Genomic DNA, 72,089 nt, shown 5'->3' on the forward strand with positions numbered 1-72,089 from the left:
GCCAACACCGCGGTTCCTGGTGTGTCCGCTGTGCCGTGCGTGTGATCATTGCTTGTACAGCCCTCTCGCAGTGTCCGGAGCAAGTATGGTGGGTCTGACACACTGGTGTCAATGTGTTCTTTTTTCCATTTCCAGGAGTGTATATTAAAAACAAAGATTCCATGACTTACCAAACAGGAAAGCGCTGGTAGATAGGCACAATAAAAGACACACAAACACAGACACAAAATTTCAAGCTTTCGCAACCAACGGTTGCTTCATCAGGAAAGAGGGAAGGAGAGGGAAACATCCATAAGTACCAAAAACATTTTTCAGGAAAATATGGGTGGTGTAAGTGTAGGAATCTAACAATCCTTAAAAAGATTCAAAATGCTTGGTATGGAATTGATGATGATAAATTCCACATTGGAATTCATCAAGGATAGTCATGGAACACTTGAGAATCCAGTCAATATATTTAATTTTAACAGTATGAGAGGGATAGATTGCTGCTCACTAGATAGAGGAGGCATTGGGTCGCAGACACAGATAATGAAAAGATTGTCTACCTAGAGCTCAAGCCTTCTCTAATGTGGTGAGTAGCAATCTATCCTTTTTCATATTGTTGTTATTCTGGCTTGACTTCCCATTGATATATTACACTTTTTTAGATAATTTCAGAGAACAGCAACCTACAGAAAGTTATTGAGAATTTTTAGAGTTGAATGTGATCTTTCTAGGGGAAGCATCATCTCATGGAATATTTTTCCATGCTCCAAGGGCCACATCGTGCAAAGTTGGAGGGCAAAAGTGATCAGAAGCAGAGAATGCGGTTTGTGATATTTCTGTTGTCCTTGTCAAGGCTTACACTGAAGTGTGGTTTGGTGCCTCTTCTCAGTCAGAGCACTGTATTTGGATTTCAGCATTCTTTCAAAGCCTTAAAAAATCACGTTGCTGGTCATGATCTCTCGTATGGCTTTACAGAAACTGAAAAAACATTAGTGGTACCTGTCTTCTGAATTTTTCACCTTTGATCTTAATTTGTCTTCTGAATAAAAAATTAAGCAATCAACACACTGACTAACGAGCTGCAACTATCAGATGAATATATTACCAGGGTTCATTTAGAAATATTCATTCTCAGAATTATCAATAACGGAATTTAATAGTTTCTTTCTAATAAAACAAAACTATTTTCATCCGCTTTGGCTTGAGGGTAAAGTTCCTTAAGATGGATTCTTCACAGTGGTACGAAAGACTTTATCAATACTCTACATCTAGTCAAAGTTGTAAATAATCCTGTCGAAAAAGAGGTCAAGCTCATGGAGGACTACAATACACTATTAACAAAAATCAAGAAGCAGAAGTAGAATGCACTTCAAGTCATACGTGAGTACTGCCCTAAGCTTCCATGGCAAAAGAAAGAGGCTTTTTCAGAGAATAATGATTTGTAAAAGAAAATTTGATTCTCTCACAGCATTTACCCCAGAAAGATTGCATGATGCACTGTTCTTAGCTGAATTATTAAAAGTTGATATTACAAATTTAATAATTAAGTACAAAGTAAAAAAGTCCCATAGAGATACACCCCTGTAGTTACCTGGATTTTTCTTGTCTCCTTGTTGCTGGAGTAGGAGGATTATATGTCGGTCCAACGTTTGCAGAATTTTTATGTTATTCAAATTTTTATACAGCCATGTGTAGGAGGCTAGGGAGTGTGTCCAAACTATGTCACTGGCATGTTTCCACATTTCTGTGAAAACTTTTGTCTTCTCTGCATGCCTTCTAAATTTTCAGTTTCTTGAGTGTTGCTTCTTGGACAGGGGAAGGGGATGGTTTACGTCTTGTTGTTTCATCTTTGTTGGGGTGTTTGTAATATCTCAAAGTTTTGCAGGTTTCAAAAGTATACTGAATGCTTCTTCCATGATTTTGGCACTACCTGGTTAGCATACAGCATTTCTCTGTACTCACTTCTCTGCATTATGACAGAAGTTGTCTCCCAAAGGTCTTGTAATATTCTCCTGCTGAGCTGATTAGATTTGCTGATAATTTGGCTGAATTATTTTCTGATTTTTATAAGGTTGGCAGAATTTTTTGTGTTTTTTACATCAATTTCATATGGGACTCAATTTTTCAGCCTGTTGTTTGCCTACTGGTATCAAACTTCTGAATCATCTGTTAATTTTATAATTCTTGTATGTTCTTGGGAATGGTTGTTTCTGATTAATTGGTTAATTCCTCTTCTCTTTGTTTTATTGTTATACAGTACGTCCCTTTACTTCATATAATCAATTTACAAACCTGAAGATATTCATCTCAACATTACACATTTTTTTTATCAAAGAAATATGAAATTTGACAGATACAGAGTCATTAATTCACCTCCTCATTACAATTCTTCTACACAATCTTACATACAAAAAAAAACTACAAGAAACTGAATTCAAAAGTGTACCTCTCTGTCTCAACATCCTTGAGCATTACATTAATAATCTTCTTTAAACAGTAACCATACAAGTAATAGCTTTTAAAACAACAGAAAGCATCATGTACAAATAATTCAGTATGGATTTATCATTTAATTGGAGGGAGATCACCCTCCAACAGTGTGGAACCAACTGCTACACTAATCTGTGTTGCCAGCCAGAGGGTCATAAGTTTTTTAGTTGGTGCTGGCACAGCAATAAAACGAATCTGGTCACCTGGAACAAAAATGATGTTTAAACATGTACTCAAGGCTATTATAGGCTTCACTTGAGAAGTTCTGATTTTTTGCATAGTTTCTGAACAATAAAAAATGTTCTTGCATACAGTCAAATGAAAAAGGTTGTTTATATTTTGAACATGTAATACCACTGTTTCTTACATGTAAAATTAGCATTTGGTTCTTGACAATTCTGACAGCATACATGGGGGTAATTACATACCCCAATAACTCTTTGAACTGGAGACAGTATTATAAAACGCAAACTTGGCAAAAGAAAGAAGAAAGTAAATGGGACAGAATGGTTGTAGGGATAAAGTCTTCAATTCCACAATCATAAAGCTACAAGACGAGATAAAATGTAACAAGAATACTGATTTTGTGATCCATGTTAAACACCATATAACTAAAGTTATGACAACAAAATAACAGTGCAATTGTATGTTCATAACCAAACACAGAAACATGACAAGGGCAGTGTAACCCGTAGTTGAAATAGAATTGAATACAATATTAAAAGTAAAAAGATTCTGCAAATTAAGTTTAAAAATGGTATTAATGTAAATCTTGATCAAGTATAAAATTTTTTCAATGACTTCTTCATAGTTATTGGATAAGCTGTTGTCGACATACCAGCCTATAGGAAAAATGTCAATTTCAATGCTTCAAACAAACATACAATTGAAAACATTTAGTAATATCAGCACATTCCTGACAGTTCTCCTTGATACTAGAGCCTGAACAACACAATTATCAAACAGACAGGAAGATTTACTAACACAGTCCACCTATGAAATGTGCACTCACACACGGACATTAAAATCTACAAAGTTTTATGAATATGAAAGTATCGTGACAATTTAAAATTTGTGCCAGACTGCAAAAGAAAACCCGAATTCTTGCTTTTCTCAAGCAGTTGACTCAAGAATTACACTAATAAAGCATGTCTCCTAACCTGACTTCAACTTTCATTGTCACTCATGTCAAAAAATAAAATGTGCTGTAAGACACATGCATACACCATGGATTAGTGGGTTCTCTTGCCAGATCCTCCCTATGCGGCTACCATAATTAATCAGTCTTTCCCTAGTATCGAGACAGGTATTACGATGGTGCCTTAAAATGCCTTTTATTACTGTGTGGCGCACATTTTTTACAAAGATATCCAGTTGTTCTTTGTTACAGAACATTTACAAATCAACAGCTGCAGAGCTACCTGTCACCAAGTTTGTAACAAAAGTTACTGTAATAATTCAGTTGCCATCAGTTGCTCTCCTTGACATGTACTATGTTTTAACTAAATGGAAATGTCCTGTCTCCCAAATAAAATTACGTAGTAACTTTTAGCCTCGACTGTAAGGTGCCACAACATACTGTAATGAACCTGTGATGGTGTTCAGTCATGAGTGCCACACAGTGCAGAGGCTGTTTAATACTTATGTTTTATACTTATGAGTGGATAAATTGGTTACCGACCCGTAATTTGCCTCATAAGTCTCATTGACACTCAACTACAAAAATCTTAAGTACCTAATTAATAGGTTTGTTCAAAGAAAATAATGATATAGTATCACAACAAAGTCAAATTCACTTGTTTCTTTATTTGCATTTATTGCTTTAAACCAATCACAATTGACTTGTAATTAGTAACTGTTATCTCAAAGGTCAGCACTTTACATATTCCACGAGTGGCTTAACAGAGTATCAGATTGACTGAAGTTTTGTGCACTATGCTAATTTATAGACGTGCATATTACAGAAAATTACAAATTGGCAAAATATTAAGCTACTTCACTTTACATATTAACATAAGACAGAAAAATTAAAAGGGGCCAAGATACAAAATACAGTGAAATAAATTTGCTTAACTCGTAATTTTGTGATTACAAAACAGCCAAATTATTGGTACTATCTTATGGGAGAGCGTGTGCGGTGGTTCCCAAAGTGCGCAATAAAGTTCCTTGAAAGTCAAATTTTGTAATTGGAATAATTAACAGACTAAGCGGTTATTTTAGAGATAGTACACATCTTCAGAAACTGCAAAACCAGGGCAACAAAATTTATGCTGCTGCATTTTGGAAAAAAGTGCATTTTAAGAGTCTAATGCTTTGGAACACAAAAATTTTGAATATGAATAACTTTTGAGATATTACTTTTCAGAAAAAGTAAAATGTTTGTTGTAAAGAGGAGAATAGGAGCTTTCAAATTATAACAACCTAGAAAAAAACGACTTTTGGCATCCTCACTTCACTTGACATGAAGGCATAGTAAATCATGAATATTTATTTAAATAAAATGTTTGCAAAATAACCAAATGTCTATTGTCACTGGCAACTGTTAAATAATATAGTGGGTAAAATGATTTAATGAAATAATGACTGAATAAGGATTTAGCAAAACAAGGATAATGGAATGTAATTGAATTAAATCAGGAGATGCTGGGGGAATTAAATTAGGAAATCCGACACTTATTTAAAGTGCTAAATGAGTTTTGTTATTTGGGAAGTAAAATAACTGATGATTGTCAAAGTAGACTGGCAATGGCAAGAAATGTGTTTCTGAAGAAGAGAAATTTGCTAACATCGACTATAGAGTTAAGTGTCAGGAAGTCCTTTCTGAAAGTATTTATATGGAGTGTAGCCCTGTATGGAAGTGAAACATGAGGACGATAAACATTTTAGACAAGGAGAGAAAAGGAGCTTTTGAAATGTGGTGCTCACAAGAATGCTGAAGATTAGATGGGTAGATCATGTAACTAATGAGGAGTTACTGAATAGAACTGGGGACAAGAGAAATTTGTGGCAAAACTTAACTACAAGAAGGGATCGGTTGGTAGGACACATTCCGAGGCAAGGGATCACCAATTTAGTACTGGAGGGAAACGTGAGAATAAAAATTGTTCTAACTGTCTCTCTGAGTCAAATCTTTGCAATCTGAGCTACAGATTGCCTATCACAGGTGAAAGACTCCAGAAGAATGTTTGACGCTGTCTGCTGCAGGGCCTATACACAGACGAGGAAAAAAAAATCCCAGATTTTTCCCGGTTAAAAATACGCCCTCTCCTGGATAAAAATATACTTTTTCCGTGTTAACTGAGAGTATACTTTTCCTCGGAACTGTAAAACTTATCAATCCTTCAAATGGTTATGGTTTTATACACTGGCATAGAAATTCCCGGCACTTTAGAAAACGAAATTCACGGAAAAAACATGTTTTGGAAAGATTTCTGATGTCTAGCAACATAGACACTGCATATTTTCATATTACGAAAGTATAAATTCCAATTTCACCAAACACCACATGTTACTTTCTGAAGCATTGAAATCGAGATTGTGATGCGTTTTTGTTAGCCAGTGATAGCTCATGTCACGTGATCTCGCCATCTGATGACGGGGGATATTCAGAGCATAGGACATGTGATGTAGTCGGCCAATAGCAACATCACTGTTAAGTAGTGCGAACAAACAAATAGGAAAAGTTAATGGTTTAAATTATTATACATACTGTTGCTACAAGAAAAGCAAAGCTTTCACATATAATACTGGTCACTTAGATTAACAAGCTGCAAGAGAAGCTAAGCTTTCACATATAATGTTGATCTTTTTTGCGTGTGTTGCACGTTAAGATATCACATACATGTGCTAGTAAAATTTTTTAACAATAACATAAATATCTGATCTTCTGGGCTCCAAATTATTCTAGATGGTCGTTCTCAAAGAGATGATTTTTAAATGAGACAAGCACTCTGTGATTTAACACATTCATCACACATTCTCGCCCATAGTTCATCTTGTGTAAAAGGAAATTTATTCTGAAAGTAACGCTTTTCAAACAACCATTCACAATATTTTCCCGCAACCCATTAGAAATAGATTTCTTTCAGCACATTCCAGAGAGCGCCAGATAACAGGCATCACCATGCTTGCACTGCTATGACTACGCAGGAAACTCTTATGTTTGTGTGTGTACAACATTAAAAGAGCTCACATTATGTCATAAAAGAAACAAGACATTAAAGGATACTTCAAGAGCATCGGAATTTTGTGAACAATACCAATACGCATAAAGTACACACTCATATGTCCAGATATAGATGTAAATTTTCTTGGATACCAGTACTGTATCACCGCATGTTTGGTTCTTTATTATGGCATAATGCCACATGCGCTAGAAGATAGAAATGTGCATTTAAAATGCAATGAACACATGAAACTAGCCAATAGTGTGGAATTAAACATTTCGTTTCAAATAAATTGACTACCTCAGCAGAACAGATTAATAAAAGCCGAATTTCTTTAGCAAACCAACAAAAATAACTTCTTTGTTCTGCAAGGCAATTAATGCTCGACTGTCAGAAAGGCGGAAATAAAATAAAATACAATCTGAAAGTAATAACATATTTTAGCCTTCCGTAATTATGTGAATGTATTGTAATTCACATGATAGCTCCCGGTCACAGAAATATGTTTTGTTTTCATTTGACATGAGAGCAATAAACAAAAGAGGAAACAGCAAAATCACTAAATGTAAACAAGGGTCACGTGGACACTACCCACCTCCCCACTACAACTCAGACTGCTCTGTGTATCAGCCCTGGATCTACGATATTCCCGAACCGGGCAACACTAGATGATAGTGCCCCCCACCCTCTCCCTCGAGTGTTGATGTAGGACACCAAGACTTTAAAACAATCGACTTTTCAAAAATATGTTCATTTTGTAGTGTGCATCTTTCTGAAGAGTCTGATAAACTTAAAACATATGTGTTAGAGGAAATGTAAGACATGTTATTTGGTTGTAAGCGTGCCTAAGTGCAGTGCCATGCCTCTTCACACAGCATTCTTCTATTGCACGTCGCTGTATTTCACTCTGTGAAGTTCAAACGTGTAATATTTTGTAATGGATGCCATCAAACTATATTCAGGACAGTGGAAATTAAAATGTCCTGTGGTGCCTCTCCTGCTTCCAGTCAGCCAGTTTGACATACTGCCCCTCTGAAAAAAAATAAACTCACAATTAATACTGGATGGGATTATTTGTAACCGGGAGCACAAGAACTCTTCATAACTTCTTGTTTTGTGTGACATAAAATTAAATATAGGATACATAAACCAGTAAAGACAAGAGACAGGGAAGACAGTACACATTTCTTCACTCCTTAAGACCTAGCATTTTTTTCCTCTCCAATCTTGCTACAGCTTTACATGGTGTGCTTTCCTTCCTGGGAAAGAATCTATTACCTCATAAAAGATCGTCAAACGTTTTGCTACATGAAAACTCAAAATGTCATTATGTAATACTGAAAAAACTAGTACACAACACTGGTGCAGTTTCTTGATCTAATTACATGTATTTTGTCACTATCTGCTAGATAAAACGATATAGGTCTGCCTAATATTGCAGCAATTTCAACACACACCAAATGAACGAGACTGTTTCGGCACAAATGGTCATTTTTATAACACGACAGAATGTAATTCCTGAAGTACCAATATCAAATGCCTATTAGCCTTATTACAAGCAAAAAGCTTTATGTTAGGAAAGAGTTTCACATTTAATTCATACGTTCTAACTTCTGAAGCACTTTTATATAAATTTGGAATCGTCATATTCTTCCACAATTTGTGCGACATCCTCGTTTCTTCTCATTCCTCGTTCTAACAAACAATCTTGTCATCACTAATTCTGTAACTATTCCTGCCAGTGTCAAAACTTTTTCTCTGGTTAACTTCACTAACCCTGTTACGATAACCAGTTTAGTTATCCCATGCTTATTCTCCGGTTAGACGCATTGTACAATGCATTTTCCGCACTGCTCCCAGAATAGAACTTTAGCGGCTGTTAGTCGGGGATTGTACCACTGGCCCTTACTAGTGTGGCGGCTGGCCAAAAATTTTCTGTCAAAACTTCATTTTCTTGGATACACCGAGAACAAAATTTGTAATCTTTCTTACCTGTTATTCCTGTTGGTCATTTATTTCCACTCTGGTATTCTCAATCAATGGATTTCGCTAGTAATTATAACAATGTTGATCATTCACAAACCCAGTCAACCACATAAACAGCAACGGGCATTCACCCGATCAGCTTTATTTCACTCAGTTCATATAGCCTTGTCCCCTTTGGTCTGCAGGAAAGTTTATTTCTAGATGTATCAGGGATTCCCCTGGCAGAGACATCACATACACTATGCACGCATTCAAAAATCAACTTATTCCTTCATAAATCAACTTAGAATCTGCTCAAAAACCAACAGGGATGCATTTCAAAATCATATGAAGAATCGATAGACCAACGTGCTCTGGATGCTAGGCACTTTGTGAAACAAGGTCTTTTTCCTCAAGAATATGAATTTGCACCCCCCCCCCCCCCCCTCCCCTCCCCACCCCTTCCCCGAAATTGACGCCAGGGGCGTAAAATTCAGTTTGCCCCCCACCCCCTAGATCTGGGCCTGATGTACATGCGTGAATCTGGCAGTGCCAGTAAAATTTTTCTGGGTAGCATCTGGCTGCCTGCTGCTATTGCTTATATAGCTAACTGCCAGGCTTCTGCAATGCAATATCAAATGCCTATTAGCCTTATTACAAGCAAAAAGTTTGATGTTAGGAAATAGTTTCACATTTAATTCATACGCTCTAACTTCTGAAGTACTTTTATATAAATTTGGAATCGTCATATTCTTCCACAATTTGTGTGACATTCTCGTAGAGAAGGTACTACTCAAACGCAACTTAACTGCACATGTGCATGAGCCCGCTTGCAACTGCTCACATGAATCTAACATAAGCAGTTGTGACATCATGCTCATCTGAGGCAATTTGTTGTTATGAAGCACTGCATAGTCTTCCTAAAGCCTTCGACACATTTTGCTATTGGCAGACGCTTATATGAGCACTGTGTTTTGTTGTTGTATATGGCGCATTTCCTTTATAACATAAGTTTTATTTTCGTTTTTTTTTCTGTCGTTCATGTTTTATTGCTGCAGTATTATTCTGCAGGAGCGAGGTCCTTTGTCAGAGTATTGGTTCTTTCCAGTCAAAATTACAAAAATTTAACTGAAACAATGAAAAATTCCCGGGTTTTCTGGTTTTCTCCCGGATGAAAAAATTCCTGGATTTTTCCCGGATCTCCCGGTTGTCACAGGTCGTATACACCCTGCGCTGGAAATTACTTTGGTTCAACTGTACATTTCCATTCTGCATTACAGACTTTTATTTTCATGTGAGCAAGTAACTTACAGTTAGAATGTTAGTCTTTGAACACTCTAGTTATTTCACCTTACGTAGTTAAAAAAAACGTTAAAATGCTTGGTTACCTTCAACAGATGAAGCGAACAGCCAAAACACAGATTTTTAAACGGAGAGAGTTGAATTTTGTACATGTTCACTGTATTTGCAGCTCTGTTGTAGTTGATTTAATTCTAAGAGATGTTAAATAAGCATTCTTGTTGTTGCTGCATTATAGCTTACTCATATTTTCAGTTTTTGTGTACTGGCTGTCTATCGGTAAACTTGAGAAAGAAAGTAAAGTTTACACATGTTCTCTTTCTACTGCAGTATTACATAAATCACATAAACAGCGATGTGTTTAACTCACTGACTAAGTATTAAATGTCTCACCTTCTTTGAAGATTTCTTGAAGGTTGTGTGTTGTTAGTTTCAAGCCAAAAAGGAAAGCAACACTACGATGAAAAAGCATACTCTCCCAATGATTATGACGCAGAGATATCAGTGCCAATCCATATTCTTCATTAAGTATTTCAATGATGCGACCATACCCTTTGATAAAAGGTGATTTAGGGTTGAAGGCAGCCTGAAAGAGTTAACACCAACAACAAAATAAAAAAACTAAAATAATATAGCACACTACAATCAAATCATATGCATATGCCAGAAAATACATTGTCGATCAATGGATTGTTGCCGATTTTTAACATATATTCTACATTTTTTGTTTTTATTGTCCTCACTGTAAACTGATCATGGAGGCAAGCAGCATGTGGTACTCACCACAAACCACATTTGGTTGGTTACCACCAAATTCCACAAGATGGTTGGCCGAGGAAACATTACAAGTAGGCACAGCAAATGTTTTCAAGGAAGTATGTCCATAACACAACAGTGGGACATCAAAAGGATCTTTAAATGAATTCTAATGATAATTCTGAAACTTTCTACGTGCAACTAACTGAAGGTACGTATCAGATGTCTAGACGATTTGGAGAACCCATTTCGTTCAAAATATTCCAAAAACTGACTTAGCTATCTTCTTCAGCTGCTCCAAGCACTAGTCTGCTGTGTGCTTGCTGCCTTGGTCTCCAGCCTTAATGTGAATGATGTTACACCTAGCTTTACAACCAGGTTTGATTCACTAAGATTTCCCAGCTCTGAGACGTGAGATAATGAGCAAGATCTTAATACTATGAGAACTGAATTTACACCTTGCCCCAACTGAAAACCCTGTCTCTATTTACACGACTTTAACAATCTATGATAGACACAATTATAATGTATCAGAGACTAGGAGCCTGTACCATAATTCTGGGTTTAGTTTTCTAATTCCTTTTCAGATTTGATTTCTTCTAAAGGCACTCTTTATTTTAGATGCACCACCTGCTTGATTTGTTAACCTAATAACCCACTCCTTTGGAACACTATTTGAACGAATCTCTAATTCAGCAAGGGTCTCTTAATCCAACAGTGCTCTACAGTCCGGAGTCCTCAGCATTGCATTTATTTCTGACAAACGATGATGTTTTGCAGCATGGAGAGAGAGGATGAGGTGAATGGATTTTCTCTACATAGTGGTGAAGGGATCAAACTGTTCCTCCTAACTAATCAATCAAGTTTTAGGGTGTAGATGTTACGGCACTCAAGTTATACACACATCAAAAAAAGTTTCGCAACACCTCAGTTCCGAGAGTTATGGAAGCTGTACAGAAACGGGAATAGAGATCAATATAAACAATATTTCCGACCTTTTTATTGCTCATGAAAATTGCACATTGCATGTTGTACCATCATACAACGAGACCTTCAGAAGTGGTGGTCCAGATTGCTGTTCACACCGATACCTTTAATACTCAGTAACACGTCCTCTTGCACTGATGCATGCCTGAGCTGTGCGTGGCTCATGTTCATGCCATCTCTTATTTAACATCCTGTTTTTGGCGTACTGCCACCTCATTAGGTTAGTTTCAATTACTTGTGTCACCGAGTTGCTGCTTTGCCTGTCCATGAGCGGCGACAGCAGCGCTATCAATATAAGTTCTGCCGTATTATCTTTGCGGCACTGCTATTACTTCCCGGTTGTCATGTGTCTTGCTGTGAGTTGGAACGTGCCAGCAGATGGGTTCGGACCTGGCAGTCGGACAGTTCGGACGTGGCAGAAGTTTGGTCGGGTTGGAACGGGAGTGAGGTTCGGATAGCCATGATTCACCCAACCTTTGCCAGCACACATGGCTCGAGTGGGGACGGTCTTGGTTGATCGTCGGTTGGTCATCTTACCGGATAACGTGTATTTACTCGCCGATCGCTTATGGGTTGGCGGAGTCAGTCGGTTGGCGTTGAACAGCGAGGAATTCTCAGCAGGGCATAGTTTGGCTGGGCCCACTGGCGGTCTCTATGCAGAGTGTGTGGTGCTGTTCCCATTGCTACAAGGTCCGTGGCTCACCAACCCTGGAGTTTTGATTTGGCCTACCAGCAAGTCAAGACTGTTCACACTGTGTCGTTTGGAGTGCATTGTCGGCTGTTGGGATATGCTCGCGAGCAACAGCGTGGTTTTCAAGTTGGAAAATTCTAGCCACCCTCTGGTGGAGTTTCACTGCATTCGGTTATTTGAATTGAAGTGCACCAGCGGAATTTTCTGCCTTGTGGCTGTTAACGTTCCGGTTACCTGGCCTGGCCGTTGACGTAAATTTCAGGCAGTGTAGTTTCCTCATCGTGTTGTTGTTGCCCAGCACAGTGCGTAGTTTGACTGCTTCATGTATGATTGATTGTGGGTGCCAGTATCTTCTACGTTGTTCTGTTGAACTCCCTGTTGTGCCCTGGTTGGGTGAAGTGGAAGTTATCTTGTCGGTGGGTTCGTTGACTGTCGGTTGGTTGGGTTGTCGTCGGATCATGAATGGTTGGCCCAAACTGCCTGTCTCACCTAAGCGAGCGTTAGTGTTTGAAATACAGGCCGACTTTCGAACATCTGAGCACCCTTGGGTTCTTGTTGTTTGTACTTGTACGGCTTCTAGCCGATATTATTATTATTATTATTTTAAGGTCTTCAGCCTCGTTTAAAGTACTGTTTCATGTAAGCCCTTTGGCATTTTAAAACTTTAAATGTTGTTGAATTTTAAGCCTTTGGCCTTCAGCCGATTTTGAGTTTGAGCTCTTTTGCTCATAAGGCCTTCAGCCTAAATTAAAGAACTGTTTCACATAAGGCCTTTGCTATTTAAAAAAGTTTAATGTTATGGAGTTTTAAATGTTAGGCCTTCGGCCAATTTGAATTTAATTTGTTTACTTCAGCCTAACTAAAGGACTGTTTTCAGATAACACTTGCCTGTTAAATTTCTGATTATGCTTGCATTTTAAGTTATTGGCCTTCAGCCATTTTTAAATTAAAGTGGTTTTCAGCCGGTAATTAAGTCCCAAGGATTAAAGCCTTGTGTTAAAAAAAAAAAAAATTGGAATCTTGTAATGTTTGATCAAATAATAAAGTTGTATGTTCGAGTGTAACTGACAGCCCTTATTTTGGCCCCTTTCCACAATTTATACTATCTGTCCTGTCCTGCTGGATTAGCAGGGCGTCTCAATGCCTGTATTCATTGTGGCATACTATCCACAAGTTCATGGTGGCACTGTCGGTCCAGATTGTCCCACTCCTCAACGGCGATTCACCATAGATCCCTCAGAGTGGTTGGTGGGTCACATAATCCATAAAGAGTCCTTTTCAGTCCATCCCAGGAATGTTCAATAGGGTTCATGTCTGGAGAACATGCTGGCCACTCTAGTCGAGCAATGTCTTTATTCTAAAGGAAGTCATTCACAAGATGTGCATGATGGGGCATGAATTGTCAAACATGAAGACGAATGCCTCACCAATATGTTGCTGATATGGTTGCACTATCGGTCGGAGGATGGCATTCATGTATCATACAGCCGTTACGGCGCCTTCCATGACCAACAGCGGCGTATGTTGGTCCCACATAATGCCACCCCAAAACAGCAGGGAACCTCCACTTTGCTTCACTCGCTGGACAGTATGTCTAAGGTGTTCACAGCCTGACTGGGTTGCCTCCAAGCACGTCTCCGACAACTGTCTGGTTGAAGGCATATGCGACACTCATCGGTGAAGAGAACATGATGCTAATCCTGAGCGGTCCATTCAGCATGTTGTTGAGCCCATCTGTACCGCACTGCATGGTGTCGTGGTTGCAAAGATGGACCTCGCCATGGATGTCGTGAGTGAAATTGCGCATCATGCAGCCTATTGCGCATAGTTTGAATCGTAACATGACGTCCTGTGGCTGCACGAAAATCATTATTCAACATGGTGGTGTTGCTGCCATAGTTCCTCTGAGCCATAATCCATAGGTAGCGGTCATCCACAGGAGTAGTAGTCCTTGGGCGACCTGAATGAGGCATGTTATCAACTTTCTGTCTCTCTGTATCTCCTCCATGTCCACACAACATCGCTTTGGTTCACTCCGAGATGCCTGGACACTTCCCCAGTTGAGAGCCCTTCCTGGCACAAAGTAACAATGTGGATGTGATCAAACCATGGTATTGACCTTCTAGGCATGGTTTAACTACACACAACATGAGCCATGTACCTCCTTCCTGGTAGAATGACTGGAACTGATTGGCTGTCGGATCACCTCTATCTAATAGGCACTGCTCATGCATAGTTGTTTACATCTTTGGACAGGTTTAGTAACATCACTGAACAGTCAGAGGGACTGTGTCTGTAGTACAATATCCACAGTCAACGTTTATCTTCAAAAGTTCTGGGAACCGGGGTAATGCAAAACTCTTCTTGATGTGTGCATTATTGCCAATTTGTACGTGGGTGCACCAACGTTACTAACTACTAGTATTAGAGCAATACTTCCTAGTGTCCACCACACAGTAATAGTTTTACACATGTTGTAGTTAGTAACATTAATTCACTCCTCTACCAGCATATGCTCATTCATACACAATATGTATACAACAGCAAACACAACATTTATAACCCTGCTGAATTTTAACACCACATCAGTCAATTGCAGCTCTGAGATTCGTACATTACACTTTGTTTTAATGTCCTCAGTTATGCAAGAAATACCTTTGGTATCCTTGGAGCTAACTGCTAAAAAGTTTGTTGAATCCTACACTAAACTCTTCTAGCAGACTATGACATCACGATATTTATTGTTTGACAAGATACTCTTAGTAAGAATATATTAATGTAACTGACAAAATTCACAACCTCTTAGAACACCTAAACTCTATCGATCACACCAGCGTTTGTGACAATGTACCACCTACATTTTGTTAATATATTGGTTAAAAGAAAAGGTTAGGGTTTAAGGCCCCATTGACAAAGAGGTCAGTTATGTTGAGCACATAATTGGTTTTTAACACCGTTAGGGAAGGAAAGCAGACCTGTCTTGTGAAAAGAAATCATTCAAGTGTTTCCCTTGAGCGATACAGCGGTCAACAGAGAATGTAAACTAGGATGACCACCAGACAGGGATTTGAATCATGCTCTTCATGAAAGTGATTCCAGTATAAGGGGATGGAAGCATGCTCTTCATGAATGCCACTGCAGTGTAAGGAGCAGATGAAGCACTTCACTCAATCACTGCTGAAGGATGCTCTCAGCTTTAGGAAATGACTTAGCTGCAGATCATGAATCTCTGTCCAGCTTTCAAGTTTTTCGCCACTGGTATCTTAATCTGTGTATCCCCAAGATGTACTTTGACAGTTGTAATCACTGATAATTAAGTGTATGTTCTGTTAATTGAAGTTGATGGGTTCTTCAAACATGAAGTTGACACTTGGAGGCTTGTATATAGAAGCTTCGGAATATACACCGAAAGAATCTTGAAGTTATCTCCTTCAGTCAGTGAGGTTGATGAGAATGTGAGGTTTGCTTTCGTGATGATGGCACTGCCATATTAATCATGGAACCCCCCCAGAACCAACTCTGTACCTGTGTGTTTTGCTGATGACTGTTGCAGACTCGGTGAGCCTTTTGAACTACCAGGATGTTTGTCACATTTACATTCCTTACACAAATCAGCCAATAAGGCCTCATTGACACACCAAATCCCTTGATGTTTATCAAGACCATAAAAAGTGGCATTGAAAATGACTCTTTAGGGAGATTACTGCTTCTTTGTTGACTGTTGGTGGAGGAATCGACCACTGCTAATAAACAACACTGTCCATGGTGCACTCAACTGTACTGCTATTTCATGGTGTAATTTATACAGTCACTGGGGATGCTGCTTCTGTGCTCTCCCAAAGGGTCACTAATCTGTCATAAGCAAACTAAATTGCTGAGAAATCAGCAGACTCCTACAAAGTGTGTCATCTAATGCATTTCATTTCCACTAACAGCAACAAAATCTGTGATATTATCCCGATGCATGCTGTTAGATCATAAAATCAACTTAACCTAATATTTTAACAGCTCTCCTTGCTGCGATCTTCATATGAGACACAGCAAGAGCATCTACTCTGAAAATAGTGGCCAGATGATACTACGTTTTTTCAGGATTTGGCAGCAAATGTGAAAAGAATACCCATATATTAGTACAATGGAAAAATCTATGTAGTCACAATTAAATGTATGCTTTCTAATCTCAGAGACACTCTAGGGATCCAAAAGCTGGCATATGCCACATTCTGTGCAAATGTAACATAGCATATGTTGAACGGCCAATCACAACAGGTGCAACAGTCAAGGAGTTGCCAACGTGGACTTTCCAGTGTTCGTATTGAACATCAGTCACACACAAGACTGAAACAGTCAAGCAAATCACAAGCTGCCAAGCAATAGCTGGAATATAATTACAAAAGATATGCAATAAGACCAGTATTGTGATGTTGCCTCCAAATTTCTGGAACAGTGAAAGTAAGGAGTCTATGGCAGCAGACATTACAAGATGGCTCAGGAATTTGTATTTAAGTAAGGCATGGGGTCATGCATTCATTTCAATAAGACATCATGATGTCATCTGTTAAAGATGTGGAAATTCATGTAATCAAATATGCATCAAAGGGTGTAGCAACCACTGAGGGTAAAACTCTGCTATAAGAAGCTACACTAGCCAAACATCAAAGTCTGGCCACTGATTGGAGCATACGGAAAAGACGGGTGAGATATTTGTTGAAATACTGTACAAAAAGTAGAACTGTCACTTGGCTGGAAAGCAAAACCCTTTCTACTAAGTAAGACTGTAATTTTAAGACCAATCCATGATATAGTTCTAATGGAACTGCTGAACTAATTAAAGAGTAGTTAAGTAGAAGTTTACATTGCAGTCAGTTATACTGGCAACAAATAATATCTTAGTATAAATAAATGTGAAACTCATAAACAGAAATTGCAAGAATCAATTAAATGGAATACTTGTTTGAGTCATAAATTCATTAAATGTAAAAGATCAAGTTCTCCTAGCAAAATATTCTTAAATACAAAATATGACAGTATATATGTGATGTGTTACAATAGTGAAAGGAACCTGTGGCCACTGTAGACAGTGTCACAAGTTCCTCCAAAAAAATTGTAACACAGCTCACACAAAAATGTCATACTAACAAATGTAAATCCACCTGATGATGGAGGTTTAAACCTTTGAAACGTATTGTGAAGATAAATAAACAGTGATTGGTAACAGTAAACTTGTTGTTTTATTTAGTTCTACAATTGACTTGAAATGAAACTGAAATTATGTACCCTGGCCTTAATTTAAAAAAAAACACACACACACACACACGCATTTAAATAGTGCAGTTTTTAAATTTGAACTGTGAAATTTCACACAGGGCAACATGTTCTGCCAGGATTTCTATTGTAATTATTTATCTTGGAATCATGACTTCATAGTGTATGCCATTTCCAAGCGACATTTCAACATAAAGTGAGTTGATACAAATCTTTTATGTTAAAGAGGACATTGTCCTCGTGTCCAACCATATTAACCCACTTCACATCATCTGTATACAATCAAACACTTTTTTGTTGCTACCCATATAAAATGGGGGTGTAACATTTTTCTACAAATGAGAGCGAAGCTTACAAAGGGATGTTCATGGACTGCACTTGAGATGTACAAATGAGATGTTGGCAACATGTTTCCATATTATGTTGGAGACAGCCAATGGTAGGATAATATGTGGTAGTCAATTAACAGCTGTCAAACAGTTGCACATACACCTTCATGTTGGTTGTTGTATTTGAACACAAATGACACATGTTCAATGTCGTCTAAACAATGCAAGCGTCAGGGTGAGAACAGCGCTCTTTTTAGTTGCGAGTGCACTAAGTGGGAGCTAAGGGAATTTGAAAGATACAAATTGTTGGTGCTTGCATGGTCAGTGCTTCCATAGCCAAAGTAGCTGAAGTGTTAGATGTTTCAAAATGCACCATGTCAAAGATTTATACTGTTTATAGAGAAAATGGAAAAACATAATCCACTAAGTCACAAGGCATACAAAATTGTTTGTTGAGTGATCATGACAGATGGTCACTGAAGAGTGACTGTGATGAAAATTAGGAGACCGCCAGCTGCTAAGTCTCTGCAGAACTGAATGTTGCACTCATGAACCCTTTCAGCACCAAAACAACATGAAGAGAGTTCCAAACACAAGAAATTGCAGAGCTAGTTGGAATCCCATAACCACTTGTCAGTGATGCAAATACCCTTAACAGGAAAACATGATGCTGAAGCTATAAAACCTGGATTATGGAGCAATGGAAGAAAGTCACTTGGTAGGAAGAGTGATATTGCACACTGTTTCCCTATTCTGGTCGAGTTTATGCCACAAGAGTGAGACATGGCAGGGGTCAGTGATGACTGAGCAGCCGTATCATGGTATTCCATGGGTCCCATGGTTTTTCTGTGATAACTGTAGCGTATCAGGTTCATCCATGGTAAAATGTCTGCTTACAGGAGTTTCTTTTATTGATAAATACAGAAGCTTCTTCACTGTCTGTGTTGAAAGATCTCTAATGTCTCGTCTCAAGGCAGAATCTAGATCTTGGTGAGAGACTGATGAACTGCATAGCCTGAGGTCTAGATAAGGTTGGAAGGTAAAATGCAAATGAGAGTTGATGAAGCTACATACAAAAGATAGCAGTAGATCTATGTTATCTTGTTAGCTTTATATGTATGTATTTGCATCTGTAATGAAGTGTTTTTCTCTGAAAATTCAGTTTTATCACACTAGCACCTAGTACGTTAAGAGTGTTGATACAACATCATAGGCAATACAAATCAGCTAGTGACAGGCTTAACATACACTTTGAGATCAGAACATGGATAATCCCTTACAGAGAGTGAATATGGTGACTGTCCATGTAGCCTCACCAGTTCACCCTATGAGTGGACAAGTAGCTGTTTCTTCAGCAGCATCTGAGCAGGCAAACGGGGGCAGGGTTTCGCTAGTTATTGAGAACTTAAATGTTGGACTTGTTATGGAGTCTCTTGAAAATGGCATCCAGGGATGGAAAAAAGTCCAACGTGCATTCAGTATGTTTGCAGCTACAAAGGGTGCCGGGTACCGTTATCTGCAAGCTGAGTCTCATACCAGCAACAATGTCAGTCGTCAGTTGTCACTTGGGTTCTGAAGCTGTCCTCAGTTTGTACAGGTGCTTGATTGGTGTGGTGAAGATTGCTGACCTACCTTGCAGGACGCAAGCAGAGCTTACTGTTTGCAGTACCCAGAAGTGATCAGGGTCCTTTGGTTGGGACCAAGTGGAGGGGCTCAACCAGAGGTTTCGTCAACTGAAGAACAGTGTAGGTGTGCAAGTGATTTTGCATGGCCCTTCAGTGTTTTGTGGATGTGTACTGAATTTTACACTTACTAACGCAGATGCTAGTGGACATGGTAAGCGTTGCATTACCGTGACTGTAGTACGTGGGGGTTAAGTAGAGACTGCAGCAGGCCTGGAAACTTTTAACAGTCGAGAAATTATTGCTTATCAGACATTTCAGATTTGTGAGGTGTACAACAGAGATAGGAGTACATTTTATTATATGTTCACAATGCCTTTGGTTCTTAGGACGAGGAATCACTGCAAAATAAATGAGTCAATGTCTGTGTCTGTATGGGTTAAAAGAACTCTTAATTGCAGCAAGATTAAAGTCGTTGGTGGCTGCAGATTTCTAGATCTGAGCTTTGGGATGGAGAATTGTAAGATTTGCATTAGTAGGTCCGGGGAGCACTACACACACGAAGCAGCTACTACTAGGGTGGCAGATTATTTGCAGAGATTATACACATTTTTCTGGGCTTACGCAACATTTTGAGATGCTCTGATGAATGCTTGCCATTCAATATGAAGAGGGTGAATCAGATTGTGTACAAATTAAAGACACTTCGAATGACAAGATATTAACAGTAAATTGTCGAAGTATTCATAGAAAATGTTCTGAATTCATTAGGGTCCAGGATAGCTATCACACTCAGATTATAGTTGGAACCAAGCTATGGATGAAACATTAAATATAAAGCTCTGAAATATTTAACGACATGAAACACATACCAGGGAAAGGGAGTGTTTATTTTTCATGTCTACATATTTATTTCTCAACATAGTCGCCCTGGCAATGAACACATTTTTCCCAATGAGAGACCAGTTTGTTGACACAGTCAGTGTACGATGTTTGACTTTGTTGATGGAGCCACATCACCTCTGCTTGCACCGCTTCATCACATCAAAGTGAAGTCCTCGAAGGTGTTCTCTAAACTTTGATAACAGATGAAAATTAGTTGGGATCAAGTCTGGACTATGTGGAAGACAAACGATAACAGCAAACCTCATGCTTGAGCTTGTTGCAGAAGTTCCAGTGCTCATTTGTGGTCTAGCATTGTCATGTTGAAGGAGAGGGGGCTCCATGTGTGGACAAACTCTTCAAATTCAAAGCTCAATTACACTAAGCTGTTTCTCACACACTGAAATAGTTACACACTGGCATTTTACATGCCACAGTTCAGAGCACTCTAGTGGCAGAGGGATGCAAATATGTAGACATGAAGAATAAAGGTGTAGAATGTTGATAACATTTGTTTCATTTTCACACAGCATTTGGAGGCATCACTTTACAGCAGGGCCACACAATTTGTCATCAACACTGAAATTGAGGTTGACTGCGAAGTTATATGGATTCAAGTAACCAGCCTATGTCAGTGGCCAACCAATTTTGTTGTAACAGTTGTAGAACCATCAAAGAAAATCTATGCACAGTAGTGCAGAAGTATACTCATCACGCAGTATTATATATGTGGTTATGTTCTTTCAGACATGTCCATATGAACAAACATCATTTTGATCCTGCAGTTACTATGAAGTAAAACATAATGGAATTAATGACATTAGCTGCTACAGAGGATTCCCATTACGCGAAGTGGTGAAATGCCGTGAGTAATGAGGTTAATAGGCCAAGGGGCACTACATCAGTAGAGTGTGGATAGACAAGAGGCATGCTAGGGTAGTATGTGCTGTTGCAATGACCAGAGTCTAGATGGAGCATTGGTTAGTGCACCCAACCAGTAAGCAGGAGACCTGGGTTTGGATCCCAGTACTGCACAAATTTTCAATTTTTCCCATTGATTTAAATCAATGGCCACTAGCAGCAAATGTTATTGATTCCTTTGTGTCTTCATACAATATTAGTTGGAGGCAACATCAGCTACCGATTACGGACTGGGATGTCTGTGGATTCACTGCAGTAATGGAGACAGACAGTCTTGTGAAGTAATTCTGAAGGCATTCTCTAAAATCTGACTTGAGTAGCTAGTTCGGTAACCAATGCGCAATGGAAATATTTTAGACCTAGTGCATATGAAAAGGTCTGATCTTATTGACAGTGTCAGTACAGAGACAGGGAACAGGGGTTTTGATGTTATCATAGTGATGGTTAATATTGTTAATCAGTTCACTGAGAAGGCTGCAATAGTTTTTATGTGAAAAGACCAGACAAGCAGTAGTTAGTATCCTACTTAAACACTGAATGGATGTAATTTAGTTCTAATATGATGGACATATAGGAATTATAGGCAAAGTTTAAACTGACTGGTAATCACATTCTCGAGAAGTAAGTTCGAGTAAGTGGATTAAAGACATAATAGACCTACCCTGGTTTAGTAATAAAATTCTGGAAGTGCTGAAGAAAAACAGACAGTTGCACTCTTGATCAATACAGAAGTGTCAATAGGCAGAGGTTAGTAGAAATTTGTGCACCTACTAAAAGATTGATGCATAAAGCACACAACAACTTCCACCATCAAACATTGTGCAAGATCTTACTGAGAACCATACATTCTGGTCCTAGGTAAAGTAGATAAATGGGTCAAAAGCTTCTATTCAGGCACTCATCGACCAGCTGGATGTGGCAATAAAAGACAGCAAAAGGAAATCTGAAAATTTAAATCTCGTGTTTACTAAAATCATTCACATAGGAAGATTGTACAGACATATTTTCATTTGACCATATGCTAAAAATACTGTAGTGTACAAGAAGGTGCCGTCATTCAGTGATTGCTGGATACAGAATGACAGACAGAACTTGTCTTTAGCATGATGGATGGCAGATTCTTCTAAATCTAGAACAATGCAAGCTAAAACAGTTGAGTGGCAAAAACAATACAGTAATGTCTGAATACAAAAATAGTGGTGTGGCACTTGACACACTCAAATCAATTAAATATCTAAATGTAATTTTGCAAAGTTATACGAAATGGAGTGAGTACTTAAGGTCGGTTGTAGGGAAGACAAGCGATTCGCTACAGTTTATTGGGAGTGTCCTAGAGAAGTGTAGCTCATATATATAAAGGAGACCACATATAGAACACTTGTGCGACCCATACTTGAGTACTGCTCAAACATGTGGGATCCCCACAAAGTTGGATTAAAGGAAGACATTGAAGCAATTGAGAGATGAGCTGCTAGATTTGTTATGGACAGGTATGACCAACATGCAATTATTACATAAAAGTTACATGAAAAATGGAAATCTCTAGAGTGAAGACCATCTTCAGTTTGCAAAATGTTAATGAGAAAATTTACAGGATCAGTATTTGTGTGTGACCGCATAACGATTCTACCGCCACCAACGTATGGCTCACACAAGTACTGCAAAGATAGGATAAGAGAAATAAGAGTTTATATAGAGGCATACAGACAGTAATTTTCCCTTGCACCACTTGAGAGTGGAACAGAAATGGGAATGACTAGCTGAGGCACAAAGTACATGGCCCTGATTCCACTCAACATATTACATTCACATTACTTACTATAATAATTACTATCAAAACCAGTGGAAATATTGCATATTGTTCACTTTTATAAGTGTACCAGGTATGATATGTGACAACTAAAGCTCTGTGAACACACAGAGTACTACCATCCCAAGATCATATTGTCGTGTATGTCTTCAATTTGGTTTACTGTGCCATCAAATAAAAGTGTGTCATATCATATTGTCGTGTATGTCTTCTCATATCGTCATGAATGTCTTCTCATATCGTCATGAATGTCTTCTCATATCGTCATGAATGTCTTCAATTTGGTTTACTGTGCCATCAAATAAAAGTGTGTCATCTATGTACTTGTGATAATAGATATGTTGATTTTTTGTTTGGAAATTAATTTCAGAAAAAAATAAAAGAAAAAAGAATCACATTTTCTAAACTAACGACAAACATATTTTCCAGTAGAGATCCTGTTACCAACACTGCTACAATCTTGTTATTTTTCTCATTAATTTAATTTTGCATTTTAAGTAATTCAGTGCCTCACACAGGCCTTCACTCTGACTGAATGTGCCATCAACAAACAAAAAACTATCTACCTACCCGCCAGGGCAGATATATTTATGAATAAATTAGAAACATAAAAACTCAAAAAATCAAAGCTAGAATTGCCTATTATTATGGGTGTGTAGATTATATTTTGGTTTTATTTTATGTTAAAATTAATCAAAATGAGGGCTTGCAAAACTAAATCCACAAAACTAATTTACGAGAACAGCCTGCCAAGATCCTAGACATGAGGATAGCATACATTCATTAGAAACAATTCTCTTTCTGAGAAGACACAAAAGGTATATTAATACACTAGCTAATCCAGCAGTGATTTGCAATTGCTACATATGTATTGAAATTACACGTATCTCTTAACCACCTTCCCCCCTCTCTGTCCATCACCTCCTTGCCCCTCTCAACATCCATTTCCTCCCAACTCCCCTTCTCTGTCCATCTACTCCTCCCCCTCTCTCTGGTGTTGGGTCTTGTTTATTGTTATTGCAAATTCAGATTATGTAGTAGTATTCTAATCATAAGCTGACAAACAATGGAAACTTCAGGTTGGAATAACAACAATATAACGAACAGGATAGATTGCTACTCTCACTGTAAAAATGATCCACTGAGTTGCAGACAGGTTCAACAAAAAGACTGTTGCACGTGCAGCTATCGGCCAAGGCCCTCCTCAGAAAAGAAAACACACACACATTCACACAAGCAAGCCCACCTCAAGCACACTTGACCACCACTACTGGTAGCTCCGACAGGAATCCGGTCAGAGCTGCTGGTGGTGTCCAAGTGTATGTGAAGCATGCTTGCTTGTGTGAATGTGTGTATGTTTTCTTTTCTGAGGAGGGCTTTGGCCAATAGCTGCATGTGTAACAGTCTTCTCATTGTGTCAGTGTGCAATTCAATGGGCCATCTTTATGGTGAGTAGGAATTTGGCCATTCCTTATTTTGTTGTTAATCATAAGCTGACAAGCTATTTATACAACTTCGCTGTTTTCTACAAAAAACCTGTTGCGAGAAAGAAAACAAAACGGCACATTCTTGTGTACACAATTTTTGTTTAAAAATATATATACTGAGAAAGATTGTGTGTGGGGAAAACAATTTTTATAATAGTTTAAATGGCCTACTATCATAGTTAAAACTAACTGCAAGCAAGAAAACAAAACAAACATATTCACATCAGGGCAAAGCACAGAATTTCCTTTCTTGTAGCCAGTTTTTACATAAAACCTGTACATAGTTGTTTAAAAAATATATGAATGTTTATTAGAGTGTACTGTAAAAAACATAAAGTAAACTGACCAAGTAATTTTCAAATTTTTGGTAACAACATTTCCCTTTTTACACTATGTACGTATTTATATACAACCAGCTGCTAACCATGGCTGAGAGCCCATAACAGTAAAATGAACTGTAATGTGTGTATGACTTTATTGGCCAGGTTGCATGGTACAAGTCTTTTAATTTGATGTCACTTTGACGACTTGTGTGTTGACAATGATATAATGATGATAAAGACAACACACATACATAGTCTTTAGCAGAGAAAATTCAAGGCAGCCAGAAATCGAACTTGTAACCTTGTGATCAATAGTGAGCAATGCTAAGCACTAGTCCACAAGCTGTTTGAGCATATTGGTAGTTTTGTTATCATGTGTGATGGTGACAGTACTAAAATAAAGTGCAATACTTTCTAAAATTATTAAATAGTATTAAACTTGTGAAGAAAGAAAATAAATAATTTGCAGTTCAGTGCAGCACAAATTTTATAATATTTGTACTTGTAATAACATTGGCTGCCCAACATCTCTGCCTGTTAGTGCTTGCTGTGTTCACTTATCATAATCAAATGCAACCTCCCACATTCTACATAAAAGCATGATGTCTCTCTGTTTGTAGTACAGCATTGAAATGACATCATTGTGGGCTTTTAAACGTCTCAGAAACTGTAAGAGATGCCTGTGACGATCTTGTGAATAATATTAGTATGGAAGAATGGATTAAACATGCTGAGGATTGTATAAGCATTGTATTAATTACATTGAATCATATGATGTAGAATATATCAAATAATAAAAGCATTTTCACATATACGATAAAGTTCAAAAATCAAAGACTAAGTAATTTTTTTCAAAGAGTAATTATTGTTCCATGTTTCACACTGTATTCTTCAAATCAATAAAATCTTGTACTACACACTTTCTTAAAGTAGCTTATGTTCTTCCTCACACTTCTAGCTATCTCCATACCAAATTACATCCAAATTGGTTCAGCAGTTTAGTCTTGAAAGCATAACACACAGAATCACTTTCTAATTTATAATATTAGTATGGAGATGGGTATTATGGTGCAGCAGGCACAGAAAAACATGCATATATTGGAATACAACGCTGTGTCAAAATTTCAAAAGATTGGTGAAGACCTTTCGAAGATTTAAGATTTTGAACAAACGAACATTTACATTTTTATTTATGCAGATAACCAATAATGTCATTCTGAAAGGTAGGGGAAAAAAAGCACAATTTCATGCAATCTTTCATCACATCTTGGATCCTTCACTAAAGAATGAGGAGATAAGTCTTCTATAAAATACAGCTATTAAAAACTGGTCTAAACTTCTACAAAATACAGCTATTAAAAACTGGTTTAAATTGGTAATGGTGATGAAGATGTTCAAACAGAAACACAATTGGAGCATAAGGCATAATGCACATAAATATGCAAAAGACGCTAACTGTATGATTATACAATTTCCGGAACCATCATTGGAGGCATTCATAGCCATTAGATACCTGGGAGTATGCATACCAAGCAATTTAAAGTGAATCAAGCAGGTAAAACCAATCATAAGAAAGGTAGATGCCAAACTGAGATTTACTGGAAGAATCTTCGTGGAGTGTTGTCCAATCCCAAAGGAGTTAACTTACAAAACCCTCATATGACCAATACTTTACTATTGCTCCACGGTCTGGAACCATTATGTAGCAGGATTAATAGTGGAAATAGAGACGTGCACAGCATGTTCCATCACAGGTTTTTTTAATAATTGTGAAATTGTCATGGAAATGCTTCTCCACCTCCAGTAGCAGGTGTTACAAGAGAGGCATTATGTAGCAAGGCGTACTTTACAGTTAAAATTCCGAGAGTGGTACATTCCAACATGCGTCAGTCAATACAGCATCATGATTACGACAGAAGCAGTAAACAACCTACAACTGATATTTGCGATGGTGCCATACCTTGGGATTAAGTCAAATACAATTTTGAACATTTTTAAGGTAACTAAAATAGGGATTAGTTTCCAACCTAATAAAATCTTAAAATAGGAACTTTTAACATAAACCTATTATAACTACACCACCTTTCAATTCCAGCACGTATAGAGAAGACTGCAAAACATGATCCAAGTACAATGCTGATCAGATGGAGGGAATATTTATTACCACGTTTAAAAAACGTAACATATAACATAAGAGTCTGATAGGTATTATTATAGTAAGTTACATGTCTGGTACTATGGTTATGGTGCCACAGTGAATGCTCTGTTCCGGGATTAACTGTAGCGCACAATGTACAGTTGGTGTGCAGGAAGCTTAATGCATACTTTGAAAACATGAAACTTAGAACAATAATAGTAACCTGTCTACTATGACTAAAACACTCGTAGACAGAGCTGCATAGCGCTGTGGAAAGGAAGAGCAACGTTTCAAAATTCTGTCCTTCCAACCCATTCTGCAAATTTCTTGCAGATGTCCACATACATATGTACAAATACTTACTTAAAAATTCATTCTCAGTTACACAGATAATATGTAGAATTTAGATCAACAAATCCACAGAACTTGCACTGCATTAATTACATGCCCACAGGCTGAAATACAGAAGAACAAAATATATGCAAAAAATACATAAATTTAAGTCACTGAATTCAAAGAGTTGTTTACTTACAGTTTCACAGTGGAAATATCAATTCATCGCAAACATACACTTGCAATTTTGGAACAATGTTACTACATGCTCTTAACAAACTTGGAAATTAAACCAAATTAAAAAAATAATTGATAGTAATTATCTCATGGTTGAAACTTACTGACAGACTAAAACTGTGTGCCAGACTGAGGCTTGAACTCGGGGCCTTTGCCTTTCACGGCCACGTGCTCTACCAGCTGAGCTACCCAAGCACAACTCAACATGCCTCCTCACAGCTTTACTTCAGCTGGTACCTCAGCTCCTACCTTCCGAACTTCACAGAAATTCTCCTGCACAACTGGTGGAAGTAAAGCTGTGAAGGCATATTCTATGTACAGTTTTAATCTACAAGCAAGTTCACATCAGTGCACACACTACTGCAGAGAGAAAATTTCATTCTAGAAACACTTCATGCTGTGGCTAAGCCATCTCTCTGCAATATCCTTTTTCCAGGAGTGCTAGCCTGCAAGATTAGCAGGAAAACTTTCATGACATTTGGAAGGTAGGAGATGCAGTACTGGCGGAAATAAATCTGACGACAGGTTATGAGTCATGCTTGGGTAGCTCAGTCAGTTAAGCACTTGCCTGCAAAAGGCAAAGGTTCCGATTTCAAATCTCAGTCCAACACACAGTTTTAATCTGCCAGGAAGTTTCATATCAGCACACACTCCGCTGTAGAGTAAAAATTTTATTCCATCTCTTGGCTGATATACCTGACACCTGAGTCATTCCGTGTCAGTTCAACCAGGGGCTCCAGCTCAGTCTCATATTTAACTGAAATTCAGTACACTAATTCTACCATGCCTGGAACAGTTGTGTACAAAGTATTAGTTTCCCCTGCCAATTAGTTCCAGAATTATGACTTGTGAAAGAAGGTGGCGTGACCCAGAAATTGCAACCCGTATCTGGCAATCTATCTTCAGACCCACCTTCAGGTCTTAATAACTTTGGAACTATTCTGCACAGTCCAGTGAAATTTTTACAACCCAATAACATCCATTTAGAGAACACACTCTATGAATCAAAACACCAACAACATATTTCTGAGGGAAAATAAAAAAATTCCAAAATGTGATTTAAAAAATGTAATACGTTAAAAGGTACATATTGTAGGTGCCCTCTATGCCAAATATAATTCACTCAAAAAGGGTATAATTTTTTTGTCGTAAACTTAATGTGGCCTAAACACACACACAACTCATCATGCCCATATCAGTCACAAAAACTGAGTTACATGCACACGAAAATACAAAAATTTGAAAAATTACCTGAAAAACATGGATTTTCAAAGTGTGGTAGCACAAAAGGGATAAGTGGTATCCAAGCCAAATTTCACACACTGCATAAGTAGACCATAATGATAAATACCTCAAAACTTCAGCATGTTATTGCAAGACATTTGTGTACAATGGAAGTTGACATATGTATTTGGTGATGTGGCCATTGTGCCACAACACAATTTTGTAAAAACATATCGTAAACTGTTCTGCCTCTTCTTATACTCTCGCACAACTGTTTAATCACAAGCAACAACATATAGACAGATTAACACAACCTATCATTAATGTTTACTGCACATTAATTGCTAAAAACAAGTCGATTGTGCTTCGAATGGAAGTTCTCCCACACTTTAGCTACTGTATTCTGTACATTGAGTGGCAAATTGTACTGTCTTCTTGACACTGTGGTAGGAACTGGAACTGTCATAAGATGTGTTCAAAAGGAATCCAACACCTGTCTGCCAAACGTGGCCAATAAAATGTCTTGCTGGTCCTGCTGGTGCCATGAAGTTCACAAATACACCACCGTCTTCTTCGCAGCATTCTGCAACACATCCTAAGTACCATTTGTCATCATAAACAGCAATAACATAGCAACCTGGTTGTAAGTTGCTGCTTTTGCTTCTGAATCCTGAGTCAGACACACTGTGAAGACACATGTTGTGCATGAACCTATAGTTATAACCAGACAGTCTGCTCATCTGCACATTGTCAGAGTCCACTGGAGAGAAGTGATGATGGCTCCTTGTGCCTGCAACTGTTTTAACGTGTTCTAGCAACTCTTCGACTGATTTCACCTCATCTTTCGAAACATAGAATGATTGTATGCCAGAGATATTTTCCTGTACCCAGGTAATAATTGAAGAGGTGTTAGAATGTAACCTTCTGTAGGGTGCTGCAGACTAGCTCATGATGCCATAAGCTTAATGGTACCACCAATACCATCACATACATTTTTACCATGACTTGCTGTGAAAAAATTCCATTCTGCGGGAATCTGAAAATCATGGTAATGCAAGCATAAATTTTTGAGATTTTTACAGTTTTTGTACTGACTCACTGCCCCATCACTGAAGTATTTCGCAAAACGTATGTGAGGCAGCTTGTTTTTCACATATGCCATGACAGTGCAAATGTGGGCAACTGCAATGGCATCATGAATTAAACAGTCACTAAAAACACACAGGTTCATGACAGACACATCACGTGATTCACCTCTATAGTAAATCGCAAATGGCTGGGGAATTGCTTGACTGTTGTCCCAATGATATTCTTGGATGGCATCTTTAACTATAAATGCATAATTTTCAGAAAAGTCTTGTATTACTATAATTTCATCTTGTTTCAAATTATCCTTACAAAACTGGAGATAAGCCGATTGTGCTGTTGCTGTGAAGCTGTGTGTGGTCAGTTTGTCCATTTTTTGACAACACATTTCAACAAAATCTTCCACTGTACTTTGCTTTGTTTCAAGGCTTGTGAGAACCATGTGTGTCCATTGTTTATAAGAAACAAGATCATCGTCATCCATAAGGAGTTCACCATACAGTTTGTTATTCATGTGTTTTGCAAGATTTACCTGACCAGGACACTTTTCACACCTGTGTATCATGCACTGCTAGGAACTGATATCACACACTAGCAGCTTCATTGCACCTTTGTAATCCAGACCAGAATCCTTTATAGCAGCAAACATCAGCTTAGCATTTTGATGGGTCTCACATACACAAACATTGTGTGTGCCCCTTGCACTTACAGGCACAACCCATTTTGGCCGAAGATTGAAAAAAGATGATAAACCTATGTGACTTTTCATGCTTTCCCGACGGATCTGTTGCAAATACGCTTCTCGGGTTTGCCACCGGATCGTATTGTGTAAATCGTACAATATTTCCTCGATGCAACTGCTCGACATCATCAGGTGGTGGTAGATGCTGCTGTCACTGCTGCAAGGCGCGACTGATGATAATCGCGCGGCGGCGTAGGAATTTATCATGACGGGAGCAGGCAATACGCGTGCGCGAGAAGACGCTCATAGTTGGAGAAAGCGGCGCTCCTGGTGCCCCCTACTGGGAGCTGCAGAAAGGCCATCCACGCGTGCGCTTTGGGCAATAACTGTGCTGCCGGACGCTCCTGCGGATAAAGTTTGAACTAAATCTCCGCTACGCGTTGAGTCACTTGGGGAAACGGAAGTTCTTGCTTTCCCTGTTTTTGATTTAATGGCAGTCAGTGCTGGATTCCAGGCGGCGCTCCGTTGAAAACCTGCATCCCTGTTGATTAGATTGTCCGCCGTGCGAATATGTATGGCCTCCTTAATAACACAGTCCCAGAAAGATGACGCTGGGGATAGAATTTCCGTCTGTTCGTAAAGCATACGATGTCCCGTGTCCAGGCAATGTTCCGCTACCGCTGATTTATCAGGTTGCCCCAGGCGTGTATGACGATGATGTTCGACGCAACGTTCTTGCACGGTTCGGCATGTCTGTCCGATATAAGATTTTCCACATTGGCACGGGATTTTGTACACGCCACGTTTTCTGAGGCCAAGGTCGTCTTTGACAGAGCACAATAAATTCCCCAATTTTGCTGGTGGCCGAAAAACACACTTGACGTCGTGCTTTTTGAGGATTCTTTCTATTCTCGAAGACATGCCGCCAAAATAGGGCAAGAACGCTGTTGGAGTGGGTGCCTCCGCATCTTCATATACATCCCTGCGTCGAGTTTGCTGAGAACGGAATGCATGGCATATCTGCCTTTCTGAATAGCCATTCTGTTGGAATACCGTTCTCAGGTGTTGTAGCTCCCCAGGTAGGCTGTCAGCATCTGAGACTACATGTGCTCTGCGCACCAAAGAGCATAGTACACTACCGCGTTGAGCAGGATGATGGCAACTTGTGGCCTGCAAATATAGCTCTGTATGAGTTGATTTGCGATAGACGCTGTGTCCCAATGTACCGTCAGCTCTTCTTCTGACTAAGACGTCCAGGAATGGTAAGAGGCCATCCTTTTCCACTTCCATAGTGAACTGTATATTGGGATGTAGCGAGTTCAGATGTCCGAGAAACACAGGTAACGTCTCTACTCCGTGGGGCCACACCACAAAGGTATCGTCTACATACCGCCAAAAATAAGAAGGTTTGAGACTTGCCGACTGCAGTGCTTTTTCCTCAAAGTCTTCCATAAAATAGTTGGCCACCATGGGAGACAGAGGACTTCCCATGGCGACACCGTCCACTTGTTCAAAATACTGGTCATTAAATAAGAAATAAGTTGAGGTAAGCACATGTTTAAACAACGCCACAATGTCTCTCTCAAACTGGCTGCTGATAAGCTCTAACGAGTCCTGCAGAGGTACTTTCGTAAACAAAGATATAACGTCAAAGCTAACTAAAATATCCGACGCTTGCAACTTAAGTGTCCTCAGGCGTCCTACGAAGTCCTCTGAATTCCGGATATGGTGATCACACTTGCCTGTGAGAGGTCCCAACAGCGTAGTAAGATATTTGGCCAGAAAATAAGTAGGAGCTCCGATGTTGCTCACTATTGGGCGAAGAGGTGTCCCATCCTTGTGAATCTTGGGTAGGCCGTAAAGTCTTGGAGGAACTGCAGCCTGTTGGCGTAGGCCTTTGGTCACTTTAGAAGGAATAGAACTTTTCTTGAGGAGATCTAATGTTTTTCTCTGTATTTTGCCAGTCGGATCCTCTCTTAGCTTGCGATAGGCAGGATCATCGAGCAGTGCCTCCATCTTGCTGTTGTATTCAACTCGTGAGAGAAGAACGGTGGCGTTCCCCTTGTCGGCAGGTAAAATGACGAGGTCTTTGTCTGATCTCAAGTCTCGCAGGGCCTTCCTTTCTGCTGAGCTGATGTTGTACTTGCTCTGTGGGGGTCGTGATAAAATTCGGCAGGTGTCCCTCCTGATCTCTTCTGTAACGTCACTGGGAAGCTTCAAAATTGCCTGTTCTATGCCAACTATGACATCTCGGATTGGAGCTATGACAGCTCCAATCCGAGATGTCATAGTTGGCATAGAACAGGCAATTTTGAAGCTTCCCAGTGACGTTACAGAAGAGATCAGGAGGGACACCTGCCGAATTTTATCACGACCCCCACAGAGCAAGTACAACATCAGCTCAGCAGAAAGGAAGGCCCTGCGAGACTTGAGATCAGACAAAGACCTCGTCATTTTACCTGCCGACAAGGGGAACGCCACCGTTCTTCTCTCACGAGTTGAATACAACAGCAAGATGGAGGCACTGCTCGATGATCCTGCCTATCGCAAGCTAAGAGAGGATCCGACTGGCAAAATACAGAGAAAAACATTAGATCTCCTCAAGAAAAGTTCTATTCCTTCTAAAGTGACCAAAGGCCTACGCCAACAGGCTGCAGTTCCTCCAAGACTTTACGGCCTACCCAAGATTCACAAGGATGGGACACCTCTTCGCCCAATAGTGAGCAACATCAGAGCTCCTACTTATTTTCTGGCCAAATATCTTACTACGCTGTTGGGACCTCTCACAGGCAAGTGTGATCACCATATCCGGAATTCAGAGGACTTCGTAGGATGCCTGAGGACACTTAAGTTGCAAGCGTCGGATATTTTAGTTAGCTTTGACGTTATATCTTTGTTTACGAAAGTACCTCTGCAGGACTCGTTAGAGCTTATCAGCAGCCAGTTTGAGAGAGACATTGTGGCGTTGTTTAAACATGTGCTTACCTCAACTTATTTCTTATTTAATGACCAGTATTTTGAACAAGTGGACGGTGTCGCCATGGGAAGTCCTCTGTCTCCCATGGTGGCCAACTATTTTATGGAAGACTTTGAGGAAAAAGCACTGCAGTCGGCAAGTCTCAAACCTTCTTATTTTTGGCGGTATGTAGACGATACCTTTGTGGTGTGGCCCCACGGAGTAGAGACGTTACCTGTGTTTCTCGGACATCTGAACTCGCTACATCCCAATATACAGTTCACTATGGAAGTGGAAAAGGATGGCCTCTTACCATTCCTGGACGTCTTAGTCAGAAGAAGAGCTGACGGTACATTGGGACACAGCGTCTATCGCAAATCAACTCATACAGAGCTATATTTGCAGGCCACAAGTTGCCATCATCCTGCTCAACGCGGTAGTGTACTATGCTCTTTGGTGCGCAGAGCACATGTAGTCTCAGATGCTGACAGCCTACCTGGGGAGCTACAACACCTGAGAACGGTATTCCAACAGAATGGCTATTCAGAAAGGCAGATATGCCATGCATTCCGTTCTCAGCAAACTCGACGCAGGGATGTATATGAAGATGCGGAGGCACCCACTCCAACAGCGTTCTTGCCCTATTTTGGCGGCATGTCTTCGAGAATAGAAAGAATCCTCAAAAAGCACGACGTCAAGTGTGTTTTTCGGCCACCAGCAAAATTGGGGAATTTATTGTGCTCTGTCAAAGACGACCTTGGCCTCAGAAAACGTGGCGTGTACAAAATCCCGTGCCAATGTGGAAAATCTTATATCGGACAGACATGCCGAACCGTGCAAGAACGTTGCGTCGAACATCATCGTCATACACGCCTGGGGCAACCTGATAAATCAGCGGTAGCGGAACATTGCCTGGACACGGGACATCGTATGCTTTACGAACAGACGGAAATTCTATCCCCAGCGTCATCTTTCTGGGACTGTGTTATTAAGGAGGCCATACATATTCGCACGGCGGACAATCTAATCAACAGGGATGCAGGTTTTCAACGGAGCGCCGCCTGGAATCCAGCACTGACTGCCATTAAATCAAAAACAGGGAAAGCAAGAACTTCCGTTTCCCCAAGTGACTCAACGCGTAGCGGAGATTTAGTTCAAACTTTATCCGCAGGAGCGTCCGGCAGCACAGTTATTGCCCAAAGCGCACGCGTGGATGGCCTTTCTGCAGCTCCCAGTAGGGGGCACCAGGAGCGCCGCTTTCTCCAACTATGAGCGTCTTCTCGCGCACGCGTATTGCCTGCTCCCGTCATGATAAATTCCTACGCCGCCGCGCGATTATCATCAGTCGCGCCTTGCAGCAGTGACAGCAGCATCTACCACCACCTGATGATGTCGAGCAGTTGCATCGAGGAAATATTGTACGATTTACACAATACGATCCGGCGGCAAACCCGAGAAGCGTATTTGCATGATAAACCTACTTTAGTATTGGGATACTTTTCCTCGAATTCTACATATAGTTCTGATATGTTTCATAGCAACAGTCTTTCTTGTATCTGTACATGCACATTTCCCATTTTCACCGTTACATAGTCTTTTTTCCAGGAATTATTCGGCTGTAGTCATTATTTTCATAAAACTCCGACACTAGCATCTTTATTTCTGAACTCAATTGCTTACCCTGAGCCTGCTGAAGTTGTGGAAGCATTTCTTGGGTTGCTTTTATTTTCCTAGCTTGCTTTACCATATATGTAGAATTCCTTTGCAGTGTAGGCAATAGACCAGCTGGAAGGTGCAAGGGTAAGAATAGCTACTTTTTTCTGGTGTGTGGATATGGCACATTTTTCTTTCAAATCATGCACAATTTTGTCCAAATCAGAGCATTTCTGGCATGGTTTCTGTTACTTTGGAGCAGATAGTTCTTCCTCTTCCACCATTAGCGTGTCAGCTATTTTGTGTTTTAATTCCATTTGAGCTTCTTGTAGTTTTCTTCTACGATAGCTGGTCCTGTCTCTCTACCCAACTTTGTGTGTCTTCATGGGAGACAAACCAAGAGCAGTCACTCAAGTATTTAATTGCTCATCCGCTGTGGTTGTAGGTGGCTGATACTCTTTGTCACTGTCATGCAAATTATCAGAATATTCTTCATTTTTTAGCAGTGTAACACACCTGGAACATAACTTTTGTCCTGGTTTCATGTTGAGTCCCATGCACTGATTCACTTTCAATCCTGATTTTATTTCAATTTCTCTGAGGCTACACTTCACTGTCTTCTTATGAATCTGAAATGAATCAAAACAACTTCTTTGCAGGAAAGAATACTTATGCAGAAACACTTTCATATGATGATAACAAACACTAAAGTTTCCTGGAACTGTACTTCTTGTGCACACAGGGTGTATCCCGGATCTCCACAGTGACAAATCTTGGTCCGATTCATCCAGATCATACAATACAAAGCGAATGCCACATTTTGTTCCATATGTTGTTTTATGACATTCAGACACTTGTGCTCTACCAACACTGCAACTTGTTTGAACAAAAGCACCACTAGCATACTCTTCTGCCTCGATACTGACTTTCCACAACAGTACTGACCAGTCTGAACTGGAATCCTAAAAACATGTGTAACCTGTAATTGTTGCTTGTTTCCTTTGTTGTTCCTGCCTAATTATGACTCACTCTGTCCCTGAAAACTACCATTGTTTAACTTTCTGTTGCCTAATGGTTTCCAACAATTGCTGTAGCTTTATCTAAAACAAGCTGCCTGGTACACAAATTCCTTGCAATAACAAGTTGAAATTTTGTCACATATTATATTATGGTCTACTTATGCACTGTTTGAAATTTGGCTTGGATATCACTTGTCTCTTTTGTGTGGTACCACACTTAGAAAATCCATGTTTTTCAGGTAATTTTTCAAATTTTTGTATTTTCGTGTGCATGTAACTCAGTTTTCGTGACTAATATGGGCAAGATGAGTTCTGCGTGTGTTTAGGCCACATTAAGCTTATCACACAAAAAATTTGTACCCTTTTTGAGTGAATTATATTCAGCGTAGAGGGAACCTACAATATGTACCTTTTAACATATTACATTTTTTAAATCATATTTTGGAATTTTTTTATTTTCCCTCAGAAATATGTTGTTGGTGTTTTGATTCATAGAGTGTGTTCTCTAAATGGATGTTACTGGGTTGTAAAAATTTCACTGGACTGTACGGAATAGTTCCAAAGTTATTAAGAACTGAAGGTGGGTCTGAAGATAGATTGCCAGATGTGGGTTGCAATTTCCGGGTCATGACACCTTCTTTCACAAGCCATAATTCTGGAACTAATTGGCAGGGGAACTTAAAATTTTGTGAATGAGTGTTCCACACTTGGTAGCATTGGTGTGCTAAAATCTGAGAGTATCAGCTGGAACATTTTCTCAAATTGGTGTTATTGACAAGGAATGACCCACCTTTTAATTAGCAAACACCAAATCACACTGATTCATCACATAAGCATAACACATCAACAATGACACGACATTATCACAATCAATAAAGCCAACAACACAATATATATATATAGGAATGATGGAACGTAAGAATCTTTTTGTGTGTTTGTGTTTTTCCAGAGAAAGGCCTGTGTTGTTACATTACAAGTAAATATGAGGGTAAGTCAATTATTATCCGCAATCTAGTTATATTTTTGTTTATTTTGGTAGTACTGTCGTTTTTCATTGATGACACATGCTTTGTTCATTTATTGTTATATCTTTGCAATTTTCAAGCTGCTAGGTTAGTTTCGTTATCACTGCCATGCTGTTAATCATGGCTGCTCCGCTGTCTATTTGAACCAAAGGAGAGCATCGTTCAGTGATCCGTTTTTTTGTGGTTGGAAAGCGTATCACAGGCCAAAATTCATCAAAGACTTTCAGTACAGTATGGGAACAGTGTTTTGCCACAATGGACTGTCTACAAATGGATTGAAAAATTGTGGTATGGTCGCATAAGTGTTACGCACGATGAAGGAGCCAGATGACTGTTTACCGTGACAAATGAAGAAACCATTGAGTGTTGACATGAAATGATTCTCACAGACAGACGATTAACTATTGATGAAGTGGCACATTGTCTGCAAATTATTCACGGTTCTGCCTACGAAATCATCCACAACAGACTTCAGTTTCATACAGTTTGTGCAAGATGGGTCCCAAAACAACTCACACAGTTGCATAAACAAATGCACTTGGACATATGCAAAAAAATTTTGGATCACTATGGTAACAAAGGGGACAACTTCTTAGACATGATCATTACTGGTGATGAAACATGGATCCATCATTACGAGCCAGAGAGTAAATGGCAGAGTAGGGAATGGAAACACCCAAATTCGCCATGCAAGAAAAAGTTCGAAACCCAACTGTCCACAGGAAAACATGCTTTCAGTTTTTTGTGACGCACAAGGTCCAGTACCGGAACATTAGGGGGAAAGGGGCACAACAATAAACAGTGTATGTTACAGTGAGATGCTTACTGCCAGGCTAAAGCCTTCAATTCGAAGCAAACACCGAGGATTGCTGTCAAAAGGTGTTGTATTGTTGCACGACAATGCCTGTCCACATACTGCTGCCCACACTGCTGAAACGCTTCAGAAACTCAAGTTTGAAGAACTGGATCATCCTCCATATAGTACCAATCTTGCTCCCTTCTACCTATCACTTGTTTGGTCCACTGAAACAGGCATTAAGGGGGCCTCGGATGAAGCAGTGAAAGAAGCGGTGCATTCCTGGCTTGCAGCTCAACAGAGAACCTTCTTTTATGAGGGCATCAGGAAGCTTGCACAACAATGGACCAAGTGCATTGAAACGCAAAGAGACTACGTCGAAAAATGATGTTCTTGTAAGTTTCCTATTTGGTTAGGATAAAATTTTATAACTACTTTGTGGATAATAATGGACTTACCCTCGCATATTAGCTTGGCTGATTTAAGCTGAAGAACAGGGCCTCTCATCATAATTAGTGCTTTCAATTACAGCAATGAAGCCTAAGATATTCTTAAAGCAAGGAGCTGAATGTGGGGACCACAAACACAGACTATTAATTGCCAGGAGAAAGTTTTTAGTGTCTTTGCTTGTCAGGAACATTATTCATTTGAAAGATATGGGCAGGAGTGGGGAGGTGAGGCAAGGGAGGGATGGAGATCATAAATAGGAGAAAAACTGAGTAGGAGAGGAGGAAGCCTGCAACGGGGGTTGAGGGGGGGGAAAAAAAAAAAAAAAAAAAAAAAAAAAAAAAAAAAAAAAAAAAAAAAAAAAAAAAAAGAGAGAGAGAGAGAGAGAGAGAGAGAGAGAGAGAGAGAGAGAGAGAGAGAGAGAGAGAGAGAGATTTCCAGCTACATTACCATCACAATAGATATACTGGTACCTGTTTTATAAAGCCAAGTAGATTACTTAGATTCAAGTGCTGAGGTATTTCCAAAGCACTGTCATAGTCCTGCAAAGGCCTACGCCCACGCCACATCACTGTTGCAAACCACTTGCAATTGCTTGGAATTTCTTCTGGTTCACAGGGAGTTGCATCAAATGTGACTGCATCATCCACATGCAGAACAGACTGCAGGCTTTGCTTGGAGCTCACTCGATGACCTCCCACAAAAATTCTGCTTGCCAATGCAAGGACATTTTCCTCTTCGCCTGGAAAAAAAGAGAAGTCTCTCTTACTTTTTGAGTGTGTATTACATTTGTTGACTTGGATTAATAAATAACATGATGCTGTAGCAACAGACAGATGGCCTTCTTAACATGGCAGAGATATGAATCTCAAGAAATGATAAATAGATGACATCAATAACTACTTGAAAACTTTAGCAAAGCAAAAAACAAAAGGTAACAGGGCTGTTTTGTTTTTAACAATTTGAAACATATTAAAAACTTGAAACTATCATACCAAAGTAGAAAAATAGAGATTTTTGGAAATAACAAAACATGCAGATATGGCTGTCAGCTCTGATCCATATCATCATTTCACCCTTAGGCAATATGGCAGCCATCAAGACAAACATCCCAGATGAGAACAAACAAAAATAATCCCATTATACAAAACATAATCAAAATAATTCGAATAACAACATGACACTAATGGGACAGCCATGGAAATTAGGAACTTTTGGGAAGGGGGCATATAAAATAAACAATATTCCTAATATAACAATATTATGAAAATGATAGTTGCTAGTCACCATACAGCAGAGATGCTGGGTCGCAGATAGGCACAACAAAAAGACTTTCACAAAATGAGGTTTTGGCCAACAAGGCCTTTGTAAAGAAAAAAAAAAAGGTCGCAACTTTCACACACATGACCACAGTCCCTGGCAGCTGAAGCCACACTACCATTCCTAATACAAAATGTATACCCACACAAAAAGTTTTGCAAAATTCCAGTATGCCAACATTACACAAAATCCACAAAATGTGTGTCACTAACATCAAACAATCTAAATACATAAACAAAACTCTTCTAAACCAACATGTAAATAAATCTACAAGAAAGTGATACCAGAAATTTGGGTCAACTTAAGTGCTCGATATTGCTCGTCTTCTCTGACCTGTGCCACAACTGTACAGTGTTGAGTGACGTCATGGTGGACAACATATTTGAAATGTATTGCGTTTGCAGAGAGCATGTTGGAGTATGCAGAGGTTCACTTTAGAGTGGGATGTTTATGCCTGTAAATTTGTGAGTGTTTTTAGTAATATTGGACTCCTTGAGGGCCATTTGTGATAACACTGGAAGAGTTTGTGGCAGCTTGTTAGCGAGTTAATTTGATGCTGACACTTATGGGAAATATTTCAATTTCAGGACTGGAATGATTCGTGTGGTGTTTTGTTTATTGGTAGAGATTTATTTTTCGTTACTTCTGTGAGTGACAAAAAATTGCACAAGTAAGTCTCTTCATGTTATGATGGGGGTGAAATCTAGAGTACGATTACATTCCTCTTGTTCTTTGGTTTAACTGCCAGGCACTGTAAAGAAGATATGAGATCGACTAAAGTTGCTGTACCTTGGACCAGAGACCAGTATATGTGACAGTGTCAGTGGGACAATATGGCATTCTATTCATAGGGATTCCTGTTTTAAGTTATACCCCATAGTTCAACTCATGTTGCTGATTCCACACCCTGTTAATTTTCATGGTTATCGATATTTGTTTTGTGAAATTTCTTTTAGGTTTCGTTTATTGGTATCGGGGATTCAAATTGAACTATATAGCTCAACTCATTTTCTCGATATCAAGTTTTGTTATTTTTGTGGTTTTGCACTGTGTGTGTAGTGTGATTTCTTTCAGAATTTCTTTATTAGTATTGGTCTTTGAACATCAGCTATATAGTTGAACTGATGTTTTCTATATGATTTATTGGTTTTTTCCTCTTTTAGTGTTTTTCTATTTAATTATTGGTTTATCATGTTTCTATTGTTGCATTTTGTTATTTTGGTAGTAAAATGATTCTGCAGTTGTTATATTAGATGGCAGCGTCGTCCTGCCCAAACCCTGTGGTTGTTCCATTACTTTCATTATTTATTATTAAGAATTTGCATACTTTATGATTATATTTGTGCAGCATGGAAATGTTTACAAGTATTGCTCGTCATTTTAAAAAAGTGTGCATTGTGTCTTGTGGTGCAGACAACGTCATTAGTCAAAGTTGACTAGTGGTGTTGTACACACAGATTGATCCAGAAACTTCACTTGATCTATATAGTTAAAATGAAGTCCACGATACCACAAAACCTCAACTCACTCCAAATGCTGTTATTGAAAACTTTGGTTGACCTACATAGTGCATAAGGAGTCCACAATACCACAAAACCACAACTCATCCAAGAACTTGAGCTGACAACATCACTTAACTAGAACAAACACCACAATATGATAAAGCCACAACTCATTGCAGTATTATCGAAGATCTCACTTAAGCAAACCAGCCAGAACAAATTCTATGAAACCAAACCCCACTAATGTAACTATTATCGAAAACTTAACCCGGACAAAATAGACAGAACAAACAGCATGATCCACCAATCTTAACTGAATCATTATTAACTGCAACTAATAAAACAACCCACAAATTCATTAAAAAAAATGTAATACCAATTTCAGTACACAATTAAAATGCAATCAATCATGCACATAAATTAAACACACATACCATACTTCTTACAATAAAAGAAACATAAAAACACTGAAGGAACTTATTGTTGTGATCACACCATCACCCTCTGGGCATGCAACAACCTATTAGTCAATTTTCTCTTCATATCCATCAGATATGCAAAGCAAAAATTAAATTTCCAAGCATTACCAACACACTAAACTAACAATTCCAGAGATCATAAGAAATCCATAGACAATAATTACTGACACTACAATAAATCACTAACAAAGTAAGGAATGATTGGTTTGGTCTACCTTGTGGCTTTTCTTTGTTGGTGGTCTTTCTTCAGGGGAAATATTGAGTGAATTGGGGTTGGTTTGTGAGTTGCAAGTTGTGGGTGTTGTAGGAATTTTTATTCTACAGTAATTGTGATATTTGATCTGTTATACATTCATGATGGGACAGTTGTGTTTTTGATTGTTGTTGTTTTTTGGTATTGATGGCTTTGGCTGAGCTACAGCCAAAGGAAATATCCAATTCCAATTTCTCAAGCTGTAGGTGATAGCTGCGGATGAGATCAAAGGAAATGTCTGATCCCTTTGGTTTTGTTGGTGTGGTGCTGTGGTGGTCTTCAGTCCTGTGACTGATTTGATGCTGCTCTCCATGCAACTCTATCCTGTGCAAGCTTCTTCATCTCCCAGTACCTACTGCAACCTACATCCTTCTGAATCCGCTTAGTGTATTCATCTCTTGGTCTCCCTCCACGATTTTTACCCTACACCCTGCCCTTCAGTACTAAAGTGGTGACCCCTTGATGCCTCAGAACATGTCCTACCAACCGATCCCTTCTTCTTGTCAAATTGTGCCACAAACTTCTCTTCTCCCCAATCCTGTTCAATACCTCCTCATTAGTTATGTGATCTACCCATCTAAATTTCAGCATTGTACTGTAGCACCACATTTTGAAAGCTTCTATTCTCTTCTTGTCCAAACTATTTATCGTGCATGTTTCACTTCCATACATGGCTACACTCCATACAAATACTTTCAGAAACGACTTCCTGACACTTAAATCTATATTCGATGTTAACAAATTTCTCTTCTTCAGGAACGCTTTCCTTCCCATTGCCAGTCTACATTTTATATCTTCTCTACTTTGACCATCATCTGTTATTTTGCTCCCCAAATGGCAAAACGCTTTTACTACTTTAAGTGTCTCATTTCCTAATCTAATTCCCTCAGCATCACCCGACTTAATTCGACTACATTCCATTATCCTTGTTTTGCTTTTGTTGATGTTCATCTTATATCCTCCTTTCAAGACAGTACCCATTCTGTTCAACTGGTCTTCCACATCCTTCGCTGTCTCTGACAGAATTACAATGTAATCAGCGAACCTCAAAGTTTTTATTTCTTCTCCATGGATTTTAATACTTACTCCGAATTTTTCTTTTGTTTCCTTTACTTCTTGCTCAATATACAGATTGAATAACGTCGGGGAGAGACTACAACCCTGTCTCACTCCTTTCCCAACCACTGCTTCCCTTTCATGTCCCTAGACTCTTTTAACTGCCATTTGGTTTCTGTACAAATTGTAAATAGCCTTTCGCTCCCTGTATTTCACACCTGCCACCTTCAGAATTTGAAAGAGAGTATTCGAGTCAACATTGTCAAAAGCTTTCTCTAAGTCTACAAATGCTAGAAACGTACGTTTGCCTTGCCTTAATCTAGCTTCTAAGATAAGTCGTAGGGTCAGTATTGCCTCACGTGTTCCGATATTTCTACAGAATGCAGTAATTTAATTTTTTCATATTATTTGTTTTGGGACGGTGCGGTGTGTTTTTATTGTTGTATATTTAGCTTGCCTCGTCTTAAATCCTAAACTTTTAATGTCTGTCCCGTTAGTTTCACTTTATTTTTGGAGTGAGACGTTATGTGTCTTTATTTTTGGCCGCTTTTGTTGATGTGTGAATCCAATGTGTCATTGTCGCCACACTGTATACGCTGGAAGTAACCGGATCCGCCATACTGATGACGTCATGGGTGAAAAAGAAAGCAGACTGTGGAATCGGACGCTTCTGCAATGTTATTATCATCTCTTTCTTCTTTTTCTTTTGCCTTTAAGTTTTTGGTAATAGTCGCTGAATGTAGCAAATTTTAAATTACAACGACTGCATAATTATGGTTCTACCCCATCGACACCAATTTGTTTTTAGCATCAGACCACAAATAATTCCTGACGGAAGTCGGTATCGAACGCGGGCCTGAAATACGGAAAAGTTTGGGAAGAAACTGAACACCTGGCAACCCAGGTTAGCTTCGCAAAAAGAAAGGCCCATAAACTTTCCTCCCGCATATGGCGCAGAGAACATTCAGTTCACGGGTGTCTCGCAACAGTACCATCTCGTGAGTTTTTGCTGACGCCCGGATGCCACCATTAAGTGCGTTTATATTTCCCCTTACGTGACAGGTCGATTACGAAAATCGTAGTCTGTACGCTTCGGAACTTGTAACACGTATACAAACAAAACTGAGTTGCTCGTTCATTTGATACAGCTATTATTTATTATATTAAGTTGGATATTATAAATGCTACTAAGCCTTAAAACATCGATATTCATTTTGAAACTTATCCACCACTAAAGCAATATTTCAATATCATTTTAATACTGCTTAGTGGACGACAGATTAGGCTTTACAAACACCGATATAATCCAACAGTCCATAACCAACACCACTGTGGTACAGCATTACAATATATTACATTAGATGCATATACGATAGCTCACCTTCGTTATGAATGAAAGAACACAGTACTTTCGTTGGACTAACAGCGGAAAACCGGTTCATGTAACAAATGATAAATATCGTTCAATATTACACCAATGTAGCCAGTGTTTTCATTCATAATGTATAAAATATCAACCAAGAACCACGGGAGCTGTCAGTCAATGTACTCACCTTTATAATTGATGAACGAAAGTACACAATGTCTCGCAGTCACTTCAACAACAGTACCCAAAGTACTGTTCAATCCGAATATCACATTCACTGAGGTCGTACCAGCAGGACTACCCAGGTCGTAAGTATGCAGGCGCCAAGCACACGTTATAAACCAGTTACAACGATCTTCACCATTATTACTGAACGAATGACATGTGAACTTCAGCACAGACCCTTGCGCAACGAATTCGTACAGTGTTTGCCTATCAGATTCACTTTTTCCATCTACAAGCAATTTCTCGCCGTAAAGAAGCGCGCGTTCTTCTTGCCCATCAAACCGAAACGTTACTATCGCTTTTCCCGGGTAGTGAACCTCTTTTACGACACCAACAACATTACTTAGAGTCACCGCAGATTTCCGTTTTGACATTTTTTACGCTTAATATCCAACATCATTCACATATAAAACATGTTTGTATACAAATGAAATGATTCTTACGTCGCAGGGCAAAGTTACAAATACATACCATGATAGAGATCTTTGGCTTGGAAAGTTAAGTTTGCAAAGCATACAATATTTTTACGTTAAGAAGTAATAAAAAATTGTATCTAGAACTCCGGATGACTACATTGCTACCTTTGCACATTTATCTAATCTTCACGTCCGATAATGAATCATTATTTGACTTTGCTGCAGCTAGCTATCTAATTTGTAGTACCGTATCCCGCGACACATTTCTACACCTGCATCTATTTTCTGTATTCTGCAAACCACCATGAGATGCATGACAGATGGTACGTCCCATTGTTTTTTTTCTCTTCCATTGACGTATCGAGCTCGTAAAGAATGATTGTTTGAATGAATTCAATTCAATCCCTTTATTCATCCGTTAACACTATACATTGTATAGATGTAGTCAATTACAATATAGATTCTAATATTTAATTTGTTTCAAAAACTTGGATAATAAATACAAATATTTTATATCAGTATATATAAATAATATTACTTTTACATATTCAGATATTCTTCAATATTATAAAAACTATGTGTTAGTGAAAATTGTTTAAGATCTACGTTGAATTTATGAAATTCTTTAATTTTCTTTATTGTAGAAAGCAATACACGAAAAAGTATTTTGGGCTGGTAGTTTACACTTTTTTGGTAGAGTGCTCCTTTGTGGGAGTGTCTGTGAAAATCATCTCTGTTCCTTGTTTCATGGTTATGAACCTGATTATTTAATGTTGAAAATTCCTGGTGAGTTTTCAGAAAGGATACACAGTCATAGATGTATAAGCTAGGAAGAGTCATTATTTTAAATTCTTTAAATATTTCCCTGCATGACACTCTGCAGGAATCCCTTTCATTATTCTAATATTACTTTTTTGAAGTTTGAAAGCTTGTTCTGCCATATCTGTATTTCCCCAAAAGATCACACCACATCTAAGCAAACTTTTCATATAAGCAGAATAGGACACATAAATGGTTCAGTGTTGCAACGTTCCTGAAACATTATTAGCACATAGCAGCATTTACTTTATTTTTTACACCAAACTTCTAGATGCTTTTCCCATCTCAAGTGCTCACCCACCCATATACCTAGGAATTTTCTATATGGAGCTTGTGCAATAACATGGTTCCCTAAGTCTCTTTTGATAGCTTTACTTTTAATAGTACTGAAATTCGTCAATACCGTTTTATCCTTATTTATGATCAAAGCATTATCGCTAGACTATTTTCGTGTCTCATTTATTGTCCTAGAGAGACTCTGCTGTAGATTATCCTCCGTGTATCCATTCATAAAAATGCTAGTGTTATCAGCAACAATCACCGTTTCTACAACTGTCAGATGGTTTGGCAAATCATTTATGTACACCATGAACAACAGAGGGCCTAACACGGAACCCTGGGGCACACCATAGCTAGTTTTTTTTTTTTTTTTTTTTTTATATATCTGGAAGATACTTTTTGCCTTCATGACATATTTGTACTTTCTGTTGTCTATCAGAGAGATAAGACTTGAACCATTTGAAGGCAAGTCCCCAGATACCATAAAATTCTAGTTTCATAAGCAATAAGTCATGGCAGATTAGATTATGTTTTAGATAAATACGAGAATATCCCGCACCTTCATTCTTTCTTATCTTCAATATGTCGGAGGTTCTCGTATTTACTTCTATATCATACTCTGCAAGCTAACTAATGGTGTGTGGCGGAGGGTACCTCTCGGTATTACTAATTGATCCCTCTAACCCCGTTCCACTCGCAAATAGTGCTTGGGAAGAATGATTGTCGTAAGCCACTGTATTGACTCTAATTTCTTGAATTTTCTCCTCATGGTCAATATGCAAGATGTATGTGGGGGTAAATAATATGTTGTCTGACTCCTCCTGAAAAGTGCTGTCCTGAAATTTCAATAGTAAATCTCTCCATGATGCACAAAGTCTCTCTTGTAATGTCTTCCAGTGGAGTTTGTTTAGCATCTCCATAACTCTCTCTCGCCAGCTAAACGATCCTGTGACGAAATGCGCTGCTCTTCGTTGTATCTTCTCTATCTCCTCTATCAGTCCTACCTGATAGGGATCCCAGATAGATGGACAATACTCAAGAATCGAGCGAACAAGCGCCTTATAAGCCACTTTGTGGATGAGTAACATTTCCTTGAGATTCTTCCAATGAATCTGAGTCTGGTGTATGCTTTTCCCATTATCTGTTTTATGTGGCCCTTCCACATAAGGTCGCTCTGGATAATTATGCCTAGATATTTTATGGCAGACGCTGTCTGCAGCTCTTTCTCATCAGTAGTGTAGCTGTACAGTAGTGGATTTCTTTCTACATCTACATTTATACTCCGCAAGCCACCCAACGGTGTGTGGCGGAGGGCACTTCACATGCCACTGTCATTACCTCCCTTTCCTGTTCCAGTCGCGTATGGTTCGCGGGAAGAACGACTGTCTGAAAGCCTCTGTGCGCGCTCTAATCTCTCTGATTTTACATTCGTGATCTCCTTGGGAGGTATAAGTAGGGGGAAGCAATATATTCGATACCTCATCCTGAAACGCACCCTCTCGAAACCTGGCGAGCAAGCTACACCGCGATGCAGAGCACCTCTCTTGCATAGTCTGCCACTTGAGTTTGTTAAACATCTCCGTAACGCTATCACGGTTACCAAATAACCCTGTGACGAAACGCGCCGCTCTTCTTTGGATCTTCTCTATCTCCTCCGTCAACCCGATCAGTCTCACATGCAGCTTCAATTTCTACTTTAATGAACTTGAGTTTCTTGTCTATTGTGACAAATAAACCACCACTGTTTCTCACTTGCCTATCCTTTCGATGTACTTTTAAATTTTTCCCAAAAAACCTCACTGCTATCAGTTTCAGGTTTCAACCAGCTTTCTGTACCAAATATTACGTGAGCTTCACTATTTTTCAGGAGCACTTGAAACTCTGGAACTTTGTTGCGAATGCTTTGGCAGTTTACCATTAAGATTTTAATACTCTCACCTATGGGAGGCATTTCTTTCGATCTTACTCTGATGCTTCTGGGTTTCCTAAAGTTATCGTTATCTAGATTGGATGGAGAGTCACCTAATCTAAAAAAAAACCCTGTGTGCGGCCCAGACACCGTTAGCTACCTGTGTAGCAACCTCTGCCGTTTAGTGTACACATGAACCCGTTTAGCTGGACCCTACAGTTCTCATCGCTATGACGCAAGTTCAGGAAGTCGCAGTCTAACTTGTCACAGAACTGCAAAGTCTCTGGTTCAGTCCTTCCACTCGACTAAGAACCAAAGGGATACAATCAGTTCTCGGGACTATGGAGCAAAGTGTGTGCTTCGTTGAAACCCCATTCATAAGGCTGGTCTTCTCAATACTCTCTGCCAGTCACTGGAATGACCAAAGATTGACCTCAGAGCCCAACCAACAGACATCATTTGTTCCAACATGCGCACAATCTGCAGTTGGTGGCACCCTTTTCCCTCAATGGCTGCTGCAACAGCCTCGTCAACATGTTGTATGAGACCTCCAGGCATACACACTGAGTGCACCTGTGCTCTTTCATGTCTCTTGCTGCTATTTCCCTTAGGGGTACCATCGTTCACCATACATTTGAAGTGCCGACGATTAATGGACCTCTACTCTTTTCCATTTGCGTCCTCCTGACACTGGGCAAAGCAGGTTTCCCCAATACAGATGAAGTGACTCGCACTGATTAGTTTCAGTTTCAGTGAAAGACAGCACCTCAAACTTGTTGGTTAGGGGAATCCGTACAACACACTGCATTCTCCCTAGTCCCTATCCACCTGCTACAGGACGCCTAGATCTACCACTGACACGCCACTTGCAATCAGGTAGACGAGTAATGTCAGATACTGTACTTTCTGCAGAGGAGATGGGATCCACAGGAAAGGATAGTAGTTGAGCTCACTCTGGTACTGGTATAACAGGTACATGACTCTTGGTAGCTCTCCCAACACACCGATTCGCAGCAGCTGCCAATTGTTTGTCAGTTGTTAGAGCAATTTCCAGCTGCTTACGAACGTCAACCAACTCATCCTGTGTTCGATAACATTGTTTACAGTGGAGCTGCGTTTTGGCTGGTGCAATATATTATAAGGCAGGGAACAAATAACTTTAAAATAAGCCAGCTGATTATCTTTTAATCTGTTGAGCTCAAAAGTTGCTGATTCCCAATGAGAAATGAAGCAAATATACAAAACGAGATTTCTATTAACACAATACAAAAACCTGTGGCAGAAACTATTAGTTTCCTAAATTGTATTGAGATTAATTGCAGTTGTTAGCAAACTCGAAAACAAAGTTGATTTTCGATAAATTCTTATAATATACAGGGCTACTCATCTTTAAGGGAAAGTTAGATGTAACGCAATATATCAGTTAGAAACTCTGCTACAGTAATTAAATCACAAACACTGATTTGCTACAACTGCTCGTAGATTATGCAAAGTATTTGGAAGCTTCCAAAATTTTTTAAAACGCACGTTTATTTGCGTTGATAAATATACAATGGAGTTCAGAGGTGATATATTCTTTGGTAGAACTATGTGAATCAGAAACACTGATTTGCTACGAAATGAACTACAGATCAAAAACACTCATACCTGTAACATACGAAAACAGTTTTGTAAGCGTCCGATAATTCCTAAAATAACCTGTTTCTCATGGAACTGTACAATGAAATTAGAGAACGATTGTTTTGAACAAGGATAGGCCTAATGTTCCAAAAAAATTTAAAGAGTTCAATTACGTTTAAGGCTGCAATTGATGATAACAGTACAAGTTTATCATGGCACTCGCTAATGTTCACAAATTCCCAATATATATATCGCAATACAAACGGGTATTGATACAATCAATGAAAGATTATACAGAAATTACGTAACCAGCAAAATACGAGAATCTAGAACTTAAAAATCGGCCCACGAACTTGTGCATGCTGCCTCGCACGAAGGAAAATTCTATTTAATTAGTCTAACTGTGGCAATATGGAGAACGAGGGTATGTTTACAGTGGGTGTTATGTCACATCACATCATTTCGCTTCTACTCTAGTACCGAATGGTGAACTTAAGGATATGACTCAAGGCCAACACGCCATGTCAACGTCAGAATATTCCATAATGAATTTCAAATGGTGACAGTCACACAAGCTGTCAACGGTCCTTCACGTCACGTCACTTACCGTTAAGGTTAGTCAGGAGGAAAGTTTTCACTGCATTGTCAGAAGAGAACTTCGCGGTGCTCAAGCATTTTATAGTTGTGGCATTTTTTCTTTTGAATCCATGGTGATATGGATGTTTTCTCCATTTATTGTTTTTCCGCAACCGAGGAGAAATACCTGAAAGCGAAAAATTATTTTGGTTTTACATTAAAAGCACAGAGCTGACGCCCAATCTGTGAAAAAATAAGAACATAAGTTGATGCAGTTGTCATTAAATAACATTTTAAATGAAAAAGTCAGCTCTAATTGTGGAGAGAAATACCATGTTATGACGTAAGTAATTGCTTAAGAAAGCAAAACATAATGAATAAGGTAAACAGGCTCTAATTACTCCCTCATACACTAAAAAAAAAAAAAAACCGAGCGAGGTGGCTCAGTGGTTAGCACACTGGACTCGCATTCGGGAGGACGACGGTTCAATCCCGTCTCCGACCATCCTGATTTAGGTTTTCCGTGATTTCCGTAAATCGCTTCAGGCAAATGCCGGGATGGTTCCTTTGAAAGGGCACGGCCGATTTCCTTCCCCATCCTTCCCTCTCCCGAGCTTGTGCTCCGTCTCTAATGACCTCGTTGTTGACGGGACGTTAAACGCTAATCTCCTCCTCCCCCCTCCACTAAAAAAAAAAAAGAACAATTATCCACTTCAAAGAAATCATCCGACTGGGAAATCGGTAGCTGTGATGCACATGTACAGACAAACAAACGATTACAATTACAGGAAAACTAGACGATTTATTCAAGAGTATGAGTTTCACAAATTAAACAAGTCAATAACTTGTTGGGCCACCTCTGGTAGTTATGTAGGCAGTTATTTGGCTTGGCATTCATTGATAGAGTTGTTGGATGCACTCCTGGGGTATATCATGCCAAATACTGTCCAGCTGGCACGTTAGCTCGCCAGTATCCAGAGCTTGTTGGAGGGCTCTGCCCATAAAACTCGAAATGTTCTCAGTTGGGAAGAAATCGGTGACCTTTCTTGCTAAAGTAGGGTTTGGCAAGCACAAAGACAAGCAGTAGAAATTCTCGTCGAGTGCAGGCGGGCATATACCTGCTGAAATGTAAGCTCAGAATGGCTTGCCATGAGGGGCAACAAAATAGTGCGTAGAATATCGTCGATGTACTTCTGTGCTATAAGAGTGCCACAGATGACAATCAAAGAGAACCTGCTACGAAATGGCACCCCAGACCATCCATCACTCCAGGTTGTCAGGCTATATGGCGAGCAACAGTCAACTGCACAGGGTGTCTCCCATGCAAGTGGACCTGGGCAGGGGCGACCGCAGGGTGGGGAAGGGGGGGGGGCTGGGCAGTGGGGGCAGTTGCCCCTAGTGAGAATTCATTCAGTTTACGAATATGAAAAATACCTGTAACTTTAGGGCACAGTTATGTATGGTTTAAAATACCTGCAACATTACCACTAAAATAACCAGAAACTATCGATAAAATTACGTAAAAATTATATAAAACATGTTTAAACAGAATTACAGGATGAACTAGAGCAATGAAAAACTGTAAAGGAGAATCGAACTAAAATTAAAAAATGATGATAAATTGTGTGTTTTTCTTTAAGAAATCTCGTTCGTTGAAGATGTGCAAAATTCTTACATATCCTTCTTACAGCTATTGCCTACGAATTATCTTTATTTTTATTTCTACACCCAAACGTGGTAGAAATTAACAACAGCAAGTGAGGCAACAATGGGAATAATCAGATGAACCAGCAGTTTATTGTTAACTTCTATAAATGCATTCTTGAGCAACATTTAAGCGTTTTTCCTGAAGGCACGCCCATTGTTCGCTCTTTACATATTAAAAGAATCAGTTGTGTCATAAAGGGACGTTAAACACAAACGTAAAAAAATGATATCTCCCTTGAAAAATAATCTACGATACAGTATGTACATGACGAAAAATACAAAATTAAAAATAGATATCTATAGCCGGAATATTCTAGATTTTAGCAACTGTAAACAACGCATATCTGATAAGGAAAGACCGTTTACCTGTTAACAAACTCTGGGCATTACTAATAAGCTAAAACAAATAAAGCGAATCTGCCGATCGACAAACTACTACATGTGTATGTGGTCCCATTAAGAATGGTACCCATGGTGAGAGTTCCATCTCGAAAATGTTGACTTATAGTGTACTAAAATGTCACTCTCTCTGCTCCCACCTCACTAGATACAAACATCTTCATAAACCTCAACTGGCAACACAATACAGTTGCACAACAAAACACATTCGGCAAAATTTTATTCTTTCAAATTTCAAATAATGGTTAACAATTGTCAGACGTTAATTTAAATTAGCATATTGTATTATGTTCCTTTTCGTTTGCTGAAGAAGTGTTCGAGGGTACTGTGTAGCCACTAATATCGCTACTTGTCTGTAGAAATAGGCAATATTCGTCATTGGAACTACTGTCAACGAACGTGGTCTAGCAGGGTGTGGCGTGTGTTACCTTAATTTCCGGAGCGTTCTAGATGAGTCTTGCTATGTTCTAATAGGAACATGTTGTTGTTGTTGTTGTGGTCTTCAGTCCTGAGACTGGTTTGATGCAGCTCTCCATGCTACTCTATCCTGTGCAAGCTTCTTCATCTCCCAGTACCTACTGCAACCTACATCCTTCTGAATCTGCTTAGTGTATTCATCTCTTGGTCTCCCCCTACGATTTTTACCCTCCACGATGCCCTCCAATACTAAATTGGCGATCCCTTGATGCCTCAGAACATGTCCTACCAACCGATCCCTTCTTCTGGTCAAGTTGTGCCACAAACTTCTCTTCTCCCCAATCATATTCCATACTTCCTCATTAGTTATGTGATCTACCCATCTAATCTTCAGCATTCTTCTGTAGCACCACATTTCGAAAGCTTCTATTCTCTTCTTGTCCAAACTATTTACCGTCCATGTTTCACTTCCATACATGGCTACATTCCATACAAAAATATTTCATATCGCATAAATATTTCCATATCCATCTCAAGAAACCGCTCCAAACGATCTCGCGAAACTCAAAGTCACTGACTTGCGGTCTAATGGACACCGCGCTGCTTCATTGTTGAACCAAAACCCCTCCCTCCCTCCCACCACTGTGATACGATTTCAGCTTCTGTTCTTTAGTCATCGCTCAGCTCGGTTTGGCATCGCATCGCGTTAAGGGTTGTGTAAATTGGATTGTGGGTTGTAAGTGGACAGTGGGGCATGATTGTGGTTTGCATAGACTTTTGTGCGTGTGAATGTAAAAGCGCAGTGTGTACAGTGGCAAAATGACCGATATACGTAAGTTTTTCATACCTCATAAGCGAATGAAAACTACAAATGAAAGTGGAGGCGTCGAAGAAGATACTGTCTATCATGAGGTATCACAGGAAAAGGGTGAGTCAAATGCAACCATCACTATTAAAAATTCCAGTAGTTGTGCTGATGGAGAAAATAAAGATGAAGCCAGTACCTCTGATGGCTTCAAGTATGTTGATGAAAAGAGTAGTAGTATCCTGGTCAGTATTCCCGATGTCGGAAATTACATTGAGAAAAAAAGGATATTGACAATTGCCCAAAGTATAAGATTCTATTGAATCCATGGCAACCTGAAAGAAGTTATAATTTTAAGAATGATATAGACAGCACAAAAAGAACATTCCGACCAGACTGGCTGTCTATATCCATAGCTGGTCTATTCTAAAGCAGTTAAAGGTGCCCTCTGCAAGTTTTGTGTGCTTTTCCGGCCACGCATAACGCATGGTAGTCATCATGGCCCCCCCATGAACCATGGACCTTGCCGTTGGTGGGGAGGCTTGCGTGCCTCAGCGATACAGATAGCCGTACCGTAGGTGCAACCACAACGGAGGGGTATCTGTTGAGAGGCCAGACAAACGTGTGGTTCCTGAAGAGGGGCAGCAGCCTTTTCAGTAGTTGCAAGGGCAACAGTCTGGATGATTGACTGATCTGGCCTTGTAACAATAACCAAAACGGCCTTGCTGTGCTGGTACTGCGAACGGCTGAAAGCAAGGGGAAACTACAGCCGTAATTTTTCCCGAGGGCATGCAGCTTTACTGTATGATTACATGATGATGGCGTCCTCTTGGGTAAAATATTCCGGAGGTAAAATAGTCCCCCATTCGGATCTCCGGGCGGGGACTACTCAAGAGGATGTCGTTATCAGGAGAAAGAAAACTGGTGTTCTACGGATCGGAGCGTGGAATGTCAGATCCCTTAATCGGGCAGGTAGGTTAGAAAATTTAAAAAGGGAAATGGATAGGTTGAAGTTAGATATAGTGGGAATTAGTGAAGTTCGGTGGCAGGAGGAACAAGACTTCTGGTCAGGTGACTACAGGGTTATAAACACAAAATCAAATAGGGGGAATGCAGGAGTAGGTTTAATAATGAATAGGAAAATAGGAATGCGGGTAAGCTACTACAAACAGCATAGTGAACGCATTATTGTGGCCAAGATAGATACGAAGCCCACACCTACTACAGTAGTACAAGTGTATATGCCAACTAGCTCTGCAGATGACGAAGAAATTGAAGAAATATATGATGAAATAAAAGAAATTATTCAGATTGTGAAGGGAGACGAAAATTTAATAGTCATGGGTGACTGGAATTCGAGTGTAGGAAAAGGGAGAGAAGGAAACATAGTAGGTGAATATGGATTGGGGGACAGAAATGAAAGAGGAAGCCGCCTGGTAGAATTTTGCACAGAGCACAACATAATCATAACTAACACTTGGTTTAAGAATCATGAAAGAAGGTTGTATACATGGAAGAACCCTGGAGATACTAAAAGGTATCAGATAGATTATATAATGGTAAGACAGAGATTTAGGAACCAGGTTTTAAATTGTAAGACATTTCCAGGGGCAGATGTGGACTCTGACCACAATCTATTGGTTATGACCTGTAGATTAAAACTGAAGAAACTGCAAAAAGGTGGGAATTTAAGGAGATGGGACCTGGATAAACTAAAAGAACCAGAGGTTGTACAGAGATTCAGGGAGAGCATAAGGGAGCAATTGACAGGAATGGGGGAAAGAAATACAGTAGAAGAAGAATGGGTAGCTTTGAGGGATGAAGTAGTGAAGGCAGCAGAGGATCAAGTAGGTAAAAAGACGAGGGCTAGTAGAAATCCTTGGGTAACAGAAGAAATATTGAATTTAATTGATGAAAGGAGAAAATATAAAAATGCAGTAAGTGAAACAGGCAAAAAGGAATACAAACGTCTCAAAAATGAGATCGACAGGAAGTGCAAAATGGCTAAGCAGGGATGGCTAGAGGACAAATGTAAGGATGTAGAGGCTTATCTCACTAGGGGTAAGATAGATACCGCCTACAGGACAATTAAAGAGACCTTTGGAGATAAGAGAACAACTTGTATGAATATCAAGAGCTCAGATGGAAACCCAGTGCTAAGCAAAGAAGGGAAAGCAGAAAGGTGGAAGGAGTATATAGAGGGTCTATACAAGGGCGATGTACTTGAGGACAATATTATGGAAATGGAAGAGGATGTAGATGAAGATGAAATGGGAGATACGATACTGCGTGAAGAGTTTGACAGAGCACTGAAAGACCTGAGTCGAAACAAGGCCCCCGGAGTAGACAATATTCCATTGGAACTACTGACGGCCGTGGGAGAGCCAGTCCTGACAAAACTCTACCATCTGGTGAGCAAGATGTATGAAACAGGCGAAATACCCTCAGACTTCAAGAAGAATATAATAATTCCAATCCCAAAGAAAGCAGGTGCTGACAGATGTGAAAATTACCGAACTATCAGCTTAATAAGTCACAGCTGCAAAATACTAACACGAATTCTTTACAGACGAATGGAAAAACTAGTAGAAGCCAACCTCGGGGAAGATCAGTTTGGATTCCGTAGAAACACTGGAACACGTGAGGCAATACTGACCTTACGACTTATCTTAGAAGAAAGATTAAGGAAAGGCAAACCTACGTTTCTAGCATTTGTAGACTTAGAGAAAGCTTTTGACAATGTTGACTGGAATACTCTCTTTCAAATTCTAAAGGTGGCAGGGGTAAAATACAGGGAACGAAAGGCTATTTACAATTTGTACAGAAACCAGATGGCAGTTATAAGAGTCGAGGGACATGAAAGGGAAGCAGTGGTTGGGAAGGGAGTAAGACAGGGTTGTAGCCTCTCCCCGATGTTGTTCAATCTGTATATTGAGCAAGCAGTAAAGGAAACAAAAGAAAAATTCGGAGTAGGTATTAAAATTCATGGAGAAGAAATAAAAACTTTGAGGTTCGCCGATGACATTGTAATCCTGTCAGAGACAGCAAAGGACTTGGAAGAGCAGTTGAATGGAATGGACAGTGTCTTGAAAGGAGGATATAAGATGAACATCAACAAAAGCAAAACAAGGATAATGGAATGTAGTCTAATTAAGTCGGGTGATGCTGAGGGAATTAGATTAGGAAATGAGGCACTTAAAGTAGTAAAGGAGTTTTGCTATTTGGGGAGCAAAATAACTGATGATGGTCGAAGTAGAGAGGATATAAAATGTAGACTGGCAATGGCAAGGAAAGCGTTTCTGAAGAAGAGAAATTTGTTAACATCCAGTATTGATTTAAGTGTCAGGAAGTCATTTCTGAAAGTATTCGTATGGAGTGTAGCCATGTATGGAAGTGAAACATGGACGATAAATAGTTTAGACAAGAAGAGAATAGAAGCTTTCGAAATGTGGTGCTACAGAAGAATGCTGAAGATTAGATGGGTAGATCATGTAACTAATGAGGAGGTATTGAATAGGATTGGGGAGAAGAGAAGTTTGTGGCACAACTTAACCAGAAGAAGGGATCGGTTGGTAGGGCATGTTCTGAGGCATCAAGGGATCACCAATTTAGTATTGGAGGGCAGCGTGGAGGGTAAAAATCGTAGAGGGAGACCACGAGATGAATACACTAAGCAGATTCAGAAGGATGTAGGTTGCAGTAGGTACTGGGAGATGAAAAAGCTTGCACAGGATAGAGTAGCATGGAGAGCTGCATCAAACCAGTCTCGGGACTGAGGACCACAACAACAGTCATCATGGCGCATTCATAAGCCGCCCATTCACAAATTTCAAAAAGTTCCATGAATGTGCAAAAATGCATATGAATTCCGAGTGGCATAAAGATACAATAGAAAAGTCAAATAATTTCATTAGTGTTGTGACAAACAAAACTAAAAGTGTGGAAGAACTCGCCAACGAGAATCTTGCGAAATTAGTACAAACTAATTGTGCAAAGTTAAAACAGTTGTTTCTTGTACATTGTTTTGTGCATTACATAACTTACCTTTAAGAGGAAAAACAAATTCAAATGCTGTATTTGATGATTCATTACAATTTAGAGTAGTCAGGTGACGAAACATTGCGGAAACATTTTGAGGGTGCGCCTAAAAATGTTACCTATGTTTCTCATAGAAGCCAAAATGATATAATTGATGTATGCGCCGAAGTACTAAGAAATGATTTGATTAATACCATCAATAACAGCGAATCATTTTCAGTTTTGGCAGACGAAACAATGGATATTGCAGGCACAGAACAACTTTCTCTTTCTGCACGTTATTTTGACCTTGCAACTAATGTTGTCAGAGAAGACTTCCTTGGATTTACACCATTAGCAAGGTTAGATGCAAAACACATCTCCAAACAATAATATCTACTTTATCTGCTTGGGTTTTAAATCTAGATAAAATGGTAGGACAAGGCTATGACGGGTGCAGTACAATGGCCAGTAAAATTGGCGGAGTACAGAAGATAATTGCTGAGAAATATCCAAAGGCTCACTTCTATCATTGTGCTAGCCATAGACATAATTTAGTTGTGAATGATTTGAACACCTTACCAGAGGTTAGAAATGCCATTGGTACTATCAAAGAAGGAATTTCTTTTTTCTGGGGGAGCACACAAAGGAAAGTCCTAGTTGGGAACCTTCAAAAACTGTGTGAGACACGCTGGTCTGAGAAGCATAAGTCTATAAGGAAATTTAATGATAAGTTCTTAGAAACTGTTGAAGCATTAGCAATTTTACATAAAGAAGTAGATCGTGAAACTAGGCAGAAAGCCTGGCAACTTTAGTGCACACTTACTTCTCCAACATTTATTGTTACATTAAAAGTCATAGCAAAATATTCAGCCAAACTAAAACCTGTCACCAAAATCCTACAATCAGTAAACATTAACTTGTTAGAAGTTTCAGAACACATTCAAGGAATTGTAAAAATGTTATTGGATGACAGAGAAAATGCGGAAGCTGAATTTGAAATGATAATGAAAAGTGCTGAAAGCAACACAAGTGCACTTGGAATAGATGTCACTGGCATTCGACAACCGTGGGTTGTTGCACGACAAATGCATCGTCCAAATCATCCATCAGTTTCTGTCACTTAGTACTACATATTTGGATTCCCTAGTCCAGTCCTTGCAAGAACGGTTTTCAGTAGAAAACAAGGCATCTTTTGAGATTTTCTGCTTGCACCCAAAGATAATGAAATCCCAAAGCGACCTAGATATGAAAAGGATAATTGATAATAGCAAAAGATTTTATGGCGATCTTTTAGATAACTTCACTGAAGAAGCACGGACATGGATCAGTATGTGCGAACGCGATAAAGTGACTGAAGGAAATATTGCTGAATTAAGCCTGACTGATCTACTGGACAAAGCCAAATTCTTGCCCGCCATAGCTTCAGCCTTGTAGATAGCCCTTAGCTTACTGGCAACCACCTGCTCTGCGGAAAGATCGTTCAGGTACTTAATTACCACAGTAACATTTTTCTGATTGTAAATACTTAATTAGAAAGACTTTGAAACAATTCCTTAAGTCAGATGAAACATTTCTTCTAATTATTTTTAAATCTTGTTTGAAATATTATCACAACAGAGTAATTGAAGAAGATTACACTGTATGAATTAGTATAGGCCTATATCATGTTTGTTTGCAGCACTCTCAGGCGTGTGAAAACGTGGCTAAGAACTACCATGGCAGATAATCGACTCTGTTGTTTGTGTATGGTGTCAGTTCATTGTGATAAGATAAAATCAGAGGAGGAGCCCTTTATCGAAAAAGTGGTAGATAGTTATGGGAAGGACACGAGACGAATTCAATTTCTCTTTAAGCAATGTAGGTATGTGAGTAGTCACGTTTTGCACATTATTAGTAACAGAACCGATTTCCACAATCGTATGCCTTCTTTTGTTCTTAATATTAAATTTACAAAAGTATTTCAAACTACATTAATATGTTTGTAACAATAAAACAGTCACATCATCCTTACAACCAAAGTTCACTAAATTTGTTAAGACATGAATCTGTTATGGGTTGTGGAAATTATTGTGTACATTTAGTTTTTATTTTACAAAATAGAAAGTAAAGCATTGTTTTTTTCACTTTTCATGGGACTAACAGAGAAAAATGTAACTAGCAAGTAAACGTATTAAGGCAGACGAAAATGAACGATTTATTCTTACTTAAAAAGAGAAAATAATTTATTTTTACCTATTTAACCATCTGAAATTGTTATTATTTATTTTAAGCACCTATTAACATCTCTCAGCAGTGGTGCACTTACTGACATGGCGTTGTGCCTCAAAATGTACATTTACGAGAGCAATTCAGAATATTCCCACAACATTAACTCTTAAAATCAGACACCTTTACAGCAAATGTATGAGAAACAGCGAATTAATCTAAAACCGATGTGGCTGACACTAGGGCGTCTGCCTGTAAGATACAGCATAGCACACGAATCTAAACTTTGCAGAGCTGCCAAATTTTATTCGGAAATGCGTTTCCAGTTTTATTTGTCTCCTCTCTATGACCATGTGGAGTCGCCACACTGGGACCAAGTTTGAAACATTTGCCAGCTGCCATTTCCTTCAGTATTGCAAGCGAGGGTACGCCATTAACCATCCAGGCATTTGAACGACATGGCATATTGTAGAGAGATGGTAACTAATAAGTGACTGATGATTAATGAGACAATGATGACTTGTTTGTGACAGTTTGATAATGACTTAGAAATGAGTGGTGTCAATCCCATAGGAGTCACAAGGGCCATCTGTGTTTCTAGGCTTCATTCCTATAATATATCCCGGATGTGCCAGTTTCCAAACAGGGAAGATAAAAACAGATTTTCAGCGTCTTGAAGGCCTGGTCAGACACAACGCCGCAGTCTGCCTGTGCGGGTCAGACACGGCGGATGACCAGGGCAAGGAACGCCGCACAGGCAAAAGCGGATGCTGCTGCGTCAACTGTCACACCGTGGAAACGGACGGAACCTCATCACATTGCAGCCTGCACGTGTAGCGTGGTATCAAAGATCTGCCTCGCGCCGTTGCTGTCAAATGCGCTAGCAAATGCAAACAGCCGCTCCAGGCTGCTGCGAATTTGTTTGTGTTGAAACTCGACGTCAGCTTGTGCCGCGAGCCGGCCAGAGTCGCGCTCTGTGTGACCGACACCTATCTACAACAACGATGTGGCCTGGCCGTTGCTGTTGCTGTTCAAGACCTCAGGTCGGACCGCCAGGCCGCGCTCTTTCTGACCAGGTCTTTAAAGCCGGTTGCACTCACAGCGGATATTTTCCGCCAGGTCAATTGACCGTCGCCATTATCAGAAGTCCAGTGTTTACACACACGACGGTAAAATCACCGTCGCCACCGCACGAGTCAGCAGATTACAGGCAATGTACTTTCATCATCAAACCATTTCATTTAATTTTAATGTGTTACGTAAATTATTCATTTTTTTAAACGTACAGTTTTGTTTGAAATGAACAGACAGTAAAATCAAAGTATTGTTATTGTGTCGACTAATGAAAAGGGGAAGGAAAAACCGAATACTTCGGGATCATCATCCAATTAACTAAAGAAGAGGGGAGGATGGAGCTTTCTAAACGTTGTTTGAAGGGAAGGATGACAAGATATCTTTCAGTTACTTCCGAATGTCGATTTTTAATAGCAGGAAAACAAGTAGTTCAGAGAGAAAAAGCTTAGGACTGGACCAAACGAAAATGGCGGCAAAATGTACAGTCTGCTAATGTAAAAACAGGTTTTACTATAGTTATAATAATAGTTTATTATGTTCATAACTCTTGCATGGTACTAAAAGTGCATCGGTATTTCTAAATTGCATATAAGGGGAAAACATCTGGTTTACCATGAAACGACAAATGCTCTTCAGAGACCAATAGTAATTCAGTAAGCATATTAGAAATCGTAGGCCTATTCCAAAATAGAGCTGTATCACATGAAAGCATCGTTCTTAGTTAGTACACTACACAGCTGCAGAACACTATTGTTAAGTGCATAAAAGAAGCTTTCACAGCAATATAAGTGAATTTGACCAGGTTTACACAGTCGAGTATAGTGAACCGTTTTTTTCCAGACTGTTAATTTAAATTCAACTGCGTTCACTGCATGAGCAGTGTTTTTAAGAGCCTAAACAATTATTAGTGATAAGAAAACAATTTATTGGCAGAATACGGTTCAGAAACATAAAATCTGGGAATATATATATATATATGTTGTTGTTGTGGTCTTCAGTATATATATATATATATATATATATATATATATATATATATATATATATATATATATATGGTGAATTGAGACAAAAACCTGCAGGCACCCCTGGACGTGGGTTCGATTCCTGGCTGGGTTTGAGATTTTCTGCGCTCAGGGACTGGTCACTGGGGCTTAGTTTCAAGAGGGACTCATCAGTGAAGATATTTCTACTCCACTCAATGAGATTCCAGGTCCAGTGTGCCCAACAACACTGCAAACTTGCTTGTTGGTGCACAGACGTCAGCCACCTTTATGTGAGCCACCTATTAATGGTCCTTGTTGTTGGATTAATTATAACGATGAATCTGGAGGTCTGAAGAGCTCTCTGATGATTGCTTGGTCTTCATGTCATCAGCAAACAGAAATATTTTTGAATCACCTGTAATACTAGAAGGCATATCATTTATATAAATAAGATACAGCAGTGGCACCAGCACCGACCCTTAGGGAATGCCCCATTTAACAGTGTCCCATTGGGACTGAACATCACTACCACTCTCAATATTGCGGAGAATTACATTCTGCTTTCTGTTCTTAAGTATGAGGCGAACCAATTGTAAGCTACTCCCCTTACTACATAATGGTCCAACTTCTGCAGTAATATTTTGTGGTCAACACAGTCAAAAGACTTCGTTAAATCAAAGAAAACACCTAGCATTTGCAACCTTTTATTTAATCCATCCAAAACCTCACAGAGAAAAGAGAATATAGCATTTTCAGTCGTTAAACCATTTCTAAAACCAAACTGTACATTTGACAGCAAATTATGTGAATTTAAATGCTCCAGTAACCTTGTATATACAACCTTCTCGATAACTTTAGCAAACACCGATGGTATAGAAATAGGTCTATAATTGTCAACATTATCCCTGTCTCCATTTTTATAAAGTGCCTTCACTACCGAGTACTTTAATTGGTCAGGAAACCGACCACTCCTAAAGGAAAAGTTACAGATATGGCTAAGTACTGGGCTAACATACATAGAACAATACTTCAGTATTCTGCTAGATACCCCATCATATCCATGAGAGTTTTTGGTCTTGAGTGATTTAATTATTAACTCAATCTCCCTCTTGTCAGTATCATGGAGGAGCATTTCAGGTAACAGTCTCGGAACACTTTTTTCTATGAGCACTATTTGATTCCCTGTTGGGACTAGGTTTCTATTTAGTTCACATGCTATATTCAGAAAGTGATTATTAAATACTGTACATATATGCAACTTATCAGTAACACAGACATTCCCACTACACACTGATTCTATATCCTCGACCTGGCTCTGCACACCCGCCACTTGCTTTACGACTGACCATATGGTTTTAATGTTATCCTGAGACTTAGCTATTCTATCTGTATACCACATACATTTGTCTTCCTAAAAACATTTTTAACCACCTTACAATACTGTTTGTAATGGGCTGCTACATTTAGATTTTGACTGTTTCTAACGCTTTGGTATAATTGCCACTTTGTTCTACGGGATATTCTTATCCCTCTGGTCAGCCACCCAGGCTGCCTGTTTGTGCTAGTATCCTGTTTTGAACGTTCTAAGAGAAAGCAACTTTCAAAGAGCCTGAGAAAAGTCTTGAGGAAAGCATTATATTTATCGTCTACTGTATCAGCACTGTAAACATCTTGCCACTCTTGTTCCTTCATAAGGTTTACAAAGGTATCCACAGCAACTGGATCAGTTTTCCTAAAAAGTTGATAACTATATTTAACATGAGTTGCAGCACAAAAATCTTTTAGAGTTAAAACTTGTGCATCATGATCTGAAAGGCGATTCACTTTTTTGCTAACAGAATACCCTTCTAGTAATGAGGAATGAACAAAAATATTGCCTATGGTTGTTCTACTGTTCCCTTGCACTCTCGTTGGAAAGAATACGGTTTGCATAAAATTATATGAATTAAGGAGGTCTACCAGCATTCTTTTCCTTGCACAATCACTTATACAATTAATATTGAAGTCACCACATATAACTAACTTTTTGTATTTCCTATAAAATGAACAAAGAACCTCCTCTAGTTTTAGCAAAATGTTGTGAAATCGGAGTCTGGGGATCTATAAATAACAACAGTTAGAAGTTTAACTCCACTAAATTTAACCACATCTGCACAACATTCAAACACCTTTTCAGTGCAGTACTTTGAAACATCAATTGACTCAAATGGGATACCGTTTTTCACATACATGACTACTCCTCCACACCGCAAAGAGCTCCTCGAAAAGCTGCCAGCCAACCTGTATCCTGGTAAAGGAAGCCTCTGAATTATCTCCTTATTTAAGAAGTGTTCAGATATACCAATAATTTCAGAGTCAACATCTATAAGCAGTTCATTAACTTTATCTCTAATACCTTGTATATTTTGATGAAATAGACTAATTCCCTCATTAATTGGATACCTAAGCTTTGTCGAAAGTGGTTTCTTTGTTAGAGAGACTTCCCTTAAGCAGTAATACCTATCAGCTGACTTCAATCTAAAAAGGTGCAGCTTTAACACCCACTAGTACAGGAATTTTCCCATGAGTGATCCCACCACCCCCACCTATGCTGTCACCTATAAGTTTTGCCAACCTCCCCTTTCCATACCTGTTGAGGTGCAGGCCATGTCTAGCGAAATCTGTCCTGCTGATAGACTCCATCGACATCTCTGAATTGTGACTCATGCCTTCTGTCATCAGCGCACCCCCAAGTCTCATGTTATTATGCTTGAGGGCTGTATTAAGATGAGGCAGATCGTGATGCTGAAACAGTTCCACGAAATGCACATTCTTGTTGCCAGTCTGAGTGGCTATCTTTACCAGGTCACCATCTATGTCATATTCCCCATCCCTATCAATACTATTATCAGCCCCTCCCACAATCACTACCTGATCCTCTTTAGTAAAATCCCTACATAACCCCCCTATGTTAACAGTCACCTGAGCCAATCCTGCATTAGGCTTCACAATGCTGGTTACCTGGTAATCACTCCCGAACACTTCCTGCAACTTCTGGCCTACACCTCTACCATGAGAACTACCTAACAGCATTACCTTCTTCTTTCTCTTAGACTTTGCAATTGTCCTAGCCACCGCAACTGCTGAGGTCTGCTGCATACTTCCTACATCTACAGCTACTAGAGATTCCTCTCCACTAGACTCTGACAGTTGGTCATATCTATTGCAAACACCAATAGTAAAACTATCTGAAAATCTCCTTCTCCTACCAGATCTCTTTCCAACAGCCAGCTCCCATTCCCCGGCCCCCTTCTCCCTCCTCATCCTATCTAGTTCCTCCCATGCGTTTTTCAACTGCACCTGAAGGGCACAGATCTTACGCTCCTGCTCCTCTATCAACTTACTCTTGGTACATAACCTGCAGTTCCAGGAGAGATCTCACCAGAATGCCCACTAGCTTCCCCACGGCATTCCCCCCAGTGAAAATACTTCGAACAAGTCTCACACTGGAATTCTCTACTCACAAACCTACGGCAAAGCCCACACTTCTCACTCATGGTAAAATTTTGCAGTTATTGAAACAAGAAAACTACTTTACCTAAGTTCCACTAGTACAATAAGAAGATGTTAAAAAAGTGACTACGATAGTCACAAACTTACTCTACAAGGGAAGTAACTACTATTAACAGTATTAATCAACCGCAAATGATAATAAAACAAAAGACTAACACAGAAAGAAAATCAAACGTCTAATGACACAATAATGAAACTGAAAACAGTTCCCAAAAATTTCTTCTGAAATTATTTCACCAGAAAACACCAAGAACATCGGTTGAAGACTACTAAACTTCCTAAATAAACCACTATACACAAACAATTAATTAGTACTTAGCTTTTTATGCACCGCTACAGCTGCAACTGGTCAGTGCAGAATGCAAACACAGGTAAGAAGTTAGGTTGTTCGATACGAAACACTCACAAATATCAGGTCACAACACAAGAAAGGTGGAGGTGAATGAAGAAACCACTAATAAGTCACTTATATAGTAAATATTATCACAAAAACCGTTAAAATAGGTACCTGAAACCTAAAAATATATGAAAATTTAGAGAGCGATCTCACATGCAGTCACGCACTTATGACGTCACACCAAAAATATGAATAGAAAGATAAGAACTGAATATTGGTTAATGCGCAAAATGGTTTCCACAAAAATAAATCAACTGAAACAGCTATCTTCAATTTCTTGCAACTTGTTCTAAATTCCATAAACAGAAAGGAATTAAATTGTGGATTGTTTTTAGACTTATCAAAGGCCTTTGATGTCATCGACCATAAGTTACTGCTTAGGAAGTTATATGCCTATGGGATACGTGGAGTTGCCCACAAATGGTTTGAATCATATTTGTCGGACAGGTATCAGAAGGTGGAGATAAGCCATGCAGATAGGAGATATTCATCAAGATTCAAGAGAGTTTTGTATGGAGTACCCCAGGGATCTGTATTGGGGCCATTACTGTTTTTAATATTTATCAATGACCTACAAAGTCAACTATCTGAAGCAGAGGCGGTACTGTTTGCTGGCTATACAAGTTTGTTTGTTAAAGCAAATAGTGAAACTGACTTACAGGAAAAGACGAAGCAGACAGATGGTTTAATGAAAACAGACTCATTGTGAATGCCAAAAAAACAACGTGGATCAACTTCAGACATATTACAAATAAAATAAAAAACTAACCTTACAGTAGAACTGGGTAAGTGTAACGGTAAATATAAGATTGAACACACATCATACACTAAATTCTTGGATGTATGGTTTGATGAACACACAAGATGGGAAAAGCATGAAATATCATTGAACAAAAAATTAAGTCAAACATGTTATATACTTAGAATGATTAAAAGCTCGTGTGATATTAAAACAGTGTTATGTGTTTATTTCTCATTCATGCACAGTTAATTAAGATACGGTGTATAGTTTTGGGGGAACAACAGTCTAACAAAACATTCATTTAGACTACAAAAGAAGGCAGTCAGATTAATAAAAGGTATAGGATACAGAGACTCTTGTAGGCATGCTTTCAAAGAATTAAAAATCATGACACTACCATCCTTATACATATATGAAGGCATATGTTCCTTAAAAGAACATGAGGAATTTTCTACATTAAACAGAGAATTTCACAACTATGAAACAAGGAATAGGAATGATTTCCACAGAGAAATTCATAAAAAAGCGATGTATCATAAAAGTGTACTATACCAACCCAAAATCCTCTACAGTGCTCTCCCCAAAGAACTAAAAATAATACCAAAACTGTTCATATTTAAAAGAGAATTTAAAAAATGTTATTGAGCAATAGCTTTTACAGTATTGAAGAGTTTATGAATCATTGACAATAACAGTGCAGTTAATATTTCCCTGAGATAATAAATATGTGTAATTGCTCACATTTAAATACTTGCTGTTTCTATGAAACTGTGAAATAGTGTTAATGTAAGAACGGAAATAATCTTTGATGTGAGAATCACTAGCTTTATTTTTGTACGTTGTTATCCTACTTGTATATTTTTATGTTAATGTTCTTATAGTTCTATTAAAATTGTAATGTCTAAGTGACAAGTAAATTCAATTATAAATTTTCATGTACAGTCTTAGACATAAAAACTGACCGCCGGCCGGCCGCCACAGAGACTAAGTCCGAGTCGTTCACTTAAGGTGGCCAATAAAACTGACCGCCCCTAACAACTCTAAGTCAAGCAATCCGCACAGTCTGGCAACACTGTAAGATGCGGAAGTGTTAGGAGGAAGTGTAGTCTACTTCCGAGAATTTGACAGGTTGTCTGAGCTCGTGGTGTAGTGATAATCGTCGTGCCTTCTGAACTTGTAGTCGCGTGTTCGCGTCCAACAGTATTTTTTTTTTTTACCACATTTCGGTCTAAAATCATGAGTCTGATTGAACATCGAAGATAATTCGCTTAACATTCTACCCACCAGCAATAACAAGTATTCAAGAAATAATTCTGCAGGACAGCTCATGGCTGCGTCGCGAACGTAACAGCTCAAGCTCGAGCGTTTCCTCGCGCTGCAGCGCCTACCGGCCACCGTCTAGACGCCACCCGCCGCCTGAAATCCGGCGCCGCCCATGTGAACGCGGCGCCACGGTGTCAGTGTATGTATCAACTGACATTTTAGAATTTGAAGTTCTAGTTATCATCTTGCAGTTAAGCATTGGATTTTGCATACTTGTAAATCATGAACTACAGTTAAGCATTGTAAAATTGAGTCGCAAGTGGAAAAAGGTGTAACATCTGCAACACAATGTTTACTTTTAGTATAACAGAGGGGTGAACGCAGATGAGGCAGCTAGAAAGATTTGAACTGTGTGTGGAGCGAGTGCTTTTGGGAAAAATACGCCAGAAAAAGATATTCTTGTTTCAACAAAGATCGTTCTGGCAAGAATGATTTTCCACATTAAGGAAGTCTCGACTACTGATAAATGTGATAGATTTCAACAACAAAAAGTATGTCGGCAGAAAACAAAAGTGGCATTATTAATTTGGCAGTACCGTAAGGTTTTTGCTCTGACACTAAGGGTTACTGAAAGTAGCAAGACGAATTCCGCTCGAGCGTTGTCTAACGATTCCCTTATTGAGTTTGTATCTGCCTACTTGTACCTCTGCTTCAAAAGAATTAAAAATCTGGCTTTCAGCGAGTCTCGAAAGGCGAACGAAAGCTGCTTACACCTGGTAGCGAAGCATGTTTGTTAACTGAGAAATGGTTTTTCCCTAAAGTGGGAAGACATCCTTTTGTGGTTGAATTGTTGGCAAATGTCAGTCAGACGTATGCCATTGGTCTAAGCGTTTCGGTATGTTGAATTTGTACCAATGATTTTTCTACGGGTTTTTCTGCCCCAAATAGAGAGCTGAAGTCTCCCATTAGTATTTTCACGTCATCTTGGTGAATTTTGCTCATAGTATCTTCGAGTGTGTTCCAGAATTTTTGGACATTTTCGGTGTTTTTCTTATTTTCGATGTTGGTGGGGGCATGTGCGTTGATGAGTGTATATTTTTTACTGGGGCTCGGTCGATTTCTTTTGTGAGATTATTTAGTTTTCGTGTTTGGATCAATGTATCGATGTTTAGTTTTCAAATGCATGTCTTCTGCTTGTAGGGAAATTTACCAGAGATCTTCGATATTCTCTGCCGTGCTAACCTGGACTGCCCAGAATCCGAAAATCCAACTGCCGCCTGTCGACAGGCGGGTTGTGTACCACCTAGGGGAAAGTTGACTTTGCTTGCACAGTTCATGTTTGTTTGTGTTTCATTGGTTTGGCCAGGGTGATTCCAGGACCGGCCAGAACCAGAGGGTGTTGAAGCCTTTGGAAGCAAATATTTTCAGCCGAGCTCATTGAGCTAACTGACGGTGACCAGAGTAGCGGTGATTTTCACTCAGACGTGTCTAGGCTTTGGGTTCAGCGGATCGAGTAGCCGTTCAGGATTGTGTTAGTATTTGGTTCATCCCATGTATTTGATTTCCTCGGTACCACCCATATGGGGGAGGGTTTCCCTATGGGCCACACAGGATTTTTATTATTATTATTATTATTATTATTGTTATTATTGTCATTATGTCATCAACAAATCTGATATCGTGTATCTTCCCACCACTGAAATAAATGTGTATTGTTCGATTCATTATTTCCATCACATAAATATGGGTTATAATTACGTTATATTGCTGCTAGTAGACATATTTCTCACTTATTCTTAGAGAGTTGCTACCTGTTACTCCATCATAGGAATTTATGTGCGCAGCATTGTTGCAATACAGACGTTCAAATTATCCGATTTCTGTAATTTCATTTAGATACCACATCGTTGTAATCGGATTCAGCCAGTCTGTCTTAATGTGGATGTCCGACTACGACTCTCATCATATGATAGACAGGGTAAACCACATTCTTAATCGGATTGTTGAATCTAGGTCACTCATCTATGACAGGGCCTGAATTCTTAAACACTGTGGAAAATAATAATCCAATGTGCTTATTACAAATACGTTATTTAAATATAAATATATGAACTAACGAGATAACAGTTTATTTACAAGAGCAGAGCCCCATCCATCATAGCAGAGCAGCGCGAGACTGGTTTCAGGGCCAAGAGAAGAGAAAGTTGTTGCCGTTTGTTCCACGATCACCGAACATCAACCACATAGAGAATATGTGGGCAGAGGTAACAAGGTCATTGCCATGTGGACCTACAAATGCAAGCGACCTTTGGACGAATATAGAAAACGTATTGTGGGAAGTAAACCATCACACTACACTGTCGACGACTAAATGAAAACAATGCCCCTATGCCTTCGAGAAATCTTACGTAATGATAGTGGATGGGTTGGTTACTAAAAGTATACTCGTCCACAAAACCCATATAGACAATTATCTGATATCGGTCAAGCTTTGCTTTGTCTCAGCTCATTAGCATACAAGTCCATTTACTTTCAGTCTCCTCCTTACAATTCTTGCAATGCAAGGTAATTGAAAAATCTCATCCACTCGACGCCAACTGAGGAACTGACTGGTGCATGCGTTGTTCAACACACAGTACTTGTCACACTCACTGGAATAAATGACTGTGTGTGTGTGTGTGTGTTTTCGTGTTCATGCACAATCTAAATCAATACTATTAACATTAAACAGACAACCAACAATAAATATTGCATCAAATATGACTGTAAAGTATTTTAATGCGATGGGAAGTTATAAACTGAATTTTTACCCAATGCACGTCCTGCATATTACGTTAATAAGATGTATTAGCTCCATAGTATCGTTAGCAGAGACAGTGCGCTCTTGTTGCCGAGGCTCGCGACAAGTGCAGCGATTAGCAGTGCCCAATGCCGCCGCGATTTGTTTATGTTGGCTGAGCGTGGACACTGCAGCAGACGCTTCGCCATAAACAGAAAGAAATCACCTTGGCTCTGACTGCAGTGAGACTCTATTCACAGGTGCCATGGAGCAATTTGCAAAGGGTATCATGTCATTAGTCGTCAGAATATTAACCAATGACGACATGTCCACTCTATTTGAATCCCAACAAAATAGGAACCTTCTCACAAAGAAATTTGAGGTGATATCAAAATTTATCCAACATACAAAAATTAACTGCAGGGCTTTCATGTATGCAGTAGTAGCACACAAGGAAATATTATACCTTGGAAGCGTGTATTTCATGTCCTCTTCTGATATTAACGCCCTTGTTTTAGACTGAAGTGAGAAAATAAACAAGAAAAACTAAAGTTCCTGAGAAGCATATAAGTCATTTCCTCTTCTCATATTATAACTTTTGTTTTAGTATGAAGTAAAAAAATAAACAGTTTATGTTTCTGAAGCATAATATGACACCAGATTCTTATCGTAGGCGCTATCGGAAACGCAAAAAGCAGGGAGCTGTCCATTCTTTTGTCAAACAGTCTGTTTCCTTTCATGCATTACTCCCGCTAGGAGATTCTTATTTAAGGACTTGTGGCCATCAAGTTGTTCAGCAGAACAAGCCTTATGTTATTGTGCTAATTGCGGTATGGAAAAAATGCAACAAAGACGAGTTCCCCTAGAGCAGTGAGGATATTTGCACATGTCTGTATTCAGCAATGACTGCCAGCTGCCAGAACACTTCACAGAATCCTTGCGGCAGGCAACACAACTGTGCGTGCACTTCAGACTTCATTCAGTAAGACGTCAGGAGATGGATGGAAACGTCGAATTAACGTCGCTTTCCGAGTCGTATTCAATCCAGAATGAGGTGTTATTAAGGTAGTTGAGCGTTCTAGCAATTACACTTTTATAATTCCCAAATGAATATTCCGATAGCCAAAAGAACCCGTTAGTGTGAAACCATCGGGAACTGCATTAATATCAAACTGCAAGAACTTGAGACAATGTGTGGTCTCTTCTCTTCGCTGGGTGACCTATTACTGTTATTTAGGATTCTCTCCGTCCTAGTCGTAATGCAAATGGAACTTCAGAGGCCCTTTCTGCTGTTCTTGACAAACATCAGCAACTTGCAGTCACTGCGAGTCACAACTGCGTGATGGC

General features: G+C 39.2%; 1 protein-coding gene across 1 annotated transcript; it reads right to left on the minus strand.

Annotated features, from left to right (window-relative positions):
- Positions 1 to 2,217: 2,217 nt before the first annotated feature.
- Positions 2,218 to 45,264, minus strand: LOC126418669 (uncharacterized). Its single transcript, XM_050085554.1, has 4 exons — positions 44,740 to 45,264; positions 39,050 to 39,318; positions 10,302 to 10,494; positions 2,218 to 2,681 (listed from the first exon to the last, which is right to left on the minus strand). The coding sequence occupies exons 1-4, from the start codon at positions 45,149 to 45,151 to the stop codon at positions 2,554 to 2,556; spliced, it is 1,002 nt and encodes a 333-aa protein (XP_049941511.1). The 5' UTR covers positions 45,152 to 45,264; the 3' UTR covers positions 2,218 to 2,553.
- Positions 45,265 to 72,089: the final 26,825 nt, after the last annotated feature.

The sequence above is a fragment of the Schistocerca serialis genome, chromosome 9, assembly GCF_023864345.2.
Source record: "Schistocerca serialis cubense isolate TAMUIC-IGC-003099 chromosome 9, iqSchSeri2.2, whole genome shotgun sequence".
NCBI lineage: Eukaryota > Metazoa > Arthropoda > Insecta > Orthoptera > Acrididae > Schistocerca > Schistocerca serialis.

Excerpts from the sequence above, each read along its gene's own strand:
- LOC126418669 (XM_050085554.1), bottom strand. The coding sequence starts at position 45,151 with ATGTCAAAACGGAAATCTGCGGTGACTCTAAGTAATGTTGTTGGTGTC. Across the intron at positions 10,495-39,049 it reads TACTTGGCTTTATAAAACAG|GCTGCCTTCAACCCTAAATC; the intron begins GTACCAGTATAT and ends TAACTCTTTCAG. Across the intron at positions 2,682-10,301 it reads TCAAGAAATCTTCAAAGAAG|GTGACCAGATTCGTTTTATT; the intron begins GTGAGACATTTA and ends TTTTTGTTCCAG.